Consider the following 59,495-nt stretch of genomic DNA (forward strand, 5'->3'; position numbering starts at 1 on the left):
AAATTAAAATACGTACAATAAATTATTTTTCTAACTTTGTTAGTATTTATTTTGTGCAAAATCACCTTATTTAAATTAATAATAAACTGACCAGTTTCGACATGCGACTGTTTCTTTGACAAAGCTTTTATAATCTTAAGGAAGCGTAAACTTTTTAAGTACCTACTTACCAAGGGGCGAACCGTGTATAAAAGCGATTATACGCAGCTTACCATTATATTTGACTCACCACAATAATGTTTTATTGTAACTCTATTTACAGAAAAACAAATAAATAATCATCATTTATTTTAAATCATTTCCACCGTTTGTATTTTTATCCTAATATAAATATAAATTTTAATAAAGCGCGCCCAGCACCTGAGGTGAGCTAAGAAACTAGCCGATTATTCCAGCTTATTTTTTCATACAAATAAGTATACTATATTTTGAATGTCTTAACCCCAGTGCGGCTTTTTTCTCCTAGATTAAACTTGCAAATTACACAAATTATTTGAAAATTCTTGATTTGGAAAACAGTATTTCAAACATTGTTTCTTAAGGACTATTTTTCTTTGAGATGGTACTTTTGACATAAGACCATAATTACTTTCATGCGTCATATTGCAGGACATATAGCACTCCACGCGGCGACATTGTAGTGAAAAATCACTCTGAATAAATATTTCACGTTAACCTCGTGCACGGCAACCAAACGCGCTAACCACATAAAATATATAAAAAAGTTAATTACAATAATTAAATAAAATATAATTTAAAAAGAAAAGTGACACTCTGTATACAAGCTTTACATCTGCGTGAGTACTGTGATGGCTTCAACTTAGGCTGCGTTACCTACACCTACCTACTACCTACCTACCTAGCCTCGTGGTCTAAAGGTCAGCGCGTTTGCCTATCACGCAAGAGGTCTCGGGTTCGATTCCTGACATGGTTGAAAATAAATATTTATTTAAAAGGGTATTTTCACATCAGAATATTTCATAGTCACTGTGCCTCGATTATGAACGCTATCTTCATCTGTATATATCGAGACGGTATACTTAACTTCTGTACTATCTGTATCTTACCTCGGTATGTTCTACCTACTTGTCATATCGACATCATATGATCAAAACAAGCCAATGGAATGACCGCAAATAATTAGTCCGCGTTACTTACGTCATTAACATTTTAAATAGTATTAATTTTTATTTTAAATAGGCGTCTGTAATAAAAAGTGCTCACTTCAAAGCGATTATAAACTCCAATAAATCCCAATTCAAGCAAAAAATGCTCGCTTGAACATGAATTTTGCATGGCTTTTGGAAATCACCTAGACGGTACACTTAACGATCGTCTGTATGTATCTACCGATCTGTACCGATCGACTACAAAGCCGGCTCCTATAACGTCTCGATACAAACACTCGGAAAGATAGTAAAACAGATGGAAAAAATATAATAACTAAATTATTTTTTTAGAGTGGTAACTTTCTGACGCATATAATTTGTGTCTGACGCCTACATACTCGTATTTGTTAATAGGAGAGAACCTAGCGACATTATTTCCACATTTAGGCGTTCGTTATATTAAAGCGACAGTTGTGCCGGAATTTAATTCGACTTCAAAACTAACTTATTTCACTCTCATATTTTGCATAGGCTTTTAAGAAAAAAAGTGCCAACCTCAAAACGATTAAAATTTTTAATAAATCATAATTAAAAGAAAAATTGCTCGGTGGAACAAAATTTTTGAGACTTTTAGTGCGTAGATAAACGTACCGAGGGGTTCTAGACTCGTCGGTATAAAATGATGTACTTACATCAAAACTTGAATGCCTTTGTAGTCGGTCGGGAGACTTTTATCTTCAACTATGACGTCATACTGAAGCTATGTCATTTTAGTGCGTAGATATGTGTACCGTGACGTACGCTTCCCATTTATTCATATCGATGTACCTACCCAAAACTTCAAGGTGGGGGGTTTGTAGTATATCTTTATAATCGCTAGAGGGAATTTATCTTCAACTATACCGTCAAGGTGAAGGTATGACATCTTTATCTTCCCATCATAATTGAGGCCCTGGACTGGTATATGAAGCGTAATACTTATAGTGTTACCTTTATGTAACGGAAATGACCAAGATACGCTGAGATTGGTGTACCAATGCAGTACCATATGCGCCATTAGGTGCGGAAAGAGAATGCTGATGATGACCTACCTAGGCACCTGCTAGCATAGCAGTTGACATTGAGCTACTTGGGATCTGTGAGGGCCGAAACAATCTCACGAACCTTTTGGGGTTAGGGTGGAAATTGGGGGGTAATGATAAGACTTAAAAAAGCTCACCAATTTTTGACCGGGGCAACAAAAATAGGGAAGAAAGAAAACCAATGCAAATGTTATTTATTTATTTATTTTTGTTAATATCCCTACAGAGATGAGGTAGAATTTTTTCAAATTCAGGACTATGGATATTCGAGCGTTTACAGGGCTTATGACCTGTCATTGGCTGGGTTAAGTGGCCACTTTACGTACTACAACATTCCCCATTCCGCTTATTAGCGAATATCGACACAGGTAACATTTTTGATTTTTGTATATATGTTATTAAATGAGAAACCTCATCCTCAACCTATCCCTACCTCATCTCTGTAGGGATATTAGTAAAAAAATATATACCTACTCCCCATTGGGAGAAATCCAGATTTGTGTATGTACAAAATACACGTACCAAAAACAAATGTTATTTATTTAAAGGTTTATCATTTGAATTGGTAATGGTACCTATGTTATTTTTATTATTGAGTTGAGATTTATCAAACCGCTGAGAAATTAAAAAAGGTAATAATGTCCTACCTATATAATTATTTCATTTCATTTTTTTTTGCACCATAACAGGCCAGGAGGCCCAATTACAGTGGTGAATTACATTACAGAACAACCAGGCTTGAGAAAAATCATATTTTTAATTTTTGTGTTCTCACCGGGAATCGAACCCGGAACCTTCCGTGCGTGAGTCAAGCGTCTTGACCACTACACCACGGAGGCCGCCTATTATGCTTATATTGTACTTACATTTGAACGTAGTTATGCAGAAAGCAGCCAGCCATAGAAAAGTGAAACTGAGATAATAGCACCCCTATGAAACCAGTAAATAATCAAATGCAAACAACAGTTAGATTGTTGATTGATTGTTTTGACTTTGACAAATGATAAACAATTAATAAATTAGTGTTTTTATATTTCAAACAAATATCTTATTACGTATTTGACCAGTTTTAGAAGTAGTTTTAAAGTACTGTAATATTTTTCTAGAGCTGTGGGTGTTTTCTGCAAATTGAGAAATGCCGTTTTTGAAATCAATATTTTTTTTGGAAGGTGATTATTACAGTTTTTTGTATGAAAGCGGCCTGTCTGTTTTTAGCAGAACATAGAATTAACCTTACTGCATCCGATTACACCAATATCTCATTTTTTCAAAATTGTGGACTGGCTGCTTTTTACATAACTACGTTCTTTTTTAAGTTCATTTCTTCATATGTTTTTTATACTCACTCATATTGCTCCTTGATTCTACATATCTACCCACATTTCTAGGTACCTACGCATATTGGCAAGGAAATGTTATTTTGTGGTATGCTGTCTAGATTGATTATCATTATAAGTATTATTATTGATTAAAAAAAAGCATTTGCGTTCTTAAGACTTACCCATATTTTTGTAGTTAACCGTGTTAGAAAATGGGAAACAGGTTGTGGTAGGCGAGGTTTTGATCCTCGGACCAAAACCCGTCTTCTATCTTTTATATCGATGTTTACTGCAACAGAAGGAAAAAATGAGAAAGGAATGTTGAAGTGTGAATTTACAGGGCTCATGACATGTCATTGGCTGGTTTAAGTGGAAACACAAGTTACAAATCGGTATTCTTGATTATTTATTTATTTTTATTACTATTATTATTTATATAAATATTATAATATTATTTACCATATTTTATTTTTATTTTTTTATTATTGAAATAAAAGACGAGTGATACTTTGATACACAAATTTGGAATATCCAGTGACCGGTTTCATCGCTTTCGCGACATCTTCAAGACTGGTATTTTTATGAAATTCAATGTAGGTATTTATACAAAACAGAGGTAAGGATAGATAATTCAAAATTATATGAGAGTAAATTAAATTAAATTATGTTTGTCTTAAGGATCATTAATAAAGTGTTTTAAGTTAACTAACGAGTTGATATAATGATATTTCTAATGAGTATTTTTTTTTGTATTATATCACACGTTTTGTATTAAAACCACTAAGAAAATAAAATATATCATGTAACTTAATCATTCTAACGGGTTAATCATTGTAAGCGGCTCATTTCTAACTGCAAGTTAGAAATGAGCCGCCAATAAATTAGTTATTTTTAGACTATTTCCATTTGTTTCGGTAAATTATTAGGTATATCTACTAAACTTATCCAATAATTATTGATTAGTATAATGATATAGGTACCTAAGTACTACGTAGACATTTCGATTCACACAATTCGAAACAGTCCAGAGTGCAATGGTTCTATTGATTTTGGTTTCAATAATTTAGGTTATACCTATAATAATCTAGACAGTTTAATAAGCTGTAGTACACACCTTGCTACTTATTTCCGAAACAATTTTTTGTTCCTAGCGTCAAAACCTCGATCAACGACCGCCTATAATTCCTGACTTATAATTTTCTCAGCAAGAAGTTGTCTATGTTCCCGACCAATGGGGTTGTAGACTCCGCCTTCGCGGCCGCAGTAACCCGCCCCTCGGTCAAGCCGCACGCGGGGCGGGCTAACTCGGTACAAGGGTTACAAGACACGTTGATTCCTAGACTGTTCACAGTGCTCACCTACAACACTAGACTTGCCCGCTGTTTAGTGATTCAATCCTCTCCTGATCGGCCGCTGAAAGGTAAGCTTGCGAACAATCGCATTTATTATATATTTAATGGCAACGTTCATAATCACGAAACGCGCAACTTCAAAATTTTGGTAAAACGCCTCTGAAAACGTTAATTACACAATAAATTGTCCGGTGAAATAAAAGAAAAATACATCTTCTGACATGTAAATCCTAAAGTACTGTTGGGGTAATCTACGAAGTCTAATAAAATGTAAGGTAATAATACGATTTTCCCATTTTAAAAACTACGCCTTTAAAAATTCATGTATATAAACAAAGATTTTCTAAGGTATTTCAGATTTGAAATATACATAAAAGTTTTTATATAACTAAATTATAATTAATTTTAGAGCGGTAAATTACGCCTCTTGGTGATAAGATAAACTTAGCTACATTGATACTCTTATAAAGACGAAGAATTTAAGTTGTATTTTTTCAAACAATTTGAAAACAATGAATTGAGCAGGAAAGCTATAAAAAAAAATTGCTTCAAAAAAGAAATACAAGCATTTGAAATCAAACAAATTTTGTATTATTTTTCTTAAATTTTAAGTTAAATTATGTTTTCAATAAAAAATCGTTAAAAAAATTGGTAAAATATTTTATTTCAAACCGTTTTCTTCAATGATGTTGTTTTTAGGGAAAATGTTTTGCTTGTAAATGTTTAATTTTTATAGTACGTAGGTATGTTTTTAGCAAAATTTTAATATTCATATCTGACATTCGATGGAATTAGGTAATATTATGAGTAAAAAAAAAGACAGAATAAAGATGATTAATCATTATTCTGTCAGTTGACAGACATTACAACCTGAATTATTTTTGAAAAAAATCAAATCCGATAATTATAGTTGCAAAATCTAATATGACAAAAACCGAATAGTATCTAAGTATTAATGTTATTTTTGTTATACCTACTTAATTTAGGCTTAAGCAGAGTTTAAGTGAGGAATATTGAATGACAAAAGCAAACCTAACTTGTGCTTTTAGTACATTTTTTTTTGAAGAGAATATATTGACATGTTTTTCCTGTTTTCAAAACACAGTTAATGATTTGGGTTATTATACCCGAGAAAATTCAGTGAAAGTGAATAATCTTTAGATCAGTATTTTTTTTAAAATTACATAAAATATCCGCACAATCGCAATAAAGTAACTAAATTTATATCGTGTATTATAACAGTAGTACACGTAAAGGTAATAGGTACCTACGCTTAGCATGTTTTAATTTTTACCGATTGATGTAATTTATGTTATTTATAGGTTCGTATGAACTTTCGTGAAAAATTCAGATTGAGGTAAATAAAAAAAATATTTTGTAAAATTTTCAAGTTACTGAAATCGATAATATAAATTAAGTAGTTATTTTTTTTTGTAGAAAAAATGAAATATTTGCGTTCTTATGATTTACCCAAATATTTAAGTTAAAGGGCCATTTTCAAATGAGTTGTAAATAACTCCCTATTAGGAAATGGGAATTGAGTTGGGGTAGAGTGGGATTCGAACCACGAACCTTTGATTCGTAAGTCCTAGACCCTAGCCACAGGACCACAACTCGATTCTTTCTTCAACTTAATAATCAAATTCAAATAAATATATCTATCTATTAGTGGAACTAGTCATAAATAATGATCCTTTAGATAACCTAAATCTCCGGTTCGGTTCCTGGGCCCGTATTCTAATGAAAAGTTAAAATTTATCTTCATAAAAATCTACTAAGTAAAATTAAGTTTTCTGAATGAAAAATATAATATGTTTACATTTTTATTCTAAACATATTCAATAGGGTGGATCGATCTTGTATGGAGATTTTTTTATTATTATCAAAACGGCCCTATGCGGAAAAGATATTATAGTATGTAGAATAAGGGAAAAATAAAATAAAACAAATTTTAAGGGTAAGTTTGCCGCGAGTGGGTTGAATTTTAGATTTTTATTGAAAAAAGCCATGCTTTGGTAAGATGATTTTGGATACTAAATGAATGTTCTTCTGCAATATAAATAAACAAAAATTATAATAATTAATTAAATAATACATTACAATTGCTTTGATAATCAACCCGTTCCCATCATCCTCTCGAATCAGTTCGTAAAACTGCATCAAACTGAGCGAGCGGCCGTCAGAATAACATGCGCAACCGCTGTTCCCGATAAATAAATTACTATTATATGGTGTGAATTGTGTGAGTCGACAAACTTGAACCAGTTTTGCATTATAGCGATATTAAGAAAATACGTGATTTGCCATATTTTCGGGCCTGGTTGTGATATGTCACCAAATATGCTTTCTACCTGTGAAAACGTAATCTGGTACGTATTTTGGCATTTTAACTGACATACAACATAAGGAAGACATTTCTGTACCGTGTAAATAGTTAGACAATATTTAACAACAAGCATCAATCCCAAAAACTAAGTACAAGATATTTTATTGGGTAAACAAACATAATGTACAGTAATATTGACAATTTCTTTATAAATTAGTGTATGACACTCATGCACACACTAAATAAATTGTTCATACTTAAAACAATAATTTAAAATATGTTAAATGTAACAAATGTAAATGATAAGATAAAAAAATACGAGCAAACGGTACCAGCGTGTTAGCGAGACTTCTGACATTCCTTTACAGTTGGATATTTTTGAAACTCCATCCTAAATTCTCAAAGATCTCACACTTGAAGAACATTAGATCAGTATGGCGTTTTTGATCGGGCAGGGGTAGCTATCGTGTTAGCGGCACTTCAAGATGTTGACCTTATATAACTAAGCAACATATCGAACGTCAAAATTGAATTTTAGTTTGGCGTAAGAGAACAAAAACAAGAACCACTTTACTCTCTGAGCCAGTTGTAGCAAATTCTGATCTGATTAATTAATATTTCGACCAATGTAAAGACAATACCATAATAGTAAGAAAAACAGAAGAAAAATCAAAACAAAAAACACGTAAGTCTGGTGAAAAGTACTTGAGTCCGAGTATATTAAAAAAAAAATTGTAAATGTCAGAGGAATTAGAAAAATTGGAAAACACAATATAAGGTCTGATATTGTTCTCACAAAGCTGGTATGTCAATGAAACAGTGGTTTTTGTGCCATTCACATGCCAATAACGTTCCACATTGTCGTATTTTTCCAAATTTCGATGGAACTACAATTGGACTGAGAAGATTCACGGGAGAAATAGAAAAATTGTTAGATGGCGAGAAGCTGCCTATAGTTTTATTCACCTGAATAGAATGCAAGCTACCTGAAGTCACTAATAAGGAAGGCTTACGCACTGATCAGCTATACTTAATGGACTTTGTGAAATTATCAACTTTGGACCTTGCAATTAAAGTCTGTCGAAGAGAACCCCTAAAAAAATTTTGCACTATAAAATACCTAAACTTCAACAGTCTCGCGGCAAAAGTTATCGTAAAAATATATTTTTTTGTTCATTTTTCAAATAATTTGTAGGCTATCTTTTCCGTATAGGGCCGTTTTCAATTTCCAAAAATTTAGAAATCGAACCACCCTAATGTTCAATTACAGGTTACCGACGAAGATACTTTAAATTTTGATACAAACATACACATTTTAGTACATAAATATTGACGTTACTTTATACCGTCTACCGTCTCGACATGTACCGATGAATTTAGCTTTTGTAATCACGGCCCTAGCAGGGTTGACGTAAAAATGTTTTTTTAAAAGGTGGTTTAACACTACAATATTTCACTGTCCTTGGACTAGTACCTGAAACGGACGACTGATAAACTTCCCTTCATGTAACTGATGATCAAGATACGCTGCATTTGCTGTTCCAATGTAGAGGGTTATTATATACTACGAGTATATCGAGGCTATACTGACAGAATGCAATAAGTCAACAGTCTAAATACATTAAAAATATTTTTCAATATGGATGCAAGATGTTGATTTCAAATTGTATGCTATGCCTAGAATAAAGATTACCCTTTCAAAGGTTAAATAAAAATTAAAATAAATAAAAAATTGTGGGAGAAATAATGCGTTAAAGAATAAAAAAGCTTTGAATTCGATTATCTAGGAAAATGCATTCTGTCAGTAAAGCCTCGATATACTGCTGTCATAAGCAAATTGGCACCTATTTGCAAAAGTGATATTTCGAGATACGACGCTTTTTAGTAGTTATCAATTTAATGCGAATAAAAAAAAAAACTGTAAATAATCATCGGTAAAAATGCAGTATGTCAATTGTTTTTAAAACATAAAACGCGAGTGTTATACCTAGATTGAGTTTTTACTTATGGATCTCTAGACACTGTGTGATTGCTAAAAAAACATTACGTTTTTTTACCGCTCATTGCTATATATCAAATGATTCGAAATTTCTGGTAGAAAATTACATCATATTTAACTCATTTTTGTATTTTTGGTAAAAAAAGTCTGCCTTTTTGCTTATGACGGCGCGGCAGATTAATACGTACGGACCTATAGATAATTTATATTATGATAGCCCCCGAACAAAACTTTTATTAAGTCTTTCTGTGAAATCCCATACTTCAAATATTCATATTTTCTTCACTCGTGCATAAGTTTCCAAGGTTTTATAGTACACAGTGTAATATTATGTGTATTCAATTTGATTACTGTACTTTGTAAGAAAGTGATACGAAATGACATTTGAAAAATTATTTATTGTAAGAATAACTAGTAATAGTTCTACATTATCTCTGGTAAGAATGTAAAATACAAAACAAAAACAAAATATCATAATTGTGGGACTTTTTTCGGGTAGGGTAGTATTATATTTATTATATTTATTATATTTATTCTATTTATTCTATTTATTCTATTTATTCTATTTATTCTATTTATTCTATTTATTCTATTTATTCTATTTATTCTATTTATTCTATTTATTCTATTTATTATATTTATTCTATTTATTCATTTTATTATATATATTATATTTATTCTATTTATTCTATTTTTTAAAATTTTTTTTTATTCATTTTATTTTTAATTTATTTAATTTATTTAATGTATTTAATTTATTTCATTTGTTTCATTTGTTTCATTTGTTTAATTTGTTTTATCCGTTTTATTTGATTTATTTGTTTTATTTGTGTTATTTGTTTTATTTGTTTTATTTGTGTTATTTGTTTTATTTGTCTTATTTGTCTTATTTGTCTTATTTGTCTTATTTGTCTTATTTGTTTTATTTGTTTTATTTGTTTTATTTGTTTTATTTGTTTTATTTGTTTTATTTGTTTTATTTGTTTTATTTGTTTTATTAGTTTTATTTGTTTTATTTGTTTTATTTGTTTTATTTGTTTTATTTGTTTTATTAGTTTTATTTGTTTTATTTGTTTTATTTGTTTTATTTGTTTTATTTGTTTTATTTGTTTTATTTGTTTTATTTGTTTTATTTGTTTTATTTGTTTTATTTGTTTTATTTGTTTTATTGTTTTATTTGTTTTATTTGTTTTATTTGTTTTATTTGTTTTATTTGTTTTATTTATTTTATTTATTTTATTTATTTTATTTATTTTATTTATTTTATTTATTCTATTTATTCTATTTATTTTATTTATTTTATTTATTTTATTTATTTTATTTATTTTATTTATTTTATTTATTTTATTTATTTTATTTATTTTATTTATTTTATTTATTTTATTTATTTTATTTATTTTATTTATTTTATTTATTTTATTTATTTTATTTATTTTATTTATTTTAATTATTTTGTTCTTTTATTTTATTTATTTGAATGCCTTGTAGGCTTTTACATGTTGTTCATATAAAGACCGACATGTATTTTACACAAAGGTAGTAAAAAATAAAAATTATTTTAAGCAGAATAATAAAAAAAACGAAGAAAACTCGTCTTTACATATTAGTAAAAAATATGTGGGCAAACATAATAATACATACATATATTGCAGTTTGCAGTGGGGAGAACAGAAGTGCATTTTTTCGTATAAGTTATATTAAAAGAATCTTAAAATTAGAATAAGCTAGGAAAATAATAATTTAGAATACAGATATGTCAATAAACGGAACACAATTTGAATAAACATAGTATTATTTGGGTATTTCAATTTGAAGATAGTAAATTAATACACTGCCTTTTTAAATTCAAAAGTGTTATATTAAATATATTTATATAATTGTGTATTCATTTGCAAACGCATGAATTCTCCTTATTGGCGAGTGTGCACTGTAAATTGTTGTAGATACATTTACATGGAAGGGTTTTTTAAATCGGGTAACCCGTCCCGGAACTCGCAAGTTTATTGGTTGTAACAGTTGGGAACAATAAAATATTGAATTTAATATTTTGAATAAAAAGAACAAATCATTTTGTTTACTTCTATTTTCTAATGTTTGTACATTTAAATATTTATTTAAGTGTGAATAATTAATGTGTTTAACTAGAATACCTAAATTAAAATTTACAAAACCTAAAAAAATATTTTGAACTCTTTCGATATTATTTATATGCACTTTATAAAATGGTGATTGTACAACAGAGTTGTATTTAAGTTGGCAACGTACTAAAGCAAGATATAAAATTTTCATAACATAGACCGACTCAAAATCTCTGATCGTTCGCAACAGAAATCCAAGAGTTTTCATGCTTTTATTTGTTATGTTCTGTATAATATTTTTAATGAAGTTTAATTTTTCGTCGAATATAATACCAAGATCGGTCATTTCGGTCACTCGCTCCAAATTTTTAAAATTTACAGTGCAGTTGAAAGCCATTGGGTTCTTATTTCGGCAAAAAGTCAAAACTTTGCATTTGTCAACATTGAGGAATAAAATATTTTCACACCATACATTGAAATAATTTAAGTTAGCTTGCAGAGTTACGCAATGCTCTATGTTTGTTACCTGTCTATATATTTTGATATCATTAGCAAACAGAAATACTTCATTATCTTGGAAACATGATGTTACGCAAGTAAGAACAATATAGGACCCAGATGACTGCCTTGCGGAAGACCGCTGGTTGCAAAGAAGCAATTAGATAAATAATCTTTAATTTTAACACACAACAATCTGTCTAGCAGGTAGGCCCGAAACCAATCGAGAAACACTCCACGGAATCCCAAACCAGATAATTTGGCAAGCATTACCTTATGTGAAACCTTTTTAAACGCCTTGCTGAAGTCAGTGAGAGCTTAAGAAATAAAATTCTGATATGCACTAACTGTGTGGCAGTCGATCTTCCTTTAACGAAGCAATGCTGTTTACTATCGATTATTTCTAAGATTTGCGGTTGAATTCGATCGAGGATAAGTGCCTTAAACAATTTAGGAATGACAGATTGAATGCAAACAGAACGGTAGTTTTTTATAACAGTATCATCGCCCTTTTCGAAAATGGGAATGAATCATAAAAATAAAATTAAGTATTTTTTAAAGCATTTTAAATGTGGTATTCCTGGTACCCCCCGTCTTCCCCCAGGAACTCGCGTTTATTATAGAAAGGTTAAAAATATTGTAAACCTGGATTTCTGAATTAGGCAAAAATTTCACCCTTGTTTAAAAAAATTAGAAGTAGTAATTATTGCAAGTATCAATGGAAATAATACGCGTGGTCAGCCTACTTAACAAGTCACCGTCACACCAATGCACCATACGACCGCACTATAGAAGTGCGTAATGCGGTTGTCACAACATATTGCCTTGTAGAGTAATGATATGATTATAGTATGACCATATGTTAACATTCGAACTGAGGCTACCCCGAATGCCAATAAAGCTCTGATTTATTCACCCCTGTAATCATGACATAAATATTACGGAGTAAGTATTTATGTCAAAATATGTTCATAATTGACTTTTAAGCACGAGTCTTGTAGAAAGGGTCAATGGCCAATTACATACGTATCGTCCAAATCCACACGACACGGTAAATAAAGATGTATTGATATATTTACCACATACTTTTTTAATAAAATAAAAAAAATTCGGTGACTGTTTCTGGTAGAAATCCTGTAAAAGGAAATCGTCAGGAGATTAGTCGGCCTTAATAGTACGTTTGCTTGCCACGAAAGAAAATATAAAAAAATACATAACACAATAAAAATTATTCCATTGCTATGTATGAAATCGGAAACCTTAAATACCGAGTCGAGGAAGTTAAATATTGTTTTATTTTAATTACCTATTATTGCAGTGACATTGATTGCAACGCAGAGGGTAAGCGTTTTTGAGAGGGGAATACGGGAGTCTAGACTTGGGTCAAATCGGGGCTTATGACCTGTCGTTGACTGGTTCACTTGACACACTGTGTAACATTTAACATTCCGCCCACCGCCCATCTTTGGCACGTACACTTTTTGTAACCTCTTCCTTGACTTTTGTGAAGTAAAAGTTTACTTGATAGCAAATATGTTTAGAGTTTACTTTTAATCTTAATGTATAATTTTGTTTAAGCTACTTGTGTCAGCATATAAAAGTAATATGGTAGCTTTAAATTAATAGAACAGTTTTTTTTATGTAAGACTTTATTCAGAAAAAAAAACATATTCACAAAGTAAACAAAAAAAAAACAAAAAATATACGTAAGACCCCGATAAACCGCTTTCTAAACAATTTGTCACCTGCTCAAACGTATAATTTCAATGTATTACTTAAATAGCAATAGAAAACAAATACAAATGTAAAAAAGTAAAATATATTTGTAGACTGGGTCTACGTTCAAGGGTAATTGTGTTTTGACGCTGCTCGGTTGAGTTTAAATTGAAATTGGCGCCTCGGAATTCAATAATATAATGTATTCGTAAATATCGACCGGTTAATTTTTACCTAAACTCAACCAGACATCGCAGCGTCACAACATAAAATCGCATTCCTTTCGTGCGCCTTGAACGTAGACCCCGACTATAGGTTTGGTATGCGTATACTTCTGAGCGGGTTAATTTACAATCCGAACATTATGGAGCGCATAAAATTATATGTACCGAGCACCTATTTAAGAGCTAGGCAACACAGACCATTTGTTCTTCCTGAATGCAGGACAAATTTACCGCTGTAAATTTGTGTAAAAAAATATTTTTTGGTAAGATTTTTTATATAGCTACATTCATTTGACAACGGATGCATTCTATATAATTTTTTTGGTTTTTATATATTGTGTAAAATACAAATGGAACATTTAAGTCTACCTTACTAGAGAAACCTGTTCTGAGGAGGACTGAATAGAGTTCAATTAATTTTTTTACATACTTACGTGTCGTTCAAATATTTTTTTAAATTTCTTTTGTCGTAATTTTCACTAGCCAGATTAGTTTCTCTTTTGAAATATTGTTTGTTATCAGTTAACTAATATTACTTTTATTCTACTAATAATAACTTACATATGTATGTATTCCCGCTAAAATGACAACTCGGCTTTGACATAATATACAGGTATATGTTTATATAAGTCCAAAATTAGTAGTTCACAATGGAGTTCTTATGTATAAGGAAGTATGGAATGAGAAAAAAAGGACGAAAGAAGGCCAAACGCTGCCGAAATGCGATATCTCAGGCGAATGTGTAATGTTATAATATAATGAATATAATATCCTTATTGAACAAATCTCTAAATATTTTATCCGTTAGAGCTTAATTATGGTCCAAGCTGGTTTCTCGGCATGCGTCTCTATCTCAATATAGAAATAAATTGGAGCATGTATATAATACTCGGTTCACTGGTGTCGATGGACTAGCTCTCCCTAAATTCAATAATAAATATGGGAAAAGAACACTACAGTACAATATGCCAAAAATGCATAATATGCTACCATTAAATATAAAAAACAAAAAAACAAGTAAAAGACGTACCTATGCTGAAAATCTGACTTTTAGAACGTGCTTTTTGGGTTTTTCTTTGGACAATTTTTTTTTCTCTACTTGTAACATATTTCCGATGCACATGGGAATACATTTTTTTCCATAGTAATGAGTTTTTTTTATATGTTATAGAATTTAAGAGACAAGATTATGCATATATATTAGAACTTAACTATAAGCGCCTGGGGACGAACTGCATTTTATGCAGTTCAGTAGGACTTGATAATTTGTATTTTACTTTTTGTATGTTTTTGATAAATAAATAAAAAAATAAATATGTGTAATGTATTTATGTATATAATTGTAAAAAAACTTAAACAACTAGTTATTACTTACATTATAACCAATATGTATACAAATAAATTCAGTTGCTGCACTACAAGTTATTAAATACAGACGCATTATATTTCCTATTTTTTTTCGTATTTTCCATTCTTCATTTGATTGAATTCTTTGAGCAATTTTGTATGCGCCATCTCCCTGTTTCTGAAGTTCACTCAAAAGTTATATACCACGATTGGTTAGTTTTCTTAAATATTTTTTTTTTATGGATATGTGATAAAACTATGAATTTACGATAGGTGCACCAATGTCAAGAAACGTACGTTATGTAAAATCATAATAATTCATGCGCACAAAACGGTGCTTAGGGCACAGCGTTGGTATAATGGCAGCGTATCTCAATAATTTTATTTTATTGTATAGGGAAAATAACAACATACCATAAAAATAATGAAAACGCAAAGTGTGATAAAGTCTATTTCTATATAAATATAAGATATGCTGTCCATAAAGGAGTGTTAAATTAATATGAATAAAATTAGCACGATGCTTATAAAGAGAGAAGAAAATAGCAAACGACGAAAAACCGTACATTTTTTAATTATTTTTTTTAATAAATTAAAAAAATAAAATAGTACAAGTAATTTTAAAATCAAATTAAATAAAACTATTGGAAAAAATATGAAAACATAATCATGAACATATTTACAAAGTATTAAAATAATAAGAAAAAGAAATAAGAAAAAAAAAAATCACAAAAGTTAGCCTACGTTCCCACTACGCCGAACCGACAGATTTGCCGGAAATCGGCTCACGGACAATAGTGTTCATATTAACACCGGATCCCACAAGAAAACCGGACAGTCAAGTACTCATCTCAGTTGAATTCGGACCTGTGCCGGAATTCGGACCTTTCTTTTTTCCAGTTCATCAAAGTTTGGTTTCAGCATTAAACATACATCACGCCATGCTGCTAACTTCAAAATGTTGTCTTTATAATCGTCTTCGGCCTTATCCCACAGAACAGGTCTCTCCTGGACCAGCGTAATTAAAGTGTCTTTTTTATCCATGCCACACGTCTACCTTTATCAGAATGCGAAGCCGAAATGACGCGAGGGGAACACGGGCGGGGCGAGCGGGGGACATCGATACCGGAGCAAACTTTTTCACATTAACCCGGTCCGGGTGTTCTACGGGAGCTTCGCAGTGACAAAACGCTGGGTGTTTTAGCTTCATGTAAATTGTACAGCCACTAGCTCATCCGGCATTTTACCGGCCCGGTAAATACGCTGGTCCGGCATAATGGGAACCTGGCCTTAATTGATAGCTCATCCATCCAACCAGCCATCGCTGTCGCGTCGCGTCGCGTCGTTCACATAAATGGATACTCGTAAATACGTACCCTAACATTCATATGCATAAACGACATATATGTACACACACTACACTCATACAAATATATATATATATTTATACATATACATTAACACACACACACGCGCACCCTAATATATATACACATACATATGTACACACACATACCCATATACACTAAGGCATACATAACAATAATAGCTATTTACCTCATAGGCAGGCGCACCATTAACGCCCATGAGAAATCTAAACACACGAAGGCAATATGATACCGGATAAATATATTTGCTTGTACGAAGAGACACTACACACTTACAAATACCAAATACATATACACACACACGCATGTATATATGTACACATGCATACATACATATATATACACATATACATACATACACACATATATATATACATTTACACATACCACATACGTATATACATAAAGACAAATATTGCAATAATAGCTTACTAGACATGAGCTCTATTAATGCCCTTGAGAAATTTATACACATTAAGGCAACATGATATTGTATAAACTTCAGGAATAAAATAATATTCTTGGGTAAAAACACCAATAATAAACTTATCGTGAAACGAACCCCAAACCTCATTCCAACTTTAAGACCACGAGGTAAGAGCGTTTGGATACCGCGTTTAATAATAAATAAACGAAAAAAATAAACGTGATTGGTTTGAGAGTTTTATTCAATACGGCTGGGGATATTATTACATATATAGAGGGAGGATGTGGGGTGACTTGACGCCACGTGGCAGTTCCCACGACCCATTAATGATGCAATAATACCCCAACTGTTATAGGCCCGAGGTGACTATCATGTTCCGTGTTCTTCTGACTTCTCGACATATCTGTTTCTACTTACTTTTAGAAGCCAGAGCTAACCAATCAACTGTCAAAATAAAATTCATATGAACACAAACATTTTTTTTTCGATATTTTATTACATCGTTACATGTCACATAGACATTATTTTTATTTATCCTATTATGTGTTTACACGTATTGAGTATTTCCAGATTTCTAATTGAACTGTTTACATTTTTTGGCATTTTATTATTATTTGTGTAAATTGTTTTATTCAACATTTTATTTGTAAATTTTTGGTGACAATTACAATCACTGTAATTATTTTTGTTGTCTTTTTCATGAATAACTGAACTCTATTTATTTGTATCTTGTATACCTACATTCAAGTGCATACTTTATAGATCGCATTTTTCTCCTTAACCGCATAAAAGGCAAAAACTGCCGTTTATTTTAATAAAATAAAATCTTAATGTTAGTAAATATTGTATTTAACCACTTACCGACTTTTTATGTCTACCGGTTTTGAGGCGCACCCGTCTCTTCATCAGGACACTCACTACACATATATGCAAATACTAAAATACACTTCCACCTTTACCATCACCAAAGTACACATATATAGTATTTTCGAAAAAATATATTCATTGCGTGCAGAGTTAAAGAAGAGGCAAACATCCCCGTGTCCAAACATTAATTTAAACGTTGGACCACAAAGTTAATGCTTCAAATATAAATTATAAAATAAAACATCGCCATCATATTATTATCCGCACCAGATGGTGCATAGGGCCACACGTAGCGTATCTCGATCAATTTTTATAGAAGAAGGGGTAATCAATCTTACGCTATGTACCAGTGCAGGGACAATAAAACATTGAAGTGTAAAATCACTTTAAAAACAAATATTTCAAGCCAGAAGAGTGATGAGTGATGTGAGTTTATTTTTTGTCGATAAATTGAACGTAGTTATGCAGAAAACAGCCAGTCCACAATTTACAAAAATTGAGTTATTGGTGTTATCGGGTGCAGAAGGTCAATTCTATGCTATGCTAAAAACAGCTAGGCCGCTTTTATAGAAAAAACTGTAAAAATCACCTTCTGAAAATAGGGTCGATGATTTTTTTAAATGTAAATAGATATGTTGTTTACGTGTAAATATTGGTTTATTTACAATGTAATATAAGCTATTTTTATAAGCTAGGTTTTATTTCTCAATTTGCAGAAAACACCCACAGAACTAGAAAAATCTTACGGTACTTTAAAAATCATTAAAACTGGTCAAATACGTAATAAGATTCTGGTTTGTAATATTTAAAAAAAACAATGTATTCTTTGTTTATCATTTGTCACAGTCAAAAACATTTTTGACTGTTGTGTAGATTTGATTATTCACTCTTTTCATAAACGTGCTATTATATTAGTTTTACTTTTCGATGGTTAGCTGCTTTCTGTATAACTACGTTCAATTGTCTTTTATAAAGCTGGGACCACCCGAAAACCCTTAAAAGCGCTAATTTACCTTCCGTTTTCGGACGTACGGTTTACAAATATGCAAACTTTTTTTGAAAAAAGCAAAACGTGCCAATACAGATAATTAATTTTTGTTACTCTATTTATAAAAAAAAAACTGTTAAGTTTTAGGATAGAGAAAACGAGAATACGAGGCCACGATTTGGTCGATTTTAGTTCCAGAGCGTGTATCAGCTCTGCCAGCCACAAATACTCCCCTCGTCATGTTTGCCAATACGTATTTGCCAGCGTACTGGTGAACGTATTGGCCAACGTGTAGACCTAATTGAACTCAATCATTCTTAAATATGTTTAAGACCTTACTAAGTTGAATCGTTTTGATTATTGACGACATACACTTTACGAGAATAGATACTCAATTACTATATTTTAAGTATTAGCTTCGAAAGACTTCGTATTGATATATAATTATGTATTTCAAAACATTCATTTAAAGTTTTTCAACCCCCATAAAATAACTTCTATCGACGCTGGAAACTTGTAAAAAAGTGTCGTCGGCCCTTTTTGAAATTAGTTGGAAACATTAAAGTCTAGTATTTTTTTATATGACCATTACACCACGAGGCCGACAATACACGACGAGCGACAGCGCGTTTTCCTACCATGCAAGAGGTCTCGGGTTCGATTCCCGACATGGTTTACAGGAAATATTTATTTAAAAGAGTGTTTTTACATTAGAATATTTCATAGTCCCTGGACTGGTACTTGAAGCGCAAGACTGATCATCTTACCTTCATGTAATAAAAAAATCTAGATAAGCTGAAATTGGTGTACCAATACATTTCCCTATGCGCCATTAGGTGTGGAAGGGGAATGATGATGATTTTCAAATATTTTTTATCACTGTATTTGACTAAGTAAAAATACATATTTTTTAAATGTTTTATTTTGATCCTAGCAAACCAGATTTGAATTTTGAAATGGATTCAGATTTTTTTGTCACCTGATACAGTAAATTAAAGATCCTTGGAACTACCACAGAGAAATGCCTCTTATCCAAAGCTGTTTTACTTTTTAGAACATAATAATGTATGCTGGAGGAATATTTGGTTATTATTTTTTGCTACGGTCTTCGTTTAAATAAATGTTTAAAAAAAAAACTACCGAAATTCCATTGGGAGGCCATAGCGATGTCTCAATTCCATACTGGGATAGCTGAAAAAAAAATGTTTTGAGTTATACTATTCATTGTATGAAAAAAAAACCCTTTATAATTCTACAAAGATTTTTTTAAACAATTATTGGTTTTATCTTGTTAGACACATGGCAATTGATGAACTTTACGATCTCTCTGCTCCATAACTAATTAAAATATTGTTATAATTTGCATAACAACTTTAATTCTAAAACAATTTACCATTGTGTACATATTTCACATAATTATACACATATATATATATATCAGAATCGTGGTCTCGGATTCTTTTTTCCGCACCTCTTAACTGAGCCAATTTGGATTTTTTTTATTAAATAAAGAGAATATAAAAGTAAGACTGTCCGTAAAACTAGGCGCTGAAGGGACAACTATTCCTATATAAAGGGATGGTACTAGCTCATATATGTAGAAAGAAAAGCGAAAGGAACACTCTAATAGTAAATATCTATAGTGCCATAATCCAGGGAGAAAAGACGGGAATATTTTGGCAGAACGCGCATCCTCTTAAAAAAAATATACAAGTACACTCTTCTTTTACACAAAAAAACTTGGAACTACAACTGTTAACAAAAAGGCGGACTGTAAATGAAAAACGAATTTCATTCAGTTTTGTAATAGCGAAATATTTGAAGAAGGAATAAGAACATGGAATGGATACCTACCTTTAATATGATGTGAATGTTCTTCAATTTCGGGCACTGGATGACAAAATGCACTATAAATGTAACAATGTTTTCAACGACGCGCGACTAATCTTAGTACTTTTTATGCCATTTTATGTAAAGTGAAAAATGCTGTTTTGTTTTTGTTGTAAATCCGAATCTTCTAATTTTGAATTTCTTCTCTCTTGATGTTAGATAGGTACCATAAGGATGGGTAAAGGGAAGGATGGGAAAGAAAGGTAATCGGCCAGGAATAGTATCGATAAATGCTGTTATTTACTTAACAACTACTATTTCTTAAAATGTTTTTTTTACTAAAATAAATATTTGCGTTCTTATACTTAACCTAAATACTTAATTTTGATGGCCTTTTTCTACGAGCTGTAAATAATCCGCACTTTGGGGTATAGTGGGATTCGATCCACGAACCTTTGACCCGTGAGTCCGAGACACTAGCTACAGGACCACAACAACAAAGTAAATTTATTTGATGAAAACATGTATTAATTTTAGAAATTTTACAAATGTGATATGTAAATTTCTTTAATGCTAAAATATTTCATATTATACTTATTTATATTGAAAATAATATTGTTGACGGTTTTATTTGATTTAGATACGATGGAAGGCGTTGGAAGGCAAGAGGCGTCGTGTCAAGTTTGTGGGGACAAGGCATCGGGACGCCACTACGGCGTACCGTCGTGCGATGGCTGTCGAGGATTCTTCAAGAGAAGTATTCGCAGGTATAACATTTGACTTGACAAAGCGATACTAGCCCGGTTATTCGTATAAATCAAGTATTCAGTTCCGATAGTCAGAATTCTTCAAATTATAAGTCCAGAGATAGTGCCAAAATAAACACATATTAAAAAAATAGAGGTTAGATTATTTAATATATTTTACACACATACTCATATATATATATACTAACACTCATTTTTTTAAAATTATTTTTTATTTTTATTTAGTATAAACACTTTTTAATGTTTATTTTAGTACTTATTACTATTTTGTTTAAAAATACATATATTATCTTGCTGTAATTCTACGTGTAAAGACTTAATGAGGAATTTCAGTGGTTTTTCATATTTTAGACCATCAAATTAAGTCAAAAAATGCATTTTTTAAATAACGTTGTTAGGTATCGTATTATCAGCACACATTTTGTGCATAGTATTAAATTTTTATAAATTATGAAATATGTTTTCTTTATGGGAAAAATATATGTCGATTTACAGAAACAGCAAAACGTCTAGTTCAATAGTAAATAATTTGTTATCATGTTTATAATAACCCAGGCAACATTATTATTGTAATTCTTTTGGCTGTATTAGTTTGAATATTAATTTATTCAGTGTTTATTAAATTATTTTTTACTGACGTCATTTTTTGCTTTCATTTTTTGTTTTATGATGTCCAAATTTTTGTTAATTTTCGTGGCATTTTATAATATTTTATTTGATAATTAATAATATAGAGAAGAAATTTTTAGCATAGCATATTTTTTTACTCTTTGTTTTTTCGAACTTCTCTGAATGAACTGACTGAATACCTATTAGCAATTGCGCTTAATCTTTCAATATCATTTGTATAATTTAATTGTCACATTCTTCTATCCTTCATTAAGTTCATTATTTTATTTTTATGTTTGGCGTTTTTAATTAATTTTAGTTCCTACATTTATTTGTTCTTACTCTGTTTTCGTATGTTGCCAATACAGGGTGTTCTTTAAACCCCGTCACATCCGAAACCACGATACCAGTATGGGTAAGAAGAGATATTTAAAAAATTTTATTCGTTCTAAAAAAATTTTTTCAAGAGCTAATATGTCTTCTTGGTCATACTGATCATCGTAGTTAAGGATGTGACCGGGCTTAATGAACACTCTGTATATTACGTAAAAATATTTTTATGGTTTAATATAACTTTTGCTATTTTTTTTAGCTATGGCAATGGATTTTTTAGTATCCAATAGTATTACGTTATTCGAAATATGCATGCAAAATAAAAAAATATATAAATTAAAAAAATATAATAACTAACTTCTTAATATACCTATGTATAATAGATTCCTGTACGTGTAAATAGTACTTCAACTTTAGATACCCTTTTAAGCGATGCGTTTAGTCTTTCATATTTAATAGAAAATGTCATACAATATTTATTATCAGCTGTTTAACACAGGAAAAATAATCGACCGTCGAAAAAGAATAAAGAAAACTGACTTTTGAATATTCAATGGCATCCACTTCGATCCATTTTTTGTTGGTTGGTTGGTGAGCACAATGCAGCGTTAAAATCTTGAAGAATAAGTCGGAGATAAAACCAAAATTGTCAAGTCAGCGTTTTACTTTTTTCACAACTCGGATTTTCCTCGAGCGCGGTGATACCGACCGAGCGAAAACGATGCCTGCCATTTCTGGGCGAGGAATTCAACTACAAATTTAATTAAATAATTCAATTAAATGTGCAGTCATGAATCGATTTAATTTATCCCTCCTTGACACGGATAATCATCTCGTAAAATTAAACCACTGGCTACAACAGTATGCATATTTTTATTTTTATTTATTAAGGAAAAACAACAGTTATTATACAAGAATACAAAATACAAAAAATAGTACATACATCCAGTTGAAGTTTTTCACAAATATAATGAGAGAACATGTCACACAGTAAAGAGAAAAATAATATATTATAAAATATTTATATATCGAATGATTTATATATCGAAGAGTCCCGACTTAACACGGAATATTCTAACAAGTCGGGACATAAAAAACATATAATTGTGTCTATGTAAAATTATGTATTTTGTGCATTAAATAAAAAATAAATAAATAAATAAAAAAGACATGAGAAAAAAAAAGAGCTCTTAAGAAGGTTAAAGTATGAGGAAATAGAGTGGAGGAGTGGAGAAGAGGGATTTTCATAATATAGTTGACCAATTCAAAATTTTGATATCATAATAAAATAAACATATTTAAAGGAACATAAACTTATGACACACTGACAAATGTTTCATTTTACAGTATTTCAAAAAGTTTTTTTTGAAGTCACAAAATTTTGTGTTAAAAATATCTAAATGGGGACAAAGTAAATTAAATTTGGAGCAGCTACGATAAATAAACGAGTTTTGAACATGTTTTTTTGGGCAATGAATTATATAAAAAATGAACTTGTCGTGCTGTACATTTTATCATATGTAGGGGAGACTTAGATATTGGCGCGCTGTTGATAATGGCGCGCCCCCGTCTATCTCCCAAACTATGCAAGTTTGAGCATGCGAGATTACTGTAATACAATTGGCTTGGAGTAGGATTCCAGTATACACTTGTTTCAGAAGCTTCCGGTGTCCTGAGCGAGTTGGACACCGGAAGTGATTTTGATGTGTTTTCTTGATGAAATCTTATTGATCCAAATGATTTTGATGATGACATAGTAAATAACGATTCCAATGAGTTATGCGCTTTTTGTGGGGAATTTGGACGATATCAAGAAATGTAGTTTCGTTGTTTGTTGCTGCTGTAATTAGGAGCACAAATAATGCAGTGGAAAAAATACACCAGATAACTATATTTGTGACTATTGCACGAATGACAAAAAAGTGTCTTCTTCTTCCAAGTCGGTCCCTCAATGCTGAGGATCGTGATCACCATGAACATTTCTGATTAGTCTGTTCAACTCCAGTCTGTCCTCAGCCCGACGAACTGACTCATCAAATTTTAGCCCCGAAGCCACCTATATTTGGTCAGTCCATCTATATGGGATTCTACCCCGGCTTCTCCTACCTTCAACTCGGCCAGACATTATTGCCTTTTCTAGATTGTCTGGCTTACGTCTAGCAATATGTCCAAAGAAAGACAGTTTCCTTCTCAAACAAAATGTGTAATAGAGTGTAATAACTTGATTTTGAAATGGTACTTTTTTAAAATTTTGTCTTTATTTTTTGGTTTAAAACTATAATAAAATAAAGTTGTAAAAGGATTTCATTTGATTTTAAATTGTTATTTTAAAACGTTTTGTCTTATCTTTGTTTTTTTTATTAAAGTCTCTATTTTAAACTAAACTTATATGTAGATCAAGAAAAGCCCGGTAATATAAAACTAAAGGCGCGCTATTAACATACCGGTTTGATAATACCGCGCTTTGATGACGTTTTTGTTTTTTCATAGAAAACTTACCTAACAACTAATTTTCCATTATTTTTCTTTATGTTATTAGAGTTAAAAAATGTATGTACCTATAAATGTAATCGAAATAAAAGTATCTGTTCAGTTGTGGTTGCAAAATGCAATATACTTTAGGGGCTCGTTAATATCCAACTCTCTCCTACATTTTATTTTATTATTATTACATAAGAGTATATCTGCATTCTTTTTCATTTTGATTTATCTGAGAAAATGATTCTTGTGTATGCCTGCATCAATCGTATTAACAGTTCACCGATACGACTACTCAAAACATAAATAAACAACTTTGTGGCTATTAACCTTTGGTTTTAATCAAATAAGTTGTGTTACATTTTCAGTGGAACAAATAGCACAAGATGGTCTCAGTAATGGAAGTAGACTAATTTTTATCATTCATTGAGTGGCGCAAATATTATAGGTTAGTTCTAGTAGTACCTATAAGTTGACTCATTTTTGTACCACTCTTAGTGGATCCAAGTAGCATATCTGGAATATTTCTGTTATATATATATACAAATTACTCCAATGTTCTGTAAATAATAACTGTAGCTAAATAATAGGGTTCATGATAACGTTTTTTGCTCTCCTAAAAAGTTACACTTTTCTAGTATCAAGGATATTAGAAAAACGAAATTTGTACTTTTAAGAAACTATGCATTTAATTTATATTACAACGCAAACAGTACATTTCAAAGAATGGGATATGGAAGTCTGGGCATTAACAGAGCTATGACTTGCCATTGGCTGGTTTCACCATTCTGCCTATTTGAACCTACACATTTCTTCAATTCTTTCGTTTGTTGATTTTTGTGAAGCTAAAGAGCTGATACCTTAAATGTACACGGTGAAATTCAACTGACTGAATTATTTCACCTACATAACTAGACAACGCCTGAACATATTTTTACAAGTACCTACTTCTTAGACCAGTCGGTTCAATCCAATGTTCCTAGTTTTGTTTTCTCCTTCTCTAAAATGTTTTCCATCTCTGTTGTAATCATCATAATCGTTCTCAAAAATATGTAATAATGTGTGGTAGAATGGGGTTTGAACCTCAGTTCTAATATGTAAGTCTGCGACACTAGCGCGGGACCACAATCCGGTTGGTTTTCGAAAATAACTCTGTTAACTTAAAGATTTATATACTCTAAGAAGTTAACAGAGTTATCTTCGATGGTCTATAAAGTAAAATGAAGTTTTTCCAAGAAATTTAAATTGCCGACGAAGATCCTTATTTTATAAATGCAAATACACATTTTTGTTGTATTTTTAATATCTCTGTTAACTTTCCATTGTAATCGGGGCCCTCGTCTACGTTTGCGGTATCTATATTTCAGTATTAATTGCATAACCTTCGACACTATAAATTGATTGTGCTACATTGAGTGGGAAGTAAAGGGGAAAGTTTAGGTGATGCGTATAGACAAGGGGAAGTTGTGGCGCGGTCCAAAGTTGGGCTTATATGTAAATACTGCGTGGAGTTCGGATCATTTACCCTCCCGCATCAAACTGTCTTCTGTATTGAAAAATGCCAGCGAAATTTGTTACCAATGATCGATTGCTTTTTCATCTTCTTCACATTACTTGGCGTTTTACAGGACAAAAGAACTGTTATTAAACTGTTTCTTTCTACACTACCCCTTAATCACAATTATTTATAATATGTAACATTTGTTGCAGTAACTTTGAAATTTCCCGTATTAAATTATTTATGTATTATACACCTAAAAAAGGCACATGGCTTTTGACCTGTCATTGGCTTGATTAAGCTAACGTGGCACTTTTATAGGTCTGGTCAGATAAAAAAAAAGTTTCAAGACTTTTAAAAAGTTTTGTAATTATTTCGGCGAATTTATCATGATCATTAAATCCCAGTCAATGAAAAATTCACTTCCCTCTTTCCTACAATCCAATGAAGTCCATACTGCCTATTTCTGGGTTATTTAAGCACAAAGATGCTAAGGCTATCGGATTAGAGTTAAATTTTTTTCTTCGGGTAGATTTTCTAGTTCTGCAACGCGCAGTTTTTCCTTTTATGTGAGCACCGAAGTTCTCAGATGTGGTGTGCGGTATGTGGTGGGCAGGCTGTTTTTTTTTCTTTTGTGATTTTTATGTTCGAGATTAAAGCTATGTAATGATTGGCATCATAACATAGCTTGAACCTCGAACCAAAAGAGGAAAAAATCATGATGCACGAAACTTATGTTAAAAGGAAATTGAGCTACATGATCTCCTTCTGGGGAACTAGTAACAAGACAAACATAACAAGAATACAAAGACAACAAAATAGAATAATTAAACCAACATACAACTTGCCCTACCTGACCCCTACGACTAAATTCGTTGCAACAGAGAGGGAAAACATTTTTGAGAAGGGAATATGGGAGTCTAGGCATTTACAGGACTTATGACCTGTCATTAGCTGGTTTAAGTGGCCACTTTACACACTGTGTAACATTCACCATTCTGCCTATGTTTGAACATCCACATTTCCTCAACTCTTGCATCTGTTGATTTTTGTGAAGTAAAAGAGCTGAAACCTTTATCATGCGGGTGAGATTCATCCATTCATTTATTATCGTTTATAATGTGAAAATTAAAAATTAAAAAAAACTCAAATAGCCTAGTCTTCCATGTTCCATCATTTAAAAAATAATTATCGATCTTAAAATTGTCAAAGGGATTTTTTTATAGTAATATCCAGCCTGGTATTCCCTCCAAACCTTGGTACAGTAGCGCGTGTAAACTCAATAGGTCTAGGATTGTAACTTTTTGCCGTATCAGACCTGGCCACTGTTGCACTCCGTCCCATCTTTTTAAAATTAAAATTTTAGACTCCAATGCCTGTGAATGTGGAGGCATTGGAGATCTTAATCACATTTTTTTTACATGTCCTTTAATGACTGGGAGGAAAAAAATATTTGATATTTTACTTATGTTTTTTATAACCTTTCCAATTCATTTATCTAAATTTTTTTTCTTGTACAAATTATTTATTGATCAATTCTGTTTATATTTTTTTAAGTTCGAACTGTTCCCTATTATGATTTGTAATAATTGTGTCATTGAAATAATTATGTTTTAACTAATTCTTTATTTTTTTACAATAAATTTATCTTACATTTTTAGGTTTATGAAAAATATTTTGTCATTATTACTTCCGACGTTTAATTTTTAATTTTAATTTTAATAGTTATAATTTATCAATAATATAAGATTAAGTGTGTTAATATTTTGATTATTTTGTTGTAATTTTTGTAGTTATTAAGTTCTATCTTCCTTCTAATTTTACTGTAAGTTTCTATTTTCTGTTAAATAGGCACTATCAGGTTTTGGTGGGTTTTTCTGTTAGTGCCTATTTCAATTTATGTTGAAATTTTTATTGGTTTGGATATGTGTTTATTATTACAATTGATATTTTGATGTTATTCTTGTACTTATATTTTTCTTGTCTTTTGATTGTATGTATATTGTTATTCCTGTCTGTTTATGTTTTTCTTATGTTTATAAATGTAACTTGTTTTTGGCCGATGTTATCAAGTTTTGGTAGTAGGCCCTAATAAAGAAAAAAAAAAGTCAGAATGAAAACCAACAAACATTTGGTTATACTGTTTTTTTAAGTTTTCCCTGTGCATTATTATGTTTGGAAAAATAAATGGAATATTTATCGATACTTTTTTTTTAATGTCTTTCTAATGATGACATTAATCAAAATTTGTAAGCGAACATAAAAAAAAACGTAAAATTGAAATGCGTTATTAGTTGGGATGTGGATATTATGCTGCTTGTTTGATATTTTTAGATTTTTTGTCAATTATTATGAATTTTAATTTATGGCTACAAAAAGCGTCTTTCTCTGTAGAATATAATGTTTAAAGGACTGTATTTTGGTCGCCAGATAAGAATGCCTACGCTAATACATATTTTACACTGCGGTCACTCTGTAAGCGTAAGCATGCTTATCTGGCGACGACTTTACCAATGCAACAATGCGCGATGTTCTGATATTATTGTATTGCTACTCGTCCTTCATATTGTTTACATACTTTTCCTGTTTATATTAAACAACAGGGAAATATCACATACCACAAATACCGATAAAAAAGTATGAAATAGATTTAAAATAATTAATTGTGTTTATCTGTAAATTTAAGAAAGATTTTTTTTTAAATACGTCACTAGAAACACGCGACATGTTTGGCTTTGATAGTTGTGACGTCAAGATTCGTGACAATGTTCTTAACACATTCGAATGGTCAGGTTTTTGGTGGGTTTTTTCTGTTAGTGCCTATTTTTATTTTGGATGAAATTTTGTTAGTACACATAGTTATATATATCTAATATGTTCATTATTTCAATTATTATTTTATGTTATTCATGTACTTATATGTTTGTTGTCGATTGATTGTGTCTATATTATTATTTGTGTTGTTCTAATGTTTATTGTAAATTAATGTAACTTGTTTTTGGCCAATGTTATCATGTTTTGGTAGAAGGCCCTAATAAAGGGAAAAACACTAATAAACATAAATCGTGACATATTAGGGGCGTGGCCAATGGTGGTTTTATTACTTTAAACATGTAAAAAAATAGATATTTCCCTATCCTATTTAATGTTGATCAGGGTGTAATTTTATGGCATATTCTGCATTTCCCTTAATTCTCTATAGTAAACAAACAATGTTTTGAATATGTCCAAATGTATATAGACGGGCTGGATTTCCTCCCTAGGGAGTTATTTAGATTTGAATTTGTTGCCGGATTTAGCCGGATGAATCTAACCCACAAGATTTCTGCTCTTTTACTTCACAAAAGTCAGCAGATGGAAGAGTTGAGGAAATGTGGATTTTTAAACATAAGCAGAATGGTGAATGTTACACTGTGTGTAAAGTGGCTACTTAAACCAGCCTTAAACAGGTCATAAACTCTGTAAATGCCTATATTTCCATATTTCTTCTCAACAATATTTTCCCTCTCTATTGCAACAAATTGAAACTGTATGGCGCTTACAAAAATAAGGAGACTTTATTAATTTCTAGAATTTGAATATGGTTTGTTAAACAATGTTTAGGATTAAAATGTTTCTTTTTTGGGTAATACCGTGTGTTGGATTTATTCCGACGTTTCGGCTACTACAACAGCAGCCATCTTCATGGTAAACTAAGTGTTTCGTATAAAAAAGTATGTGTTTAAGTACTGGTAATTTGTACCGTGTCGCAGTCGGCAGTAGGCACATTTCTATATATTTTCGTAGTATGTAGTGCTGGGAACCATGTTGAGTTTAATTTAATCCCGTCATCTTTGTTTATGTTATTTGTATGTTACCCTGGAGATGGCTCCTGCAATGGTAGCCGAAGCGTCGGAACAAATCCAACACACACGGTATCACCTAAAAAAGAAACATATGGATAACAGTGACCGTGAAAACCTTCGCACCTATTTAATATTTAGGAAGTAATAATTATGTTTTGTAATTTGTTCAAGAAACCTGGACTACGTCTGCAAAGAAAATAATCGGTGTGTTGTGGATGTCACTAGAAGGAACCAATGTCAGGCTTGCCGCTTCTCCAAGTGCTTGAGAGTCAGCATGAAGAAGGACGGTAAGTGACAAGGAACACACTGCACCTTTACCCAAGAAGACTGGGTAACATTCACCATTTTGACAATGTTTGAAGATGTGCTTAATCCTTATCTTGGCAGACCAAAAAAATATTTATTTTTCTTTTTGACGGCTGAAAATGCTTCAGAATACAAGTTTTTTTTTTGCTTTAATCAAAGTTTATTGTAACAATGTTTGAGTATGTCCAAATGATTGCAGACTGGCTGAATTTCCTCCTTAGGGAGTTATTCATATTAAATTTATTATATTACAACACAGATAAAGAACATTTAAGATAAGGTAATACAGAAGTCTAGGCATCTACAAGGCTTATGACCTGTGAATGGCTGGTTTAAGTGGCCACTTTACACACTGTGTAACATTCACCATTCTGCCCATATTTAAACATCTATATTCCTTCAATCCTTTCATCTGTTTATGTTTGTGAAGTTAAAGAGCTGAAACCTTTATTTATGCGGGTGAGATTCATCTAATCGAATTATTTCACCTACATACTAGGCAACGCCTGAAAATGTTATTTTTTCAATCTTTCATCTCTGTTGTAAAAGGTTAATATAAAGAAGTCCATAGGGAGTTGAATCCAGTCCTTGTCTACAAAAATTTGGAAAAACTCAAAGTATATTAAAATTTATTTCATCAGAGAGTAAAACATTTTTGAGAAGTTCTCTCTCTGTTGAAATAAATTATATGATTAATTCCCTCGGTTGAAATCCAGCCAGTCTGCAAACATTTGGACAAACTCAAACATTGTTGAATTAACAACCCGGTAAAAGAAAAAGTATAAAAATTAGAAAAATGTTTTCAGGCGTTGCCTAGTGGGTGATTTGGTTCAGCCGGATGAATCTCACCCACGCCCATGTGATAAAGGTTTCAGCTCTTTTACTTCACAAAAGTCAACAGATGGAAGAATGAAAGGAATATAGATGTTCAAACGTAGCAAAATGGTGAAAGTTACACAGTGTGTAAAGTGGCCATTTAAACCAGCCAATGACAGGTCATAAGCCCTATAAATGCCTAGACTTCCATATTCCCTTCTCAAAAATGTTTTCCCTCTACGTTGAAATAAATTTAAAGTTTATTGTGATCATGCAGTGAACCCTTACAGTACCAGAGTTAAAAAAAATTGCATTTATAAATTCGATTATTTAAAAAAATATTTTCGCATTTTTTTTAGCTTGCATTGTTTACAAAAAAAACACGTACTTCATAAATGACATTGGGGCTCAGGGGGTATAAAATGAAGGAAAAAATTATATTGTTATGTAAAAAATATATCTTTGGCTACACGCATGCAAAAAATGGGGCAGATTGGTTGAGAAAATAACGAGATATGTTTTTTTTTGTGTACCCGAGGAATGACGCTGGTTCTGAGGGGTTAAGACTGAAAAACATGGTAAATCAGTTTTGACCCAATGCTGTTATCTGTTATACTCGTGTTTTAGTTCATAATAAAAAAATAAATCATGTCTATCCGACAGGATACATTGCCAAGAAAAGGGTTTAACCAGCCACGTAAATGCCTAGATTCCGTATTCCCTGCAAAAAATTATATATATTAAAATACATTATAACAGTTTAAAATTTATTGCATAGGAAAACACATTTTTGGAAAATAGAATATGGAAGTCGACTAAAATGCAGGCGTTAAAAAAAACATGTCAAATTTATATTTTTTGCAACTGAGAGGGAAAACATTTTTGAGAAGGAAATATGAAAGTCAAGGAATTTAGATGGCTTATGGGCAGGGCCGTTGGCTGGTTTAAGTGGCCGCTTTACACACTGTGTAACATTTACAATTCTGCCTATGTTTAAACATTAATATTTCCCTAACTATTCCATCTGTAGAGTTTCTTGAAGTTAAAGAGCTGAAACCTTTATCGTGTGGGCGAAATTCATCCGGCTGAACCATTTGACCTGCTAGGCAACGCTTGAAAATATTATTTTAATTTCATACTTCTTATTTCTCATACCAGTTAGTCAGCCAATTTAAATCTAAATAACTCCCATGGGAGGAAATCCAGCCTGTCTGCAAACGTTTAGACACACTCAAAACAGTGTTGATACCAAATTTATTTCGAAATATCGGTGTAAACTCCCTAGGGTTAAATAAAAAAAACTTTTTCATTAATATTTGAACATGGGTACTTAATATATTAAAATACAGCGATATTAAATTATCATGAGGAATTTTGCGATCTGGTTGTGAAACGTGCTCTAATAGGACAATACCAAATCCATTAGCACATCTTACAAAGGGGGTCGTATCTCGGATGGCCTATTTCACGTGTACCTACCCTGCCAATCCACCCGGCCGGGCCCGGTAAAATTAGGGTGAATGAATACTTATTTATTATTTTCTTTTTTTTATATTAATTTGCATAGTTACATAAAATGATGCATGTTTTTTTTTCTATTACAATGTTTTTGTCCCTCAGAGGCAGACGGATGAAAATCCAGAATTTGATGAAATGACATTTCGATTTTTGTATCCAGTTTATGATCGTGTCCATTGATTTTGAAGAAATGTAAGTCTCAAGTGTTTCATAATTGAAAGAATTCATGTATTAAGGTACTGGAAATTCAAATTCATGCTATAAATTAAAAGAAATCACTCCGAGAAAGTAGATTCTTTAGGCTTTTGTTGAACATTTGACTTTAGGATTTGCATCCGTCTGTCTCTGAAGTATAGATATTCTTTTAAATATTTAGTCAATGTTATAACTGTAACTTTCCAAAAAGAGAGTAGTTCTTGTGCTTGGAGACTGACTTGACTTATGCTGTTATAGTTATTTAGTCATTTGAAGTTATATAATTTCGAATATATACGAGGAACCAATAAAATTATACTAAATAAAAAGAAAAGCCGAATTTAATATTTTATTTCTTTAATTTCTACTCGAGGGTAAAGATTTTGCTAAAGGAAATCAAGTGGAGATTATTCTTCCTCATGCTGAACTGGTTCATGCGCTTATCTGCCAATGAGGAAGTTCAATTTTTTCTTATTTGCTAGTAGACTATTAAACTAAGTAAAATACGAGTGATACTTTAATCCACAAATTTGGAATTCGAGTCCAGTCTCGAAGATGTCGAAAGCGATAAAACCGGTCACTAAATATTCCAAATTTGTGAATCAAAGTATCACTTGTCTTTTATTTATAAAATAAATTACAATGAACTTCCATCAATAATTTTCACTTACAAACTTAAATGTTTTATTAAACTAAGCCAAAAAAATGTTTTTAAAAACGCTGTGATTTTTGAAAGTTTTGTATTTCTGAAATTAGTCCACGAGTGACGTCTAAAGTTCTTTTACGCTTCTTCTCGTTGAAATCTGCCTATTGGTCCATTGATGGTAAGTAAACCGGAAATCTTCCACAACTCTCTCGTGTAGTGAAAAAGGCTTATTTCGTATCACGTTCGCGTATCATCATAATATCGCTAGGTTCTTGCGAAGGTTTAATATCCGCCATTTTCTTAAAAAAGAGATTATACTGAAGAGCATAATATCATAGATATGAACTCGTGGTGTAATGGTCACCACGATTGCCTACCAAGCAAGAGGTATCGGGTTCAATTTCCGATATGGTTGATATGAAATATTTATTTAAAATGTTGTTTTCACACTAGAATATTTTATAGTCCCCTAGACTGGTACCTATGCCTCGATTATGAACGTTATCTTCATCTGTATATATCAAGACGGTATACTTTACTTCTGTACTATCTGTATCTTACCTCGGTAGGTAGACCCTACTTGCTATATCGACATCATATGATCGAAAGAAGCCAATGAATGACCGCTAAAATATAGTCCGCGTTCATTACGTCATTAACATTTAAACTAGTTCTCATTTATATTTTAAATAGGCTTTTTGATAGAAAGTGTCCACTTCAAAGCGATTATAAACGCCAATAAATCCCAATTCAAGCAAAAAATGCTCGCTTGAACATGATTTTTATAAGACAATAAACGATGTGCTTAACGATCGTCTGCATTTATCTACTGAATTAGTACGTAGCGATTACAAAGCCGGCTCTCGATACGTTCTCTCAGAAAGATAGTAAAACTCTAATCTATTCTACAAAAAGTTCCATCTATGGACAGAACCTAACGAGATTATTTTTGCATCTAGCCACTCGTTTCTCATAATCTGACATTATATCGGAAAACAATTCGACTTCAAAATTTACTTATTTCTCTCTCATATTTTTAATAGGCATTTAAAAAAAAGTGCCAACCTCAAAACGATTTCAAATTTCAATAGATCGTAATAAAAGAAAAAAATTCTAGGTGGTACAAAATTTTTGTCACTAAACGTATCGAGTGGTTCTAGACCCGTCGATATAAACCGATGTACTTACATCAAAACTTGATGGTGGAGGGTATCGATAATATATCTTTGTAGTCGTTCGGGAGACTTTAATCTTCAACTGATGTAATATTGAAGCTATGTGATTTTAGAGTGTAGATATGTGTACCGTAACGTACGCTTTCCCTTGTTTCATATCTATGTACCCACCCAAAACTTAAAGGTGGGGGTCGGTAATATATCTTTGTAATTGCTAGAGCGAATTTATCTCCAACTATACCGTCAAGGAGGTATGACGTATTTATCTTCCCATCATAATCGAGGCTCTGGGTATCTAAAAAATGTACGCTGTTTGTAAACGTTCAAAAACTAACTTTTTTAATACACAAAAATACAACATCCTTCCATTTTTTTGTAATTCATCGTCCTCGAATGCAACCCTGGTAGATCAATGAATAAAACATTTATGCTCATAACTTATTTTTTACATATTAGATTGAAGATTTTAATACCTACGAACACGCTCTGCGCAAAGATCTTCATTTCTCTGAAAACTGCACGTAAATCAAAATACCAAATAACATTTTTTTTGTGGCCCCCGTTTTGTCTTAATGACGGCAGCAATTTGAGACAGCATTTAAAAAAAAAATAGTTTTTTCCAAAATGTCTTCATTCCACGTATGTTCTCGTGCTTTCTTAAGCTCTTTTGCTGTTTGGGGTTTTAATCTGTACTATGAAGTCCATAATCGATGACACACACGAGATAGTGTGATGACCGTAGAAAGCAATGTCATCATTTTCAGTAGAATTCAATATCACATTTAATCAACTCTATCAGTATTGGACGTGAAATCGGGATCATCGTTCTGCAGTATATTCACATCGTCCCAACCATGAAGAAATAAACAACAAAGGAACGTCGCCTATAAAGAGACCTCAGGGCGTGGCAACGCCAGTCAGTCAGCCTAACACGTTCAGTTCACTTCAGTCCAGATCGACGACGTCACACAGTTCCAACGTGTAGTTCAAGCGGAGTTTCTTCAACTCCGATAACAACAACTTAATAAATAAACATCAAACAGCAACTTCGTGTCTTCTCTGTCAATCTCTAACTGGGGTAGGAGCTCCAACGCTCAAAACCTAAATCCTACATATTTAAGTATTGCCCACAAATTTTCGGTTGAGTTTAAATCAGTCACGGCAACGACCAAAAAGACCCTGCCTTTATCATCCTTAATTAGTTCGCCAATCATACGCCCTATTAAAAGATTCCGTAGAACAACTAAGAGGTAAGAGTGACGTCACAAGTAAAAATAGAATCGGGCATTTTAAAATGTGAATATTTGGTATCACAGCGGCAAAATAACACAAAAAAATATTTTGTCATCAAATCATCATTAAAACTAAACCTTTTGGATTTGATAGTTATAAAACGAGTCTGATTTCTTTTTTTCTCTCGCAATATTATTCTTAAACTTTTCTTTATATTTAAAAATGTTTTTCCTTTTTTTGTTTTTTCATATTTATGTATTTATTTCGTTAATATTTTTGGTTGCTTATGTGTATTTACCTACGTACTACAGTCAGTTGATCAGTCTTACGCTTTTACGACCACCTTTGAAAACAAATATTTCATGTCCAGCTTCTCAGGAATCGAACCCGGGACCTCAAGAATTAAAGACGAATGCGATATCATTTTTTAGGATTTTTAACTGAGAGCAGCGCAGCCATCGAGTCTAAAATATTCGCCCAGGATTCAGGTTATATTACACACACATAACTGTATTATTAATACAACCGGACTCCGGCAAAAGTTAAATTATAGATTTAAGAAAAAACACAAAACTACCTTATAAAATAATTGGAACCAGACTTTTTTATCATTCTATGAAAATGCATTTTTTTTAAAAATAAAAATAAATGAAGACATTTGTAAAAATGTCGAAATGGCAGCTACTGCTTTTTTGCCTTTTGACCCCAGAATATGATGTTAGAGTTCACAATTAAATTCATTGTGGGAACGGGGAAGGAAAGTGTGTGGACGTGTCGGTAGGGCAGAGTGGTTCTCTGAGGAACGCCGGGTGAAGTCAATATTGACACAAGCCCTCAAAACGTGTTTGGGAAATGACAGCCTCACCCCTGAAGTGTTAACTGTCAACAGTATTGACTAGAGATGAGCATAACTGATTGATCGAAATCGTCGAACGATCCAAAAGCAGTTGGGGGAATACATTTATAATTATTTTTAATAATTTAAGCTTCATAAAATAAAGACACGTACTTTTATTTATTGGATTTATTGGCGGTAATAATTATTGCATAAAAAAAAATATTTAAAAAATATAGGAAAAAATTTGCTCAAGCCGGTGATATTCTCTACTTTTTTTACATAGTTGATAGACATTTCATTTAAGATATAAAACCTTTTTTGAGAAATTAACATAAAAGACAAGGTCTCATAAGTTGTTGTTAGCTGGTTTAAGTAAACACTGATCATCCTAAACGATATGTAAGATTCATTATTCCACCCATGCATGTTTGAACATTTATGTATCTTTAAAAGGATATGCGGCGGCGTAGAAATTTGATGAACAGGTATTTGAATATTTTTTTTCTGTCACTCTCTCGCAGATGCCTCCCCGATATTGTGCGACAAAAACAACTGCACGGTGGACTGATTATACTAAACTAAAATCGAAAAATCGAAATTTTGCTGTCTCGTTTTTCGCGCCTCAAAACTAAACCGATTTGTTTTTTTTTGAGAAAGAGTACCTACTTATTAAAAATGAAATTTTCTGTACCCCTGTTTTTCAAAATTATTTATCATCTTTGTGTGCCGTGTGTCCGAAGACGGCAGATAAAACTGGGCGCTTTTTCTGCGTTTTTGGACAGTACTAGCTCCCATAAAAAACAATTTATCAAAAAATTAAGCAAAATCAATAAAGATACCCCTAGTGCAATAATCCAGGGAGAAAATAGGGGAAAACGTATGTATGAAGAAAATCAGACCGCGTTTTTCTTAATGTAGTTCTTTTACCTTACGTTTTATGCGTGATGACTTATTATTTATTACTTCTTTGCTAATTATTTATTCATTTATTTATTTCCTTTTTTGCACCACAACAGACCAGGATTCCCAATTACAGTGGTGAATTACAGCACAGAACACTCAGGCTTGAGAAAAATCACATTTTTAATTTTTGTGTTCTCACTGGGAATCGAAACCAGAACCTTCCGTGTGTGTCAATAGTTTTAACCACTACACTACGGAGGCCGGCATTATGTATTTACCCACAATATTTTTAAATCGGTAGGTTCGTTCATTTTTTTTTCTGATAATTATTCTCATTGAATTTTTATGTAGCAATAAGAGATTTTTAAACAAAAGTTTTAGAGAATTATTTGTTTTCTTATTAATTTAATTGATTTACATGTACATAATTTAGATTTATTTCAACAATAATTAATTTCATTCCAACACAATAATACGCTAATTGGACGTAAAAAATGCTTCTTGTGCGCGGTAAATATAAGAGCATTTATTTTTTGTATGGCGAAGTTTCTCGAAAATGTATGAAAAAAATTGTAAAAATTATTTAAACCAAAATGAACTACTTTGAAAGGCATCCCTAGTTCTCCAAAATCAACCAATGACAGAGTATTGTGATACATTCCCGGTTACCGGAAGCCAACCTACCAATCGGACAACTCACCGTAAAGAACTTCGGGCGGAGTAATTTCAAAATCGAAAAATTGCGCCGATAATACGATACATAAAAATATACGTTTTTGAAATTGAGGCTTAGTTTGATAGTCTATTAACTAATATATCCACTGAAGCACTTCCTCCTTATATGACGACGTAACTCTTTACAATAATAGTACACCTATGTAGTACTTACATGTAACGGTTTACTTGCTTGTAATAAAAAATGAAATTTTCCGGATAAGTGAGCCATCAAGCCGAGAGGTTACTTAAATACCTTTTGCGAATAATCCAATATGATTAATGAACACTTAAAACTATCGATAGAGAAAAGAATGACGTAAATATTATATAAAGAAGTGCGTTAAAGAAGAATCGAATAATTTCATGACTTTGCAGTTCGTTCCATCACTAGGTTCGAGACTCTCGAACTTTCGACCAAATGTGGCCAAATACTTTACCGGATATCGATTCTAAAGTTCTTCAGCGCTTCCTACCATAATAGCGAGGCTAAATGCTCTCGACATAAGCAAACGTGTAGTGTAGGTGTATTGAGAAACTGAGCAACCATAAGATTCGTGAACTATCATTTATATTTTAAAATTGCAAACGCTATTTTAAATGAAAAATATAATACAAAAAAACTGTTGTTTAACGTGTAAATATTTTTTGAATGAAATATTTACGATCTTATGATTTACCCAAATATTTCCATTTTGTTTAGGTATTTCAACCGTGAATCCGCGACCCTAAGCACAGGACCAAACCCCGTTCAAAATGTTATGTTTTTACAAACAAAAGCAATTTTTTTTCTCTGAACCTGTATTTTTGTGACAGCTGTACAATATTTTGATAATAGAGTGATTTACCTTGATAATAGTACAAGATACCTAGATATTTATATTGTGTAGAGATGATGGATGAATATCCGGAAATATCAAACGAAACATTGTCGAATATATTAAATAAACACCTTGCTTCATAGCTTCATAGTCTCATGGCCACTTGAATTTATTATCGATCTTTAGTTATAATAGATTTTTATCAATCTACGACTGTGGATGGAAAAATATTATGTGCTTTCAGAAACTAGGTATACAGTGGTCAGTGGTGCTAATAGGTGTAGTCACGGTGGTGCAAGGTGAGGCGCTTGCTCCCCCTGGATCATTTAGTAAAATGAAAAATTAGACAATAAATTATAAAAATATATAAATATTATTTTTACAATTCGGCTGAATTACAGAATGGTGAATGTTATACAGTGTGTAAAGTGGCAATTTATACCAGCCAATGACAGGTCATAAGCCTAGGCTTCAATATTCCCATCTCAAAAATGTTTTCCTACTAAATAAATTTGTGTATTTCAAGTCCAAAACTCGTAACTTGTAAACATTTTGTCATATCTTTTATACATTGGTACAAAAATGGCACAAAAAACACTCTGGCAAATTCTGCTTGTACTAGGAGTGGGCTCAGTATAGGAAGAGTCGGCAAGCCAGAAATATTAATATGCCTAATGTTGCAATCGGTTTCTATATGGGCAAATGCCTGTTCTAAGAAACCGATTTGTTGCGGCAAATATGGTTTTCGAATATGTTTCCTATAAATAAAAACAATATTGAAGAAATAGAAAAACAGTTATAGCCCAAAAGAGAAGAAAAGAAAAAAAAAATACAGTTTACATTAAATGCAAAAATACAATTAAATATATAAATATAAAGCATACATACTACATACATACATATACACATACATACATATATACACACATATACATACATATACATATATACACACATATATACACAATATATATGCACATGCGAAAATACAATAAATTTATATATGATTCAATGGGATAGCATAATATTTAGATTACTATCCTCAATAAATTCTCCGATTCCTTACTCCAATGTCTGTCAACCAAATATTTAATTTTTTTTTCAATACTGATGGTTTATCAGATTTCCAAAATGACGGTATCAGGTTGTATAGTTTAGGTCCGTTATATAAAAATGATTTTTGGAATACCGCTGTACGTGCTATTGGAATCACCAAATCGTTTCTTACTGTACTCCTGGTTGAGTGCGCATGACTCACAATCACCTGAGTGCTCCTATTTTTGTGGATGTCAAGTATTACTTTCCTTATGTAGATTTGCCTTAAGCCAAGGACGTCTAAGGATTTAAAAAGGCCTTCACTCGGATGATTGTACGGTTTTCGCAATATTATCCTTAATATTGATTTATGTACCTTAACCAAGGGATCAAGAATAGTCTTGGCAGCTCCTCCCCAACTAAGACAACCGTAGGCCAAAACAGAGTTGCACAAACCATAGTATATACTTTTAATATCTACAATGGACAATATGTTACGCAGTGTTATAAAGATATAGATTAGTTTCCTAACTCTACCTACTAAATAGTTAATATGTTTTCTCCAGTTAAGGTGTGCGTCAATAAAGATTCCAAAATATTTGATGTCTTGTACACATTCCAGGTGGTAGCAATTACAGCTGGTGAGCGTGTTACAATTTGTATCATGAATTTTTATCCTTAATTCTATTCTTGGTAGGCCTTTTATATTTGGGCTGAACTTTACGTATTTTGTTTTCTTTGAGTTTAGTGTCAGCAAATTATCTTTGAGCCAGTTTTTAAGAATATTCATTCCTGTTTCAGCCTTAACATGTGTTTCCTCCCAATTATCACCTTCAAATACAAGAACTGTATCGTCTGCAAAGGTGATTATACGAGTGTTAATATTTAAATTACACAATTCGTTTATATATATAATAAACAGCAAAGGTCCTAGCGTACTATCCCGTGGTACCCCAAAATTTATTTCTAAAGCAGTACTGCTGCATTCTCTAATTTTAACCCTCTGTAATCTGTTGGGAATGAAACTGTGTAACCAATTTAGAGGTCTACCTGTGATCCCAATGTTTTCAACTCTTTTTAAAAGAATTTTGTGCGATATGGTGTCAAACGCTTTTGCCAAATCAAGAAAAATTGCAAGTGTTTTCTTACCATTATTAATGTTGTTTACTAATGCTCCGGTTAATTTTTTGATTGCGTCATCTGTGCTTTTACCTAGTCTAAATCCAAATTGGTTGTCACTAAGTAAGTTTTTACTCTCTACATAATCGCTAAGTCTATTTTTGAATGCTTTCTCCAATACTTTTGAATATGCACTTACCAACGATATTGGTCTGTAATTTTCTATATTCTGTTGATCACCCGATTTAAAGATTGGTTTCACTATTGATTGTTTAAGTTGTGTTGGAAAAATTCCTGATGAAAAACTTAGATTGAAAATGTGCGACAGAGGTTTGGTAATGAATTTTTTAAATTGTTTTAACATAAAAGTATTAACAACGTCAGGACCCTTGGAATACGTCTTTTTTAGACTAGTGATAGTTTTAATGATTTCTTGTTCTGATATTTTATTTAGTTGAAACGATGGCATTATGTTCTTGACATTAATAGATGATGCTAGATTACATTCATTCAGTTTGGATTCACATAATATAGCTTCAGATAATTTAGAACCTAGGTGTAGTAAAATATTCATTGGCAATATGGGCTATTATTTGGGGATCATTTGTATTTGTAGAGTCTGGCAAAATTATAGATGTAATTTCAGGCCCCTTTTTTTATTTAGTTTTTGTAATTTCTCGAATTGTTTCCCAGATTTTACCCGGAGAATTATTGTTACCCAGGAGATTTTTATAATATATCTCCTTTGCTCTTCTAATAACATATTTACACACATTTCTGTATTTTAAATAACATTTTTGTTTATTTTCATTTACTGGATCTTTTTTTACTATTTTATGTAAGTGATTTCTCTTATGAATTTATTTTACAATACTATCCGTAATCCAAGGAGTAAGATGAAATTTTTTGTGTGCCACCGACTTACTGAAAGTATTTTCATCAACGTAATGTTCAATTTTTTTTTACAAAAATATTCATCGCTTCGTCAGTGTCAGTTTGTTGAAGTATGTCCTCCCACAACTCGGATTCGAGGTCCCTTAAATGATTTGAATAGTTTATTGAATTTGTAAATTTATTAACTTTCTTTTTTGGCGTGTTTATTCGGATACTAATACCGGTGGTGTAATGATCAGTTATAGTGTTCTGTATAGTAAATGTAAGAGAATTGTGTACGTTACGAGTATTGATATGGTCAAGGCAAGATTCAGAGGTACCTTGCACTCTTGTCAGTGCGTCTATGTTACATATGAAATTGTGTTCAGCCATAACGCACAAGTAGTCTTCACACTGCCTGTGCCTTTGGCCCAGCGTATTAATATTAATGTCCCCTATGATACTCCGCATGGCCCCACTGCACTGCTGGAGGAGGAGATGCAAAGACTCCAAGAATGTGTCAATATTACTATAAGATGGAGACCTATATATCGCAAATATGGATATATCATCTTCAATGACAATTTTTAAACAATTACCTTGTTCCATGCATATTTCCCCCACATCAGCGCGCATGCTATCCCTAACGTATACTACGACTCCACTATTTTGATTGAAATAATTTTGTGAATGATATTCCATATAACCTAAACCTGCTTGGATATATATGCTTCGTGCAATCTACACTCAGAAAAATAAGAATGTCGAATATAACTCGTGATTTAACAATATCCAAGAACGTCAAAAATTACTTACCTGAGATTACCCTGAGAGAAATGTATTAACTATTCATTTGAGAGAAAGAGATGTAATCTGATTAGATCAGTACGCAGGACACACATATAATTTTAATAAGATAAAAATAGACAGTGATTATAGGGCGATCATTTCCTAACCCCAGGTTACACAGTGGCTCGAGGGAGTTTTTTCGCACAGTATGTTGAATACAAAATATATAGAAGATGCAACGGAGTAAGTGTAAATGTATTTAATGTAAATATAGTAATATTAAAAAAAAATATTATTAATCAATATGTCTTTATTATTATGTATCTGGTAAGATCACAACAATCATTATATATGCTATTATTCGCAATAGGTTTTCTGTGCTGTAATTCACAGTTGTGGTGCAAAATGAAATATAATAATTATATTTAGTAACTTGTTATCATTTTTGTTACCCTAGGTCTAGAGAGTTTTCGGTCGGACAATTTTTTTTAAAACAGATTTGTTTAACACATATACAAATGAAATACATTTATTATTTAACATTTACTTTAAAAAACTAAGGAGGTATTTTTCACTTCTTTTTTTTCAAATTGAAGTTATTATTGTACATTTATTATTAAATATTGTATCTACATTAGTTTAAGAATTTTTTGTGCCTATCCGACCTACATACCTAGGTATGCATATAAATTTGCGGGGTAACTTTTAATTGGCGATGCAGTAGGGGATCTTTAGGTCACTGGAGATAGGCTAAATAGGTACTTCGCATGCACGGGTTGTACTGTGTAACGCTTCGTGCCTTGATGCCCGAAATCCCTCGACTCTCTCAAACTAAGTCATCGAAAGGGTCGAGAGTTTCAAATACTTATTCAAAAGTACGAATGCGCCTATATAACGCCTAAATAACACCTATTCTCCTCTGTGGATGCGAATCATGACACTTCACTAGTCAGGGCCCAAAACAGCGGAATACTACATTATGATAAAAAATGTCTCAGAAGAGTTTTGGGTGTGCGTCATAAAGCGGAAGCAACTGTCATAAAGCGGAGGCGATACAGTTAGTCGATTCATATACAGCGTATGCCTTCTGAGAGCCTTAACCAGGCGTGCCTCCTTTACAAGGTATTGGGTGCTCGACGTCCTGGACGTCCGCCGCTCACTGTTCGTAGGCAGTGCATGCCAGAACTGCGAGACGCAGACCCGACTTATATATGACAGCATATGCACCAGTGACGTCTTTGGTACCAATTTTTTAGTGAAGCTCAGATTTTAAGGATAAGTATAATATGCGTAAATTTTAAGTAGGTACCTACAGTAAAAAACACAGTACGGACTATGTTTGTAGGCATCTTTGAGCATTTTTATATTGGTTGGTAGTTTTTTTATATTCATAATGTGTTGATATAATGCGAATTAAAATATATGTTATGTACTGGTAAATAGCAAGGATTTCTTGGTGAGGCTCAGCCTCACTTGCTTCATATGCTCCTTCGTCCCTGATATGCACCACCTAGGAAGTGGACATGGAATGATGATGATCATGATAAACCTTTAGTATTGTTTGAAATGTCAAAAACTGATTTATTTAGGAATTTTATTTATTTATCTATCTTTTTATTCATCTATTTACAATGCAAACTAATTGGTTCACATTATGAATATTGTAGCAAGTCTCGGTATTTACGGATTATGGATGGGGTGTCAGAATATTATTGGACCTAGGAAATTCCCAAGTAAGAGCTGTGAGGTCTTTTATAATTGTCACATTACACGTGTGAATGTAACAGCTGACTTAGACATCGACTAGAGAGTAGAGAGAATATCTTTTATACATTAGGTACACATTGTTACTATATTGGTGGGTTCCCCTACTCACCCAATAGGTACTTTAGACCAGCGGTTCCTGAAACGCGTTCCGCGGAACCCTGGGGTGGAGGGGGTGGAAGGGTCACAGGGGTTCCGAGAGTTGGGCGTATTATCGTAGAAAACAGGCAGTCGACGCCGCGACGCCGGCGCTTTTATCGGTAAATAGATTCACCTTTTACAAACGCCGCCAGCACGTACATAATTTATTCGAAAATCGGACCAAACCATCAATATTAACTGTGTCGGAGCATGGAAATTTGATCGATGTTAAGAATTCATCCTCTCTTAAACAATAAATCAAATCAGTGGCCTTAATCTGTGACTACTTCCTTTCGTTAATTCATTCGTATCGTATTAGAGGAAACGAGAGCGAAATACGACATTGATTGGGTTGGTGAGATAGATATATGACGAACGAACGAACCTACGAAACGAAGTTGTGACAGAATATTAAGCCTGCGGCTGATTCAAACTTGAATGACTTTTGAATTGGACTTACATATGAATACCTTGTAGTCGTTGAGAAGGCATTCATGGTTCGTCTTCCGTTTGTATTGATTTACCAATGTGGGACTTGTTTTTCAGCTTACGCTTATACTAAAAACTAGTTTAGAACTAGATTGAATGCCGCTCTAGATCTCAGTATTCAACATATATTAGGTCAATTTACTATTATAAATAATGTCGACATGGGGTTCTGCCAAAAAAAAAGTAAATAAACTATTAGGGTTTCATAGCAAAACACAAAATTGGGATTCGCTACATTAGACTGCACACACTTTTTCTTATTATTGCGGAACTAGAGTCAATTAATTTTTACTAGTAAAAATGATCCAAATAACCAGCAGCCGCTTGGTATAAAACAGAGAATGTCCAATTTCACACGTATTGTCCGAATCCAAACGACATTGCAAAATTATGGTGGATGGACATTATTATATTCTTTTACATTTATTAAAAATTTATTCACCGGCTACCCTGCAAAATAAAATCGAGTGAAAATTGGTCAGCCCATTGTGTACTGGTTACTGCGTTTGCCTGGCATGAAATAAATGTAATAGAAAATAATAAGAATACAATAAATTTAAATCCACCTGTGTTTTTTTATCATGCCGTATCTTTTTGGTATGGTTTGAAATGCGCCAATTACGTGATATCACGCACTGGGCTCGTAATCCGCACGTGTACAGCTGTCCAGTCTCCGTAAATGTACTTTAAAGGCATCATTTTTCGTGTCCGGGTGGACGAAGAAGACACACAGGACTGAGTGAAATAAAACCAGTCACTTTTCGAAACCGGTCAGAACATTGAGTTTGATTGAATGAGTTAAAACAAAAAATAAGCACATAGTCAAATAAGTTTCAATATCTGGATGCAAACATTAGCTATATCACTATTCAATCAAATTGAATATTAAATTTGTTGTTGGTACTTGATTTGTGTCTAAAATGCAGTTCTGTAGGATTTGAAAAAGATCCAAAATCTTGAACGAGTGTTTCCGATTCGATGGCTGCTCTCGAGTAAAAATCCTGAAAACGGAAATCAAGTCGAGATGAGTCCGCCTCGTAGATTAGTGGTTAGCGCGTTGACCTACTATGCCAGAGGTCCCGAGTTCGCATCCTGGGAAGGTCGACACGAAATATTGATTTAAACGATTTTTTATGATAATTTAAATTTATTAGGTGTCTTTGTTTATACGAGACATTCCCGGGTTTTCAGCGTTTAAATTTGTTGAAATTCCCCAAAAAAACTCATTTTACAAAAAATGTAATAAACATGGACATATTACAAGAATATCAGAACAATACCACATATTTAATTCCAAAACAAGACAAGTACAATCGAGACTAATAAATCAGGGACTGAAATTATACAATAAACTACCAGACAAAACTAAACAAAAGACTCAGACAAACTTTTCAAAGGCGTAAAAAATATAATTATCAACAACAGAGTAAATATATAAAAAAAATATACGTATTTTTGTAAAATGAGTTTAATAATCCGTAAGGCAATCAATTAAAAATATGTAAAATCGAATCACAGTAGAACTAAATTTAATTATAGTTTCCAGGTTGCATACAGTTTCCTTACAAAACAGAACAGGAAGGCTTGCAAAAGAAAATGGACACTGAAAAAAGACACGAAATCAAAGGCGAAAAGTGGATCCAGTGCATAACCTGCGGCCATTTTCCATTTTCCATTATTTTATTTTTTATTTAAAATGATGACATTCGTGTGTTTAAAAAAATATTTGATAACCTTTAATAGTACCTACCTAACTATGTTCCCAAAGATTTCAATTTATAATACTGAATTTTTAATTTATTTTTTGCACCACAACAGGCAAAGAGACTCAATTTCAGTGGTGAACTACATCACAGAAAACCCAGGCTTGAGAAAAATCACACATAATTTTTGTGTTCTTATCAGGTGTCTTAACTATAACACCATGGAGGCCACCCTGTAACATAATTAATATAATATAATAATACACTATTTTATTGTTATTGGTAAGAAGTATGCCTCCTAAGCTATTCCATATTCTGTACATCTCCTCTATATTCTTACAAAATAAATATCACTTTTTGAAATATCGCAGCCCCAGAAGTACACTGTCGTAAATCTAAAGTTGAACTGTGAATGCAGTTCAACCATTTTTTTTCTTAGCACACGCATCAATACGATTTTTTTAGTGACATATACCACAAACTTTAGTATTCTTTGAAATCAATTAAGTAAAATGTCGAGAATATTGCAGTAATAATGGTGCTAAAGTTTTCTTTTCATATTTTAACAGTCAAATAATCAAATACCACAAAAAATACTGGGCGTTGTAATGTCAATGTACATAGTAGATGTGTAGTTGCGAGCAACAAATTTTAATGCTCTCTTGCAAAATGTCAACCATATATTTTATGATTTAAAATTTTATTTTAGTAATTTTTCATGCCTATAAAGCTTTTACATATGTAGAAGTTATATAAAACATGAGTATTTAAATAACATAAATTTACAAAAATACAATATAAGGAAATAAACGATATAACAGTGTTAAGAAATATAGTTGGTATATATAAATAAAAAAAGAAGCTGTTAAAGAGAAAAAAATTGTATGATATAAATTTTTTTTAAATATGTAAAATTAATGTAATAATCCGTAAGAGTTAATCAATAAATTTTCAAATATACTTATTTTTTTAAGTTACCAAGCAACATGTAGCAACGTTACAAAAGAGTCAATGAAAGATTTCGCGTTTTTTTAATAAATAAAGAATTTCGTATTAATTTTTATAATTGAAATTTATCCATTTTTTTATTTTATTTATTTATTTACATACATAAATTTATTGTACATTATTTGAGACATAAGTCTCAACTCCATGGGACTAAAAGTCCTGTGTTGAGATGGGACCAGCAATTAGTTGACACAGACACATGAGTATAGAGAAACTTTTTTTTTTTTAATACATACATATGTGGCACATATATATGGCAAACAGTAAACTCAAACATTCGGAAAATTATGTAGGAATTACGCTTAAATAATCAACATCATCATCACTCCCTTTTCACACCTAATGGTGATAGGGCACTGCATTGGTACACCAATTGCAGCGTATCTCGTATAATACGTATTTATTAATGTCTTTTATTAATTAAAAAAATAGAACTACAGCTCTTCTGTAAATTTGCTACGTGTCACTTGGTCACCAGCGTCGATATGATGATACACACAAATATCATATTTTCACACCCCGTGGTTAGATCACTATCGATTCTTAGGCAGTGGTTTCATATTTACAGCAGTTCAACACGAGAGAGCGCCCAGGGCCGGGCGGTCCCCGTTGCTGGGCACCACCAAACCAGATCTCCTGCTGCCACCCCTGCCATACCACGTGGCTCCCGCCGCCTACTTTACCCCACATTTTATGTACCCGGCCATGTTCGCTACAAGTTCGGTTTACGCTTCGCACATTGGTGAGTTCCTTTTTTTTTTTTTTAAAAATTGGTTTTAAGAATTAATCTCATAACCAACGATCCACCAAAACAGCGAGCCAAAGATATAACGTATATGTCAATGTATTATATTTGAGGCCACGCATACTAGTAAGATTCGTGTGCTGGTTATATGCTTATTCAGACATATAACCAACACACGAATATATTATATTTCCGAAAGATACAAGTGTGCTCATTGAACAAAATCCAAATCCACACGGCACGGTAAAAATAGGGTGGATTGACATTGATTATATTATTGTGTATTTATAAAAAAAATTCAGAGGCTACTCTTAAGTGAAAATGCAGCAAAAGGAAATCTAGTGGAGATTAGTCGCCCTATTGTGTTTGCCTGGCATTAAATTAAATGTGTCCTCGGCATGGGAAACCCCAGCGAGGTCACATTATTTTTATTATTAATTACTATAGTTTTTAAGCAAAAAATATGAATAAATAACAAAATATATAAACGTGGTTAAAAATCAATTAGAACACCATAAATAAAATCAATCAACCCCATGTAACATTATTTTGCGGTGTGGATTTTTACCGTTGCGTGAAATTCACCGTATTTTCACTATTTCCAGGCATAATTTACGACAAGATTAGTGTGTCCCTAACGCAGGCATAGATTTTTTTAAATGTTTATTTCGTTTCATTTACAGAGAGATACCATGACATATTAAACAATAAATTATTTATTAAAATAGTGAACGGTTCTCCTGCGGTATCAATTTTAGTGAAAACGGGTAAATCTAAGTAAATTCCGGTGCCGAGTCGCGGTAAATAATATCTTATACAAGTATTTTTGTGAATGAATTTAAAATATAATATCCTAAATGTAAAACCTGAATAAAAGAGACACAATAAGAATTGAAGCTTAATAATATTTCCCTTGTGATTTATTTATATCTATTTATTTATAAATCGGCCGTTTCGCAATCGTCGCGCATTTCTCCAAAAGTTCAAATGCTTACGTTCACCATTTTTATGACTCAATATAAAATAATGATAATGAAAAACATATTTTAAGTATAACTCCACTTTTATGAATATTATAATTATTTATGAAATCAGTCAATCATTATTTAGAATTTTAGGGCTGTGGCCCCATAGCAAATAGTAAAATTAATAAGTAATCACATGCTCTAAAAATTTCCAACGGAAAATCTCAATTTTACAAAACTGCTCGTTTAGAGAAACTTCATGACAATGTTTGCATTTTTGTCCAATGGCCAACGCGCGTATTTTGTAAACAACAAAAGTTAATTTAGCGATTTTCGTTGAGCAAAGAAGTTGCATTATATTTTGTTAATAGTATGAAATTTCTACTGCAGAAACGTTGAGAGCCTTCGCTTCGCTGGTTATGTCACATAAAATGTTTACAAGTGGTATAAACAATTCAAATAAGGCAGAAAAAGACGACCATCAATATCAACTGATGAACAAAACGTCATGGAAATCAAAGATTTGATGCTCAAAAATCCTCGATTGACAGTTAAAGACCTCGCGGATACTGTTAACATTTAATTTGGATCAGTCCAGACCATTTTAAAAAATGTTTTGTGCCTGAAAAGAGTGAAAACTCGTTTGGTGCCAAAAATACTTTTTTTTTCGGAAAAATAGCGTCGTGTCGAAGTCTGTGAAACAATGCTTTCTGACAATCAGGAGAAGATGAAATGCACGATAACTGGAGATGAGACTCGGATATATGCAGTCCTCGGCACGGGAAACCCCAGTGAGGTCACATTATTTTTATTATTAATTATAGTTTGTAAGCGAAAAATATGAATAAATAATAAATATAAATAAATAAATACAACCCGGAAACAACCGTCTAATTGAGCGGATTCCGTGCAAAAGGTGAGCCAAGACAGGAAAAATCGCGCTAAAGTCGTTCAAAAATCAAGATCATGTTTACAGATTTCTTCGATTATCGTGGTGTAGTGCATTAAAAGTCGGCCTCGTGGTGTAATGGTCAGTGCATTTGCCTATCATGCAAGAGGTCTCGGGTTCGATTCTCGATATGGTCGGTATTAAATATTATTTAAAAGGGTGTTTTTACACTAGAATATTTCATAGTCCTAGGACTGGCGCCTGAAGCGTAAGTCTGATCATCTTACCTTCATGTAACAAAAATGATCAAGATACGCTGCGATTGGTGTACGAATGCAGTGCCCTATGCACCATTAGGTGCGAAAAGGGAATGATGATGATGATTAATGAATGATGATATTTACGTGAATCTACTCGCAAAAAGAAACCAGAATTATGAGCAAACAATTCTTGGTTTTGGCATCAGGATTATCACATATCTCACACTGCATTGGTGCTTCGAGACCATTTCGCCAAAAGTTCGACTTATATCGTTCCGCAACCATCGTATTCGCCTGATGTGACTAATGGCTATTCCCTGAGCTTAAGAGACGGCTCCGAGGACACTGTTTTGATACGATTGAAGAGAGAAAAACTGAATCACTGCACGCTTTAAAGACCGTTCCGAAAATCTACTTTAACAATTGTTTCGAGGATTGGAAAAAACGTTGGCATATGTAACCTATATTGTATCGGGAGTGGAGTACTTTAAAGGTGATGAAAGAGATTTAGAAGAATATATAAAGGTTTGTTAACAATATCACTTTTTTTTTATCACAGTGTTATATGTGCAATGGTTACTAGTTTTAGGATTATGTTGTTATGCAATTTTTCACAACGTTTTCATCAGTTATGGAGCTCAGAAATTGTTATGTTTAATTATTTCCTTTTGAAAATATCAGTCTTACAGAAGAGAACCAATAGTTTTAAGAGTAAAATCTTTGTAGAATTGAAAAGGGGTGTTTTTTTTTATATGGTGTACATTGCATAATTTGATTTGCAGATACCTCAAATTTAAATATAATCTACAACGGGTCAGTAGTTTGATCATCTTACTTTCTTGTAACAAAAAATGATCAAGATGCGCTGCGATTGGTGTACTAATGTAGTGGCCAATGCACCATTAGGTGTGGAAAGGGAATGATGATTATGAGTTAGAAGGAATGTATCTGTTGCAGTATGTTATAAGCCTTGTACATAATAAGCAAGGCAAAAAACAAGCAACTCCTATTTAAAAAATTAAAAAAAACATTAGTTCAGAACTTAGATCTGGATGAAGCGTTATGGCTTACGGGATGTATTATAAGGTCATATAACCTATTACGAGCATAAGCGTTATCGATATGATTAAGATGATTGACTGATTAAGTTCGTTTTATTTGTCACTTGAATCGCTTTTCCTAATAAGCTCCCAGATAGAATTGGCCAATGATTTATCTAAGTTTAGGCGACGATAGAAGGAGCAGCCTGTGGACCCCTAGTGCACCCGCAGCCAAGGAAGATGAAGTTTCCAGCTCAGAGGAGACCAATAGAACGAACACACCAGCAGACCTCACAAGGCCCTCAGGTAACCTAACCTTTACTGCTATAATAATAAATAAAATACTTTGCTATTTGTACATTTGTACATATTTTACATTGATTTAAGTTTATAGTTTTAATTAACAGATTTCAATAAATATGGACTGTCAAAGATTAAAAATAGGCAGAATAGTGTAAGCTATGTATCGTTTATACGTGGATAATACAATAGATAGGAGAATATTGTCTTGTCCCAGCTCCGTAAACAGCCGTGCGAAAATAAATACACGACGGCGTTTATTACGAGCGAGTTCACGGAAAACATTATTTATTACGTACCAAGATGTATTGGAGTTGTTTAAGGACTAAATAATAACAAACAAAAAATTCTGCAGTCATTTCGGCAGAGAAAATGCGCGGGAGCGATGAACAAAAAAAATGATAGGGTAGTGGGGGTAATCATTGTTCCACGGATTAAGCGTGCCCGTCTATCTCCGTGGCAATGTCTTGTCCTACAAATTGCTGTTTACACGTGGACAATCGATCGATTCCTGGTCAAAATAAAATTATTTTATCCACGTGTAAACGATACTCTTAACTAATGTTGTAAAATGGTCAACAATGTATTCTTATATTTTATGCGTGTATTTTTTCAGATTATTTGAATCATCGCGTAATGTTTAATTACAGATTTAACAATCGGTACAACCAGCACCCATATGCCACTCTGCACCGACAAACTAGCGGACTCGAGTGCCGAACACAAGACGAGCGTCCCATCGACCACCACAGATTGGAATGGACAGTTCATAAGCAGGAACGAGTTTATGTACAACCTGGACGGGAAGAACCAGGCGTTCAACGACATGTGCGATATTTTCGTCCAGGCTAAGGATCTAAAAACCGCTATAAGCAGTTCTGGGTTGCTGGGCAGCGCTGGGGGTTCGGGCGTATGGAAGAGAGGTGTAGACTTGACAGCCGGGCCGAGGTTCTGCGAAAGTGTTCATGAAATGGCCGCCCAGGTTCTTTTCTTGACGGTGAAGTGGGCGAGAGCTGTCCCATCCTTCGTGCAGATGAGCGGCGCTGATCAGGATGTTCTGCTGGGAGCATCTTGGCGAGAGCTTTTTGTTCTGACGGCAACTCAGTGGGGATTACCTATTGAAGGTACATTTTTATTACATAGATAGGTACACACTGCGCTTTTGAATGTTTAAGGAGATAGGCGAAGTCTGGGAATTTTTATGAATAAGTATTTGAACATCGTTTTTCTGACGCTCTCTCGAAAACGTCTTCCTGATATTTTGCTAAAAAGATGACTGAAAATCAACAAAATCGACGTTTCGCTGTCCCGTTTTCCGCACTGCAAAACAAAACCGATTTGTTTGTTTTTTTAAGAAAGAGTAACAGAAACATTTTTCCGTGTCGGAATCTTTTTCGTTTTTTAAAATTGGTTACCATATTTGTATACCAAAGGTCCGAAGACGGCAGATAAAACTGGACGCTTTTTTAGGTTTTTGGATGGTCCTATTACAGCTGCCATAAGAAACAATTTATCTAAATATGCCAAAATTAATGGCGAGCTACCTCCGAAACCAAAATCAATACGTTTCACATGGCTTGTTTGGTGTCGAACAGGGCAAACCGACATCTAATTCTAAACGTAATTTTCACACCGACTCCAATTGAACTGTGGCTCCTCCCCATTGGGATCAAACTCCTTCTAGTGCCACTTTGAGCATTCAGTGCACTGGACCCACCCACTTCACCCGATATATAGTTCTGATCGCAGGATTCACAAAGTTCGGAATGAGATCTTTTTCTGAGCGCATTTCTAGGTATATTGAAGGTAGTAGCAGCAGTCAGTAGAGCTTAAGTCTTTCTATTTCATCCCAAGAGCATCTCTGAAAAATCCTCCACCAATTACATACTATAGTTTTCAAAAAACTCACTTGGTTTGGATTACATTACTCAAATCAAAATTATAAACACTCAAACAAATATTATGAACACTCGCCCACTTCAGGTCTGTTGTCTTGAAAAAATCATTTATATTAAAACACCTGCTTACCGATTAAAGTTTTTATAGCGCCAGCACATTTTTTTCTAAACTACAAAAATATTTGCGTTCTTATGATTTTTTTCAACGAGTTGTAAATAACTCAATATTATTATCAAAAATGGGAAGCAAGTTGGGGTAGAGAGAGATTCGAACCTCGTACCTCTGATCCGTGAGTCCGCAACACTAGCAACGGGACCACGACCTGATTCAACATATCTCTTATGTACAGATTTGACATAGCAAAATTGATGACTATCGGTGAAATTTAAGTCAAGCCAAAATAAAAAAAAAAAAAAATTAACATAAATAAATCAAATATACTCGTACACCTTTTTACGTTACGTTTACGTAGTAACGTCTTATTTCGGCTCGCTTCCTTCACAAAAGTCAACAGATGGAAGAGTTGAGAAAATGTGAATGTTTAAACATAGGCAGCAGTTCGTACGAACTATGCCCTGAACTCTCCACTTATACGTTTTGCTCGTGAATATGATTTGAACTTTCCCCTTATTGATCCATTTGATTGTAAAAAAATAACATTTAAAATGCGCGTCTTAAAACATACTTTTTTGTCTTATACTTAGTTTCAATAATAAAGTCTTATTTTATCTTATTTCATCTCTAATTCTTAATATTTTATATATATTTATATTTTTAACACTTGACTCTCGTGCAATATTTACACACATGTCCACCCTCATTCCAATATAACACCCACTCACCCACCCTCTCACTCACTTACACTCACACAAACACACTAGTATGTATTGTACGCGTATTTAATGTATTTCTGTGGATATCTGTCATTGGTTTTATTCTCTGTATATTTTATTTGTTTTATATTTTTTTTACATGTATTACTGTTGATATCCCAAAAAAAAAAGAATGGTGAATGTTACACAGTGTGTAAAGTAAACCTAAACCAGCCAATGACCGGTCATGAGCCCTGTAAATGTCTAGACTTCCATATTCCCTTCTCAAAAATGGTTTCCCTGTCTGTTGCAACAAATTTAGATCATTAATAGTAAATGAACATTTATTTATCAGAAGCACTTAACACTCTTGTAAACATCATACAATATTGACTTTTTTGTTGTTTTTGGTAGATTATTATATATTTTAATTGTGATTGGTGCACCTACACCATTATTATTATTATTATTATTATTGTATAGTCTAATTAAACACAAAATGAAGTATTGATGAGTATGATGTTCCTCGTTATAGAAAGTGAGGCCTCTGCTGATCTACAAGATCTCGTGCGGCAGTTTACTTACCTGAGCCAAAGAATGGTGTGTCTGCGTGTGGACCACACGGAGTACGCTTGCCTCAAGGCTGTTGTCTTGTTCCGACCAGGTGAGTTGAAAAACACGGCGTTGATACTTCAAGCGAGAAGTGTAAATATTATCAAATTCCACTAGACAAAACAAAAATTCTCTTCAAAAAATGCTAAAAATATTTGTTATATACATAATAATAACATCCGAATGCTTCTCTTAATTATTTTTAAGATTTGTCAAAATCAAAATTATTTTTAAGATTTGGCAAACAATAATACTGGCATAATTTGTCGACTAGGCGAAGAGCTTTTAGGGAATATTCAATCATTTATTTTTCATTGGGTAATCAAATATTATGTACAAAAATATTGTCAATGTCTTTGTATATTAGTTAGTATAGGACACTCATGCACACACCAAAAAATGTTAATAATAAGAAATGAAAAAATATGAATATAATAATAAAGTTAAATATCTGCTTTTCTCAATATTTCTATGGTTTTTTACTTAAATTTACATGCATTGTCATAAAAAATATCAGCCTCGGTAAATCTATTGTTATATTGGTCGCATAAAGATTGTTTCAAATAGCTTGTTTCTTTCTTTCTTTCATTTATTTTTGCACCACTACAGGCCAGTAGGCCCAATTACAGTGATGAATTACATCACAGAACACCCAGGATTGAGAAAAATTCATTTTGATTTTTGTGTTCTCACCGGGAATCGAACCCGGAACCTTCCGAGCGTGAATCAAGCGTCTTGACCACTACACCACGGAGGCCGCCTGTTGACGCGTTATCTGTGTAAAACAGACAATTTTGTCTTGTCGGTCTATATGGCACACGGAATGGAAGTCTTTCAAGTAGATTAGGGGAATCAATTTGATTATTTATTAATTTGTATAAAAATAACTGGTCTAACATTATTCTTAAACTTTTAAGATAGTTAATTCCATGGTACTGCATACTTTCAGCATAGTTAGAGAAGTTAAGGATCAACCGGTAGTCGACCTGTTAGAATTGTTGTTGGACCCTTTCTACTTTCTAGTCTGATAATACTAACATTATAGTAAGCTGACCAAATAGGAGTACAGTATTCTAGCTGGGGACGAACTATAAAGTTTTTCGTATGCCTCTGCATGTTTAAATGGTTTCAATAACCGCATGCTAGGTCCGACCATTGTATATGTTTTTTTCAGAACTGATTCAATGTGAATATTAAACATTAGTTTTGTATCAATAATAACACCCAAGTCGCGAATTTGACTATCTGTTATAGAGATAGGGGTGTTATTGAAAGAGTTAGGAAAGCCGATCGTCGTTTGTTCGCGCGAAACACAAGGCGAGTGACATTTACTTATATTTAATTTCAGTAAATTTTGCTTACTGTTAAGTAAATAACAGCATTTATCAATACTATTCCTGGCCGATTACCTTTCGTTCCCATCCTTCCTTTGACCCATCCTTATGGTACCTACCTAACATCAAGATAGAAGATATTCAAAATTAGAAGATTTGGATTTAGAACAATACAACATTTTTGACTTGACATAAAATCGGAAAAAAACTGGTTGGAATCGTCGCGCGACGTGGAAAACATTGTCTCATTTTATAGTTCATTTTGTCATCCAGTGCCAGAAAGTGAAGAACATTCAGATTATATTAAAGGTAGGTATCCACTCCATGTACCTATTCCTTTCTCAAATATTTCCCAATCACAAAACTGAATGAAATTCATTTGTCATTTACAGTCCGCCTTTTCGCTAACATTACAATACTGAAAAAGTCTGTCGAGATCTTCTTGCATTTTTGCAGTCAGTGTGAGATTTAATGCAGGCGCAAATTTTTATGTTACCAGCAAAGGAGATGAATAAAATTATAATATGTTAAAAAATATATCTGGTAAGGTACATTTACCCCATCAAAAGTGAGTTTGGTTCTTGAAAATGTGGTGTGTACGGCACCATCGTTTGCAAGTACCGAATAATCTTTTTGGTCCAAATCTATAGACAAAAAGTGACCCGAACAGACTCAACTGAAAACAATAATTTCGGGGGATCAATGAAGAAGACACAAAAAAATATTTTCTTTCTCGCTGTAAAAATTTAAGCATTTAAACGTACGGCAAAGTTTATCGAAAATATATGAAAAAAATAATAAAATCGAACTACTTTGAACTACGAGTATTGTACAACGTCTTTAGAATTAACCAATCAATTACAGCGTTATGTGTAATGATAGATTCCCGGTTTTCGGTAGCCATTTTTTTCAACGTTTAGTGTATTTTTACGCTGCGGGGCTCTACTTTTAAATGTCATCAGAACTCAGGACGAGAACATGTGACGTCTCGGGCGTAGTAATTCTAAAATTCCAAAATTAAAAAAAAGAACATAGCGATGATAACACAATATACAAAAAAAATCAATTGTATTTTGGCTTAGTTTACTAGTCTATATTAACTAATACGTATATGTTTTTTTTTTAATATTAAACTTTCTCATTGTTCTGCTCCGGAACTTTTAAGAGTTAGAGACGCTGAGGGTGTCGTCTTTCTTTTTACAGATGCTTGCAGGGGCGGGAGGTCTGCGGGGCGCGCGGAGGGCCTACAAACGCAGGCATTACTGGCGCTGCAGGGGCATAGCCCCGCGCGCTGCGGCCGGCTGTTATTACTGCTGGCTGAGGTGGCTCGTCTCGCTGCCGGCGGCCGCCTGGAGCGCCTCTTCTTCCGCCCGACCGTAGGCGACGTGGCCATCGAAACTCTACTCAGGGACATTAACTCCTAATTGCGCACTGCGTACCATTTCTAGACCAATCAACAACAATAAACCGCCACACTGAGTTTTACTTTGAATGAGAGGATAGAATGGATAAACCAATGAAATGTATTAGTTTGTTATTTATTTTTTATATATACGGCCTAAGCCAATTACAACAGTTACATGAAGAAACATAAATACAAGAAACTGAACAAAAAGAACATAAAACTCTGTAGCAAAGAAAAACAAGGGCAATACAATAATGATTTACAATATATTCATAAAAACGAGTGACAAAACTTTAAGCTAAAGCATGCCAATCCAACTTCATCCCACACAATTTTAGTCGCGAAGAGATCTACAAAAAGCTGGAACATCTATCCCAAAGAATTCCAAGTCGTTTGATGAATTGACTAATCTACACATTCTGGACATTGGGGCATAAAAACAAAATTTGCTCTTGGAATATTTAATAAATAGCAGATTTTGACTTCTGGTGACACGGTTGGGAACATGAAAAGAAATTGATTGCAACAGAGATGGGACACCACTTAAAGCGTTAAGTATTTCAAAAATGCAAATAAGGTCCATCTCGGTTTTACGTTTCTCCAATGAAGACAGATTAAAAGATTGCTCTACTTCAAAATAGGAATAATTACCCCTTTGAACTCCGAGCAACCATGCCACTTTTCTTCGGAAACGGTCTTGGACAGACTCGATATGGTCAATATGGGTCATGTAGAATGGAGACCAAGTAGGAGAAGCGTATTCTAGATGGGGTCGTACTAGTGAGCAATAAAGAGTGTTGATGGTATTAATATTTTTGAAGTCCGTCGTCATTCTATTGATAAAACCGAGAAGTTTGAGAGATTTGTTTACAATTTTATTAATGTGTTCACGATATGAGAGTTTCCTATTTTAAGTAATGCCAAGATCCTTTATTGACCATTCAATATCCTTTATTTTGTAAATCAATACAGTCGAACCTGGATATAAGAGACCTCAATATTAGAAAAATCTCTTTAAAAGCTAACTTAAGGTCCCGTTATTTTACCCCCGAAAACCTCAGTAATGGA

The 59,495-nt window shown here is 32.7% G+C and overlaps 1 protein-coding gene across 1 annotated transcript; it reads left to right on the forward strand.

The window, feature by feature from the left end:
• Positions 1 to 21,195: 21,195 nt before the first annotated feature.
• LOC148281591 (nuclear receptor subfamily 2 group F member 6-like) lies at positions 21,196 to 58,446 on the forward strand. The gene is made up of 7 exons (XM_088226501.1): positions 21,196 to 21,317; positions 30,252 to 30,367; positions 48,714 to 48,908; positions 52,252 to 52,371; positions 53,016 to 53,489; positions 55,612 to 55,740; positions 58,226 to 58,446. Exons 1-7 carry the CDS (start codon positions 21,196 to 21,198, stop codon positions 58,444 to 58,446), a joined length of 1,377 nt encoding a protein of 458 aa, XP_088082627.1.
• Positions 58,447 to 59,495: the final 1,049 nt, after the last annotated feature.

This window comes from Micrasema longulum, unplaced genomic scaffold (assembly GCF_059751315.1).
Source record: "Micrasema longulum isolate JH-2025_06_02 unplaced genomic scaffold, ASM5975131v1 h1tg000435l, whole genome shotgun sequence".
Lineage (NCBI taxonomy): Eukaryota > Metazoa > Arthropoda > Insecta > Trichoptera > Brachycentridae > Micrasema > Micrasema longulum.

Excerpts from the sequence above, each read along its gene's own strand:
- LOC148281591 (XM_088226501.1), top strand. The coding sequence starts at position 21,196 with ATGGAAGGCGTTGGAAGGCAAGAGGCGTCGTGTCAAGTTTGTGGGGAC. Across the intron at positions 21,318-30,251 it reads TTCAAGAGAAGTATTCGCAG|AAACCTGGACTACGTCTGCA; the intron begins GTATAACATTTG and ends AATTTGTTCAAG. Across the intron at positions 52,372-53,015 it reads AGACCTCACAAGGCCCTCAG|ATTTAACAATCGGTACAACC; the intron begins GTAACCTAACCT and ends GTTTAATTACAG.